This window comes from Bubalus kerabau, chromosome 12 (assembly GCF_029407905.1).
Source record: "Bubalus kerabau isolate K-KA32 ecotype Philippines breed swamp buffalo chromosome 12, PCC_UOA_SB_1v2, whole genome shotgun sequence".
In the NCBI taxonomy this organism is placed as follows: Eukaryota; Metazoa; Chordata; class Mammalia; order Artiodactyla; family Bovidae; genus Bubalus; species Bubalus kerabau.
In genome coordinates, this window is record NC_073635.1 from 69807002 (window position 1) to 69879090 (window position 72089).

The window sequence follows — 72089 nt, forward strand, 5'->3', positions numbered from 1 at the left end:
CAGGGATTGAACCTAGATCTCCCACATAGCGGGCGGATTCTTTACCAGCTGAGACACAAGGGAAGCCCAAGAATACTGGAGTGGGTAGCCTATTCCTTCTCCAGCGGATCTTCCCAACTCAGGAATTGAACCAGCGTCTCCTGCGTAGCAGGCGGATTCTTTACCAACTGAGCTATGAGGGAAGCCCAATCTTAGTCAAAGTGAAAAGCAAAATTCTTTCCATAGCTGACAAGGCTTTACTCTATCTGGTCCTCGTATCTCCCCATATTCCCACCATGCCAGTCATTATGGTCTCCCAGTTATTCCTCGAAGCTTCTGTGGTTTCCTCTGACTAGAATATTCTTCCCTCAAGATATTTACATACCCTGTTCCCTCCCTTCCTCCGTATCTTTCCTCAGCATTGAGATCATCTCTGATAATACTGTTTAAAATTGTAATTGCATACACACTTAAAACACTTTCCCTACTATTCTGTGCTTTCTCTTTGTCATTAGGACCTGTCAGTAACATATATGTACCTTACTTATTTATCTTACTGATTGTCCGATAGCCCCTTACAAGATAGCAAGCTCCCTGAAGGCAGGGATTTTTTTACTCTTTTTTCCCACTATTTTATTTCCATCACCCAGAGCAGTGCCTGACACACAGTAGACATTTAGTAAACATTTATTAGCTATTATATTTATTATAATTAATGAGTTCGATGAATAAATTTTTTTTTAATTTTCAGGATTTGTAGCTGGTTCTTTTTCACATTCACTTTTAAAAATTCATATTTGCTCATTTTGATTCATAATTTTATATTATTTTAAAGTTAGTATTCTTTTCTTCTGTTTCTTGAGGATAATAACCATTATTGTTATGATATCATTTTGAGATTATTCTACTACTTCCATTTCACTGGGGGTTAGTTTTTCTTCCAAATACTGAGTTTTGTTTATTTATGAGAATGTAACTGTGTGTGTACGTATTTGCTTTTGCATGTTTTGAAATTGTCGTTTCCAGTCTCGTTTTAAGTGGAGGTTTCTGTCTCTCTCTTCCCCTCCCACTTTCAAAGAGATAGACAATTATGAATGAAGATAAAGACGGTGCAAAAAAAGAGAAGCAAGTAGAAATCCTTAAAAAGAAGGGTAGCCATTGAAATAAAACAGATGAATAGGTTAAAAAAAAATTCTAAGTGATATGTTCCAAAGGCATGACTTGTAAAAATGGAAACTAGAACTGAAGAAATCACCAAAAATAAAATATTCAGGGACAAAGAAATAAAAATATGAAAGAGAAATGAAAGAATAAGGAGGGCAGATGTAAAAGCTCCAACACATGTCCAGCAAGAGGAAGGAACTTATAGCATTGAAGAAACATATGAGTCTTTTCAGTTAAAAAACATAAATAATTCTTTAAAGCTACAGAGAGACAAAAGCATAGAGAGATAATACAAGTCAGAGAAATGGGAAACATCAGTGGTGGGTGGAAAGGGTAAGAAGATAGCCGAGAAAAGGCAGAGTTAATGGTACCAAGAAATTGAGCATCATAGAAGTCGAATGCAGATAAAGTTTTAATATAAAGCCAACAAAGCATCAAGAGCTCCAGGGCATGAGAGGAACCTTTGCACTGAGAAAGAATCATGAAATTTACAGGAAGTAGGTCATGTGTAATTTTAGAAGCAATCATTTCCATAAGATGGTGATGCAGAGGACATAGTGTAGGATATGATGAAAATTAATACAAAGAAATCTGAGAATTCTAATCACATATTATTGATATTGTGGAAGCTGGTGGCTCAGACAGTAAAGAATTTGCCTGCAATGCAAGAGACCTGGGTTCAATCACTTGGTTGGGAAGATCCCCTGGAGGAGGGCATGGCAACCCACTCCAGCATTCTTGCATGGAAAATCCCTATGGACAGATGAGCCTGACAGGCTACATTCCATGGGGTTGCAAAGAGTCAGACACAACTGAACGACTTAGCACAGCACAGGGAGCATAAGTATAGCTCAACCTCTGCCCTGTTCTTGTGAAATAAAATTTAGATAAGTTCATAGATGGAAATTTATGTAAATTCACCCTTTTCTGTCAATCATTATTTAACTGGTCACGAGGAGATACACATTCTGGTTCTGGTTTATCTGAAAGTGAGACTACAGGCAAGGTCCTATCTAGAAAAAAGAAGATTTAGGCTGTATGGCTCTCAGTGACTGACAGAGGCAGCCTAGCATGCTGGCAAATTTCAACTAACATTAAAATTGAACTTTGGTGACAAATTTATCCACTGCAAGGCGGTCTTTCATAGCATGTTGTGCTGAAGAGGTCACATGATAAAATCAAGAGTGGTGTGCAATTTGCTGCAAGTAACTGGTAAACACACATTACATAGACTCATGTTACATAATATCACCTCCATCATAGAAAATACTATGTTTCTAGAATTTACAAAAACTCTGTCTCATGCATACTTAAGGTTATCTTGGTCAGGGCAGTAAACAACACTTTTCAATCAGTAACCCAGGAATGCAGGGTGACCGTGTGTGTAAATTTCTTTGCTCACTCTGTAAGACACTGATATTCTGCAGCTAGGATTATAGTTGCAATTATCACTGATTTGTTTAGTGTATGTAACTCACTTAATTCCCTTAAGATAATAACCACAAGTCTGTATTTGAAAATGTGCTATGAACACAGAAAGATTTATAACTCTTGAATTTAATTATCACTGAGATCCCTTCCAGCCATAATATTTTATCATTTTTAGACAATGTGCTCTAGTTTTGATGTCCATTAAAAGAAAATCAATCCCTCTGTTTCAAAAGATGGAGATTGATCTTTAAAAACAATCTTACCTTGATCAGTTTAGATCATCCAAAAAGTTAATCCCAAGAATAATTTTGGCTCAAGATCTAAAACATTTTCATTTGATTGAAAGCAGATTAATTTGTTTTTTCACTTTTTACTCTTGCCTTCTGTCTGTGCTCTTCAGAAACATGCTAACACATGTTAATAGCTATGTCAGACTATTAATATTACCACTCTTTTTTGAAACAAATGATCTGCTATTTGAAGAGACACTTCACCGAAGAAGATGTATGCAAATTAAAACCATAATGAGCTACTACCACACACCTATTAGAATGACTAAATTTTTTGTTGATCATTCCTAATATTAACAATAATGTGGAGGAACTGGAACTCTCATGCACTGCTGGTGAGAATGTAAAATTGTGCAACCACTTTGGAAAAATATTTAGGAAATTTCTTCAGAAGCTAAACACACACCTATCACATGACCCAGCCATGTACACTTAAGCATTTATCTAAGAGAAATATAAGTGTATGGCCTTAAAGAAGAACTTTTACACAAATGTTCAGCAGCTTTATTTGTAATAATCAGAAACTGAAAATAATCTATGTGTCCATCAACAGGTGAATGAATGAACTAATTGTGGAGTATCTATACAGTGGATGAAGTTTTCCCAGATAAAGAATCTGCCTGCCAATGCAGAAGATATTGGTTCAATCCCTGGGTTGGGAATAGCCCCAGGAGAAGGGAATGGCAACCTACTCCAGTATTCTAGACTGAGAATTCCATGGACAGAGGAACCTGGTGGGTAGCAAAGAGTCAGACACAACTGAGCAACTAACAGCACAACACATATAATGGATAATCCTCAGCAGTGGATGGGAATGAACTCTTGATACACACTACACCATGGATGCATCTCAAAATAATTATGAGATAAAAAGAGTGTATATGAATAGGGTTCAATGTATATAAAATTCTAGAAAATGCCAAATAATCTATAGCAACAGAAAGCAGATTATTGGTGAGGGGATGGTTGAATAAGATGGAAAGGGGAATTTGTTTCTTTATATGTTTTTTGTGAGGGCATAGAGTTGTTCATGATATTCCTTTATTATTTTTGATGGGGGAGCAAAAATTTTTAAAAAGCATAAGAAAACATTTTGGAGGGGGATGAATATGGTCACTATCTTGATGGTGATGGTGGTTTCACACCTATACACACACGTCTTTTAAAGTTATGCATTTTGTTTTGTGCAGTTTATTATCTGCCAGTTACACCCCAACAGAGCTGTGGAAAAAGAATCACCACCTCAAAGGGCTACTGTTAAGATGAAATGTCATTCACAGTGAATAAGTCAGGAAGAAGAAAACAAATATCATATATTAACGCTTATATGTGGAAGCCAGAAAAATGGTATAGATGATCTTATTTGCAAAGCAGAAATAGAGACGCAAACGTAGAGAACAACCATATAGATACCAAGATGGGGGGAGAAGGGGTGAGATGAATTGGGAGATTGGGATTGACATATATATACACACACACATACATACATACATACTATTGATACTATGTATAAATAGATAACTAATGAAAACCTACTGTATAGCACAGGGAACTCTACTCAATTGTTCTGTAATGACCTGAGTGGGAAGAGAGTCCAAAAGAGAGGGGATGATGGCTGATTCATTTTGCTGTACAGTAGAAACTAACACAGTGCTGTAAAGTAATTATACTCCCATAAAAATTAAGTTTTAAAAATGTTAGAAATCTTTTTAAAAAATGGTTAAAGGAGTTAATAGTGATATATAGCAAAGAGCCCAGTAAATGTTAGCTATTGTTACTGTTAATTATAAGTCAAATGGGGACCACGATCCTTCCCAGCTCCCTGAATGAGGCTCTGTGTAAAATGCCCACCCTCCACACCCCCGCCAGGGGATGGAGGTGGTGGGAAGAGCAGATTTGTCATTGTTGTTTGTTTACAATATTTAAATAAGTCCCTGTACTTTCCAAGTGTTTTCATGGCTATTTGTTCCTTTTAAGTTCCCACCAGCCCAGTGAACTGTGGTGTTGGAGAACATTCTTGGGAGTCCCTTGGACAGCAATATCAAACCAGTCAATCTTAAAGGAAATCAACCTGGAATATTCATTGGAAGGACTGATGGTGAAGCTGAAGCTCCAATACTTTGGCCACCTAATGTGAAGAGCCAAGTCATTGGAAAAGACCCTGAGGCTGGGAAAGATTGAAGGCAAGAGGAGAAGGGGACGACAGAGGATAAGACAGTTAGTTGGCATCACCAACTCAATGGACATGAGTTTGAGCAAACTCCAGGAGATAGTGAAGGGCAAGGAAGCCTGGCATGCTGCAGTCCATGGGGTCACAAAGAATCGGACAAGACTGAGGGACTGAACAACAGTCCAGTGAAATAGATCCAGAGAGAGACAGATGTTATAGCCAGGTCACTGCACGTGTTCCATGGACAATTTTTGTTTCCAAACCCTGGCTTCTTCTTACAATGGACGAAGCAGTGTTTGCTCCTGTTGAAAGTACTTATTGAAGCTCTGCTGCTTCTGGGCCCTGCAGGGCACAGAGGTATGACTCCTGTTGATCTTGAGAAAATTCACCCTCATTCTCTGAGGGTGGCATGTAACCTCAATACCAGTACTTATGAGGGCTTATCCGGAGCCAAGCATGGTGATGAATCCTTCACAACTATTTCCCACTGAGTTCTCAAAACAAAGCTACAAGAAGGGATTATGATTATTTTCATTTCATAAATAAAGGAGCTGTTGATCTCCAAACGATAATCCTGAAGCCCTTCCACCTCGAGACTGCTGCCTTGGCTGTTGCCAGGTTCTTCCCCATAGGAAATGTATCAGTTTGGGTTCCCCAACAAGCAGAACTTTGAAAGAGGTAGTTGGAGCTGCACTTCTCTATGGAAGGCCTTGGCGGCAGAACATTACCTTGTGGAAGCAGAGACTCGGGAAGGAGATGGAACATCCTTGGGCAGGGGGTTCAGAGCAGCCGGAGGAAGACAGGCAGGACTCGTGTGGGGAGAGTTCTGCTGCCGCCAGAGGAGTGTGGTCCCTGCATCCATACAGTTCTGTGAAGACCTGACATCCAAAGGCGCAAAGGGACCTCACAGGCCTTTCCATGAATCTGGGGACTGATTAGGTGATAAGTCTCCTGAGGACAAAGGGAAGAGATTCTTTTGCAAATTCATTCCAATTATTTTTGTCTCTGCAAGCGGGACTCTTACTGGTGTCTGACTTTGCCTCTTGGCCCCACTGAGATTTAATTTCCAAATCCTCAGTGTCCTTTGTCACATCTTAGATGGTCCTGATTACTATTAAATGTTCATTTTAGTTTATAATTTTATATTTATAATAAAATGCTAAATGTTTAGCATCTACTATAACATAAAGGAAAATTCATGTGGTTAACAACTCAGAAAGGTTTATGACAAACCCACACTACCCTTGACTAAGAGGTTCAATGAAAAAGTCTGTGTGACACAGTGGAATGGAAAGTTTGGTTTTGAAACCTGTAACTTGGCAGGTTAAAAGTTGTTTAAAACAAAAGAATTCTATGCTGCCTCAGGCCTCTCTTATCAAGCCAGAAAATTTCTTGACCTTGAAAGCCGCAAAGCTGTTTTTTCACCACATATGTGAAGGCATCCTTTGCTCTACCACTTGGCTCTCCTCTGGAGAAGGGGATGAATTCTATCTACCACAGGAATATCATAAGGATCCGATGAGACCATATTCACAGGAGTGCTCTGAAAAAGAGAAAAACTAGATAGAGAAATAAGATGGGTTATTATTATTACTATAAAGAACAGTGGTAAAGACATCACTTTGCTGACAAAGGTCTGTATAGTCAAAGCTATGGCCTTTCCAGTAGTCATGTATGGATGTGAGAGTTGGACTATAAAGAAGGCTTTGCATTGAAGATTTGATGCTTTTGAACTGTGGTGTTGGGGAAGACTCTTGAGAGTCCCTTGGACAGCAAGGAGATCAAACCAGTCAATCCTAAAGGAGTCAACCCTAAATATTCATTGAAAGTATTGATGCTGAAGCTGAAGCTCCAATTATTCAGCCACCTGATGCAAAGAGCCGACTCGCTGGAAAAGACAGAGATGCTGGGAAAGATTGAGGACAAAAGGAGAAGGGGGTGACAGAGGATGAGATGGTTGGATGGCATCACTGACTCAATGGACATGAGTTTGAACAAACTCCAGGAGATGGTATAGTATAGGGAAGCCTGGTGTGCTGCAGTTCATAGGGTCACAAAGAGTCAGACACAACTTAGCAACTGAACAACAACAAAGATTTTGCTTTCTTTTTTTTCCAGGTTGAACAATCTGCCTTACCTTCTACCTGTGGGCCGATAGTTGATTACTGAAGTGTGATTCTTTTCTTTAATGCTTTTAACTTTAGTTTAGACATTGTCTTGAATGTAACCCATTCTTAGTCATTTCATTTCAGTTCAGTTCAGTCGCTTAGTCGTGTCCAACTCTTTGCAACCCCATGAATTGCAGCATGCCAGGCCTCCCTGTCCATCACCAACTCCCAGAGTTCACTCAGACTCACATCCATCAAGTCAGTGATGCCAACCAGCCATTTCATCCTCTGTCGTCCCCTTCTCCTCCTGCCCCCAATCCTTCCCAGCATCAGAGTCTTTTCCAATGAGTCAACTCTTCGCATGAGGTGGCCAAAGTACTGGAGTTTCAGATATGCAGATGACACCACCCTTATGGCAGAAAGTGAAGAGGAACTAAAAAGCCTCTTGATGAAAGTCAAAGAGGACAGTAAAAAGTTGGCTTAAAGCTCAACATTCAGAAAATGAAGATCATAGAATCTGGTCCCATCACTTCATGGCAAATGGGGAAACAGTGGAAACAGTGTCAAACTTTATTTTTGGGGACTCCAAAAGCACTGGAGATGGTGATTGCAGCCATGAAATTAAAAGACACTTACTCCTTGGAAAGAAAGTTATGACCAACCTAGATGGCATATTCAAAAGCAGAGACATTACTTTGCCAAGAAAGGTCCGTGTAGTCAAGGCTATGGTTTTTCCAGTGGTCATGTATGGATGTGAGAGTTGGACTGTGAAGAAAGCTGAGCACCGAAGAATTGATGCTTTTGAACTGTGGTGTTGGAGAAGACTCTTGAGAGTCCCTTGGACTGCAAGGAGATCCAACCAGTCCATTTTCTAAAGGAGATCAGTCCTGGGTGTTCTTTGGAAGGACTGATGCTGAAGCTGAAACTTTAGTACTTTGGCCACCTCATGAGAAGAGTTGACTCATTGGAAAAGACCCTGATGCTGGGAGGAATTGGGGGCAGGAGGAGAAGGGGACGACAGAGGATGAGATGGCTGGATGGCATCACTGACTTGATGGACATGAGTTTGGGTGAACTCTCGGAGTTGGTGATGGACAGGGAGGCCTGGAGTGCTGTGATTCATGGGGTCGCAAAGAGTCAGACACAACTGAGCGACTGAACTGAACTGAAAGATGAAATAGGCAGGGACTTACCTGTTCCCCCTTCTTTCCCTCTGTGGAGTTGTGGATAAGAAGAGAGGGCAGCATGAACAGAAGTGTCATCATATCCTAAATTTCAATTTAAGAGCTGACTCAAGTAAAACCTTCAGTGTTGGTGTTAGGGCTCAGTTTCCGCATCTCTCAGTTTCAGAAAGACAAGGCATGACTTTCTGATTCCTGAAAACTCCAACCTCCCCTGACAATTATATGCCAGGTAAAAACTACAGCAAAGTTCATGTAGAACTGACTTCCCTGGTGGCTCAGATGGTAAAGCGTCTGCCTACAATGCAGGAGACCCGGGTTTGATCCCTGGGTGGGGAAGATCCTCTGGAGAAGGAAATGGCAACCCGCTCCAATACTCTTGCCTGGAAAATCCCATGGGAGGAGCCTGGTAGGCTACAGTCCATGGGGTCGAAAAGAGTCAGACACAACTGAGCGACTTGACTTGTCTTCACTTCATCTGGTGCCAAAGCCAAGTATCCTTCCTTTGGTTTCTCTGGAGGATGGATTTTGTCTACCAGGTCAGCCCAGATGTCCTTACCTACCGTGTCCATAGCTTCCCTCGAGCCATGACTCTCATTCATTTGCATGTTAGCATCACCTGCAGGGCTTTTGAAAGATACTGATGCCTCACCCCCATGTTCATTGCACCACTGTTTACAACAGCCAAGACATGGAAGCAACCTAAATGTCCATTGACAGAGGACTAGATAAAGAAGATGTGGGACATGTATACAATGGAATATTACTCAGCCATTAAAAAGAATGAAGCTCCAATACTTTGGCCACCTGGTGGAAAGAGCTGACTCAGTGGAAAAGACCCTGATGCTAGGAAAGATTGAGGGCAGGAGGAGAAGGGGATGACAGAGGATGAGATGGTTGGATGGCATTGACACAATGGACATAAGTTTGAGCAAACTCTGGGAAATAGTGAAGGACGGAGAGCCCTGGCATGCTGCAGCCCACGGGGTCACAAAGAGTCAAACAATTTAGCGACTGAAGAACAACAGAAAAGAATGAAATAAAGCCATTTGCAGCAACATGGATAGACTTAGTGTCACACTAAGTGAAGTAAGACAGAGAAGGAGAAATATCATATGACATCCTTTATATGTGGAATCTAAAAAGAAATTACACAAATGAACTTACAAAACAGAAAGAGACTCACAGACTTATACAATAGACTTATGGTTGCTGAGGGGAAGGGGTAGTTAGGGAGTTTGGGATGGCCACGTACACACTGCTATACATAACCCACAAAGGATCTATTGGACAGCACATGGAACTCAACTCAATGTTATGTGGCAGCCTGGATACACGTATATGTATGGTTGAGTCCCTTCACTGTTCACCTGAAACTGTCACAACGTTGTTAATTTGCTATGAAGTGAAGTGAAGTCTCTCAGTTGTGTCCAACTCTTTGTGACCCCGTGGACTGTAACCCACCAGGCTCCTCCATCCATGGGATTCCCCAGACAAGAATACTGGAGTGGGTTGCCATTTCCTTCTCCAGGAGATCTTCCCGACCCAAGGATCGAACCTGGGTGTCTCACATTGGAGGCAGATGCTTTAACCTCTGAGCCACTATACCCCAGTACAAAATAAAAAGTTCAAAAGAAACAAAGAGATACTTCTGCCTCAAAACCACAATGAGATACCACCTCATACCAGAATAACAAGTGTTGGAGTGGATATGGAGAAATTGTAAACCTTGCACACACTTGGAGAGAATGTCAAATGGTGCAGCTACTGTGGAAAACATTACAATGCTTCCTCCAAAAATGAAACATAGAAAAAAAAGCAACATGGAATTTCCATGCTGCTGCTGCTGCTGCCAAGTCGCCTCAGTCGTGTCCGACTCTGTGCGACCCCATAGACGGCAGCCCACCAGGCTCCCCCGTCCCTGGGATTCTCCAGGCAAGAACACTGGAGTGGGTTGCCATTTCCTTCTCCAATGCATCAAAGTGAAAAGTGAAAGTGAAGTCGCTCAGTCGTGTCCGACTCTTCGCGACCCCAGAACTGCAGCCTACCAGGCTCCTCTGTCCATGGATTTTCCAGGCAAGAGTACTGGAGTGGGGTGCTTCAGTAATTCCCTTTGGAGGCACAGACTGAAAAGAATTAAAAGCAAGGACTCAGATCCTTGCACACCCATGTCCCTAGCAGTATTATTCACAGTAGTCAAAAGCGGGAAGGTGAACCAAGTGTCCATCAACAGGTGGATGGATAAACAAAATATGTCAGACACATACAATGGAATAGTATTCAACCTTAAAAGGAAGGAAATTCTGACACATGCTGCAGCATGGATGAACCTTGATGACAATACGCTAAAGTAAGTAAGCCAGTCACGAAAGGGTAAATACTGTATGATGCCACTTACACGAGGTTCCTAGAGAATAGTCAGATGCCCGGAGACAGCCCCTGGTGGGGAGGAGCGATGAGAGGGGAGCTGTTGTTTAACGGGTATTGCAAGTTTTGCAAGATGAGTTCTGGAGGGTGCAGGGTGGTGATGGTTTTGCAACATTGTGAATGTATTAAATGTGACTTGCACATGTAAAAATGTCTAGTGAGGGAAATTTTATTTTATGTGTATTTTCCCACAGTTTGAAATCGTTTTCAACGATGCTGATGCAGGGCCAGACTAACTGAATCAGACCCTCTGAGAGTGGGGCTTGGGCTCAGCCATTCTATAAAAGCTCCCTGGGGTTTTCTGCTGCACAGTGGGTGTTATGGAGTTCGGCTCTAGAACCACAGGCCTCCATCCTGGCCCTCCTCTGGAAACGCTCATCTTCAGGACCAAATGTCATTTGCTAGTTTGAGCCAAAATAAAAAGGAAAGTCACTGGCATTACCTCCTGCGCATATTCTCTTGAGCATATTCTTCTTGGAGGAAAGAAAAGATGCTTCTGTCTTGGGTTTGCTGGCAAGAAAGAGTCTTCTGTGCGCTTTATTCTAATCTGAAACAAACCTCACTCTGAATTCTCTGACCCAGGGGAAAAAAAAAAAAAAGCTCTGGTATCTGGAGAAAGCAAATGGATCCCAGGCTCCAATCAAGAGAAGAATGCCTGGGGAATCAGAAGAACATTATGGTGTCGTATAAATTTCTGGTGAGGTTTCAGCCTGCAGCATTGTCCTGAATTCTATGCAAAACACCAGGGAACACTGGTGAATTGAAAGGTGACTTGGGTAATCGTTGGCCTCAGGCCTTACTCTAATGATGAAGTTAGGGGAAAAAAACACACAGGTTTGCTGTCAGAGGAAGAGAGGAAGTGAAGGAAGAAGAGGTTTGTGGAGTGGGCCAGAGGATGGAGGAAAGAGTTTGTCTCTGGGAGAATGATGATACATTCTGAAAAAATTAAGCATCCATTCCCTCTGCAAAGAAGGGGTCAGAATTTGGTTTAGATCTAAGGAAGGGAAGGACTGATGGAGAGATTGTGTTCCATAAAGTCTTTTATCCTTGATACCAGTGTTGGGGTTGGGGGTGTGTCTTATTCTTATTCCTGAGTATTTCTATCACCACATCAGTAAATTGGTGTGGTATTTGGGGCATCATAGTCCAATAGAACTTTCCGTGATGATAGAAATGTTCCAGTGGACTGCAGGAGCTGGCTTTTACTGGCTTGTGGCATTCACTATTTCATTTTCAGGAATTTTGCGAGCTGGCTGTTAAAATTTGTCACTGTTTAACAGTTAAACTGTATACATCTATCATTAAATATTCGGAAAAGGCAATGGCACCCCACTCCAGTGTTCTTGGCTGGAAAATCGCATGGATGGAGGAGCCAGGTAGGCTGCACCCATGGGGTCACGAAGAGTCGGACACGACTGACTTCCTTTTCACTTTTCACTTTGATGCATTGGAGAAGGAAATGGCAACCCACTCCAGTGTTCTTGCCTGGAGAATCCCAGGGACAGGGAAGCCTGGTGGGCTGCCGTCTATGGGGTCGCACAGAGTCGGACACGACTGAAGCGACTTAGCAGCAGCAGCATCATTAAATATTATACCAAAAATAATGATAATAAATACTCAAAATTCACAACCTCTTATTTTACTACTGAAGTTTGCACTGTCCAATATGGTAGCCACTAGCCACACGTGACCATTGGGTACTGGATATTGGCTAGTGTGAGTGAAGAAAGGACTTCTAAATTAATTTAAATTCAAATTAATTTACATTAAATAGCCACAGATGGCTAGTGGCTACTGTAATGGGGAGGGTGTGTTTGGGTGTTTGCAAAATACTGTATCTCTCATTGATGACTGTTGTCTGAAAACCATTTATTTCAGATGCTGAATGAGTATCTTTCATTCCAATGATTTTTATTTTTATTATGAGATCATTTGAATCTGGGGCTTCCTTGGTGGCTCAGCGGTAAAGAATCCACCTGCCAGGCAGGAGATGTGGGAGACTCCGGTTTGATCCCTGGGTGGGGAAGATCCCCTGGAGGAGGGCATGGCAACCCACTACAGTATTCTTGCCTGGAGAATCCCATGGACAGAGGAGGCTGGTGGGCTACAGTCCATGGGGTTGCAAAGAGGCGGACACGACTGAGCTACTGAGCAGGCACAATGGATCTGAACTTAAGCTACTTGGGAGGGCAGTGATGGAGGGAGGAGCAGAGAGTAAAGGGGCGAGAGAGAGGGAGAGGGAGAGAAAATTTGTTCTAAACTGAATTCTTGGTGCTTTGCAAGGTTGCATGCTAATGATGGCAAAAAATGCTGAAGGCCAAACATGCTTTCCTTTGCTGTTACATGACTTGCCATGAGCAGGAGCGGACAGACCACACACTTGTCTGGCCCAGAGCCGAGTTTGGATGCTGGATGACATGGACAGGCATTTCTAGGGCTCCCTTAGATTTCAGGAACAACCCTGGACTCCTCAGTTTGAGCGGGGACTCCAGCCCAGATCCCCAGGCTCCCCTACCACCATAATTGGGCTCCATTTGCAAGGAAGTGACCCTGGCTTTCCCAAGCTACCTAAGGTCAGCTCTGGTCAGCCAGCCGGGAAGTGCTGGACAATTAGCACTGAAAGCTATTGCCTCAGATGTGGCCAACCCATTTCCCTGTCCCATCCCCCTTTCCCCCAGGTAGCTCCCCGCTTTAATTTCCCTGCAGGTTTCAGAAAGGATGCATTAAATTATAATCACTAGCTGTTTTGTGAGCAGCCTTTTGTGACCAGTAATGACTGTAATGAGAGAAAAGAAAAAGGGAAAATGGGATGATTGAAGCTCACTGGGAGGCTTTTGCTGAGCTGTTTGTCAAGCAACACAAACAGATAAATGGGGCTCTTCTTTGCCCAGTAATTTGTATCTGTGTTTTCATTAGTCACTGAAAGGCAGGCCTGTTTATTAGGCATCTGCCAGCCAACAGGGGCCACTTTACTAACCTAAGGTGGGATTGTCGAGACAGCAGGAGTCACGTGACTGCCTGCTGCAGCACCGCCTTGGCAATCCTGTTCACAAATGAGTCCGTTTGGTGCGTTCTGTAGGGTGATTAAACTATTAATACAACTACAGACGGGACTCTTCCCATGAATCCTTTGACATCCTAGGTAAGCTTCCTCCTCCTTTTTAACTCTGGAGCTTCGGGCTCTTTGTGCTCACCTGGACCACTGAAACAGTTTCTAGTATCTTCCTTAAAAGGTAGCGATCTAATCATAATACTCCCATGGTCTAAAATCGTCATCAATTCCCCACTATCTCTGAACTTTGAGGACCTCTGGGGCGCTCATCTCATGCAACTGTGTAGTTAGAAGGTAAGTTCTCTGAAAGCATGTTATTGTATCAGCTCAGCACGCAGCAAAGAGCCTTGTGCTTAGGTACGTAGGAGTCTGTTGGGCTGGACTGAGTCTAAAGCAAAAATGAAAAGAAATTCTAATTTTTTCCTTAGGTGCTATTACTTGGATATGTAGACTTTTGAAAATATTTTTATTTATTTATTATTTACTTAGCTGCGCTGAGTCTTAGTTATGACACTTGGGATCTTCCATTTTTTTGTTGTGGCATGTGTAATTTTTAGTTGCAGCATGTGGGATCCAGTTCCTTGACCAGGAATCAAACCCAGGCCTCCTGAATTGGGAGTGGAGAGTCTTACCCACTGGGCCACCAGGGAAGTCCCCTGGATATGTAGACTTTTTAAAACTAAGAAACACTTACAAGTCTGTACTCTTTCCAAGAGAATTAATCCCAAATTTTTAAGAATAGCAGTAACTTTATAAATTTTGATGCCTGCAATCCATGTCAGAAATTCTGTATCTTGGACTAGCCCTGCAGGTCCCTGGGGTACCTCGGAGACCACACCAGTGCCAATGAGGAATTCCTGAAGGATTGTCTGAGACCTCATTTACAACCACTAGTGAGTCAGCTTCTCTGCCTAATCCTGCCTTCCTCACTTCTTTATGATGTATCTCCCCAAGTGTATCTCCCCAGAAGAACCTGGACCACACAGAGTCTCTTCCCAGGGGACCTGATCCAAGATATTGCCATATTTGGCTTCCTTCAAGTGAAAGTTCTTGGTTCCTTTTCCTCTTTCTCTTCTCCCTTTGGGGCTGAGTTGTGTTGGTTGAATACAAACTCAGCACAATTCTAACTGCTATAATACCTTGTGTCTTTGGGATACTATCTGGTGGTCAATTAATATTTGCTGAATGACTTTTTTGAATAGGAAAATTGGGGGAGTTTATAAAAGTAGTAAAATACTTTTGCAAGGTGGAAAGGGAATTCTACTGGGGCTGAGGGAATTCTAAGTCCCCATGATTCAAGCCATGTCCATGAATTTTTTGTCTATGCAGTAACTTCAAAAGTTAGTTGGGAGTGGCAGGAATCAGTGTCCCATTGATTGGAATAAATGCAGAAAGAAATGTCTGGTTTTCAGTGTGGCGAGTTCCAATTAGGGTGACCAGATTTTCCACCCACGTAGAATGAAATCATTGGTTTAGCAGAATAATTAGTAAATTTGCAGACAAGCAGTTGGGTAGGGCTCACTTGTTCCTCTCTGTGCATTGACCTGAAGTACAGAATACAAGGAGATACCAAATTCGAATATGAAATGTGATCTTTATTTTCCAATGCTTTCTTCTAAATATACAAAGCAAGAAGAGAATAGTTATAAAGCAGCACCTTATAACTGGAAAAAATGTAAACACTTGATAGAAACTTGAAAACAAGCCTTCTGTGTGGGTTTCTCACCGAATTTGAATGGATAAACTCTTGTGGTTGTGCTCAGTCACTCAGTTGTGTTTGACTCTTTGTGACCCTATGGACTGTAGCAGGCTACTCTGTCCATGGGGTTCTCCAGGAAAAAATACTGGAGTGGGGTGCCATTTCCTTCTCCAGGGGATCTTCCCGACCCAGGGATTGAACCCAGGTCTACCTGCATTGCAGGTGGATTCTTTACTCTCTGAGCCACCAGGGAAGCCCAGATAAAGTCTACCTAGTGATTTATTTATATAGTAACAGCCTCCACACACTAATATGATTTCCTGAACCTTCTTCTGAACTCTTTTCTTTAGCCTCCTGTTCACCATTGTTTAGAAAACACCTAGGTTGTGATGGGGGCTACCCAGGTGGTGCTAGTGGTAAAGACCTTGCCTGCCCATACAGGAGACACAGGAGACGGGGGCTGGATCCCTGGGTGGGGAAGATCCCCTGCAGTAGGAAGTGGCAACCCACTCTAGTATTCTTGCCTGGAAAATCCCATGGACAGAGGAGCCTGGAGAGCTTTAATCCATGGGGTCGCAAAAGAGTCAGATATGACTGAGCAACTGAACACACAGGATATGATGGGTGCCATATAAATTCTTAGCAAGATGCCAGACAGTGAATTGCCCCAAATCAGCTCTGCTGCCTTAAGGCAACAGATTTCTCTCTCTCTCTTTTCTTTTCCCCCCTTCAATTTTCCATGTTCCCATTAGGTCAACTGATTAAGATTAGAAAATTTCCTAGAAACCAAATATTAAAAAATGTTTTTAAGTTGGTGTTGTCTGTCTACTTGGATATTTTCCACAGAGATTTTAGGATGCATACTTGGTCCTTGCACAAAGAAAAATATACATATAGTATAAACTTTTCATCTGGAATTGAGAGAGATGCTAAGGAAATAAGTCACTGATAGCCTCCTGGTGCCCCCCAGGTGCTGGGGTCACATGGAATTGCCTGACTAGGAACGCTCGGGGCAACTGGGAAAGCGTCTGTCCACTGAGCTAAGTCCTGGGGAGATGACTTCCATTGCATTCTTAGGATGCTGGCTGTCCTGTGCTGGCTGTGGCCATACTTCCTTTCACCTCTTAGGAAAGTTTATTTAGTTTGAATCCTGAGTTGAGGTTTCTTTGCTTCCTTGGTTTCGGGCTAGCTCTTTGTTCAGAGATCTCTGGAACTAATTTCAGCCATACTTACAGTTTTCTAGGTGATGGAAGAACATCTAGAACTGGGCTTGAGGCCTGCATCCATGAGACCTCTGGTCCCTTCTCTCCAGCACCCTGCTCTCCAGAGGTGTTTTGATTCAGATCCACAGCAAGCATCGCCAGTTGTGACTCTCCCGAGGCACCCTAAGAAACCCAAGCTGTGTCTCCCACAAATCGTTGAGAGCCACCACTCTCCCTCAAACATAAGCTCACTGCAGCTCAAAGCTGGAGTTTCCCAGCTCTCCTTTTGTGACCCCTCTGGGTATACCTTAATTTGCCTTAAAAAGAGGAACGTATGTTTCAAAGCTAAAGTAATTTTTGTTTTCTTGGATTTTTCATGCATGTCCATAATACAGCAATTTGGGTAAAGTATGACCTTATGGGCTTCCCAGGTGGTGTTAATGGTAAAGAACCTGCCAGCCTAAGGTGAAGACACAAGAGACATGGGTTCAATCCCTGGGTCAGGAAGATCCCCTGAAGGAGGGCATGGCAACCCACTCCAGTATTCTTGCCTGGAAAATCCCATGGATGGAAGAGCCTGGCAGGCTACAGTCCATGGGTTCACAAAGAGCCAGACATGACTGAAGTGACTTAGCACTCATGCACACAGGCTACGTTCAATCCATAATGGCCTTGCTCCTTGGAGAGGAGTCCAGGACCTGAACCGCAGGCATCACCTGGAAGCTTTAAAAATGCACACTTTCAATGGCTGCTCCCCACCTCTTGAAGCAGAACTACATTTTCACAAGTGCCCTGGGTGAGTCTTTTGCACACTGAAATTTGAAAAGCACAGGCACATCCGATCCCTCCTTACCAGTCACTCTTACCGTACTTACCTGCCCTCAGTACCTCCCAGAATTGCTCAGATGGTGATCTCCCTGCCCTCTTGCTTTTTCTACATGGCATCCTGATCGTACCGTTCATCTTCTTCATTGTGGTCACATGTTAAACTTTCATTCTGTCTCCTGAGCCTGGCAGGCAGGGTCCTCTGAGATCTGGCTGGGCCCACAACTCTGGCCTTGGCTGTCATCACTCCTGGTGTGACCACAGCTTCATGGCCCTGCATGTCCCATGCTGATTCTGGCCTTTGTGCCTTGCTCTTGTAAGCTCAGCGAAAATGCTCTTCCTGTCCATCCTGCCCATCCTCTAAGATGCAGCTGAGGTCTCAGTTATCCTAGGAAGCCTTCCATGGCCAGTCCCCAGCTAATCACCTGGACACGCAAAACTCACATACCTTCTAAGCTGGGTTAGGAGCCCCTTCTCGGGGTTCCACACTAATGTGTGGGGCACTGCACTCTTACTGCATCTTGGACTGCTTTTACAAAGTTTTAGCTTCCCTGAAGGCTCAATCAGTACAGAATCCACCTGCGATGCAGGAGACACAGGTTCAATCCCTGGTCAGGGACAATACCCCTGGAGAGGGAAATGGCAGACCACTCCAGTATTCTTGCCTGGGAAGAATCCCATGGATGGAGGAGCCTGTTGGGCTACAGTCCATGGGATCACAAAGAGTTGGACACAACTGAGAGTCAAAGAGAGAGAGTTCTTCCAGGAGACTCTGAGGGCCTGGAAAAATGAGACAGTCTAAGAGTCTGTGTAGAGTCATGTTGAGTATAGACTCTGGAGCTGGCTCTCCGGGCTCATGTCCCAGTTCTGCCACTAACTAGGCATGTGACCTTGGGCGAGTCACTCCTCTGTGCTTCAGCTTCATCATGTGTAAAAAGGACTAAGTTGATGTACCTGTTGATACTTAGTGAGCTGGTTGTGAGGATGAAAGGCAGTATGTGTATAACGTACACGTGTTTGCTATCATGTTTTCATTATTCAGCTTTGGATCCCCAGTGCCTGGCATAAAATAGATGCTCTGCAAATATAATACTGAAGGGTTGAATAGATTTCAGTGCTTGTTCGGGTTTTATCATATTTGACAAACCAAATCCGGTAAAGTGTATAGGGTTTGCATTATTAGCCCTATCCCATAAGGAAATCAACCCTGAATATTCACTGGAAGGACTGATGCTGAAGCTCCGATATGTTGGCCACGTGGTGTGAAAAGCCGACTCATTAGAAAAGACCCTGATGCTGGGAAAGATTGAGGGCAGGACTAGAAGGGGGCGACAGATGATGAGATGATCAGATGGCATGACCAACTCAATGGACATGAACTTGAGCAAACTCTGGGAGGTAGAGAAGGACAGGGAAGCCTGGCTTGCTGCAGTCCGTGTAGTTGCAAACAGTTGGACTCACCTTGAACAATAAGTAAATGAAAGAGGTCTATGAGGTTTCCTTGCCTAAGACCTCACAAGCAATCCCAGTAAGGCAGGGCCTGTGCTAGAGCTCTTTTTGGCTTGTTGCTTGTGCAGGATCAATCCCCCTGATGTTAGATCTGCCAAATGGAAACACAATGGATTTTAAGGGTGGGCATCTAGTCATGAAAACGTTTCTCCTAAATTTCATATTGCCAAAAGGCCATTAACCATGCCCTCTCACCCAAAGAACTGCATTCATGCTTTCCTTCCATCCAGAAGAGTCTTCTGCCAATTTCCATTCCAACTTTATAGCATCTGGCAGACAAAGTCCTTAAGATGTATATGCCAACTTGACAATTATTTATTAAAATGCCAGGATTAAGGGGGACAAATTGTGGACTGATAAAAACTGCTTTTTCTAAATATTCTTGGTATGCATTTTCAACACTGCAAAGAAAATTCTTCTCACAAGCACAAGGACCAAAATAACCCAAACCTTCTTATTCGTTTCTTCTCCCTAAATCTGTTTTTACTCTGAGTATGAAAATGAACACTCACACAATATGACAAGGGCAGGAAATACTTTGTTTTGTTTTTACTGAAAGGGAAAAAAAAATTTACTTTAATTTGAATATTAAACCATCCAGAATATCTAGCCGAAGACATGTTTTTATTATTTGCATTCTTAGGTTTGGCTTGTTATGCTTTTGGCATATCTACTGATATCACTCACAATATTTTTTCATTTCATATATTAATATTTAATATTCTTTAAACATTGTTCAACCTTAATGGTTGTCTAATTTCTGTTTTTCATCCACAGAGAAGCTATTAATTTATGAGCATATAGGGCAGTAAGTAATAATTTGCATGAATGACTTGAGCAGATATGCTTCCAAAGGCCGCCCATAGCATAGACTCTGGAAGGGGTGATACCATCTATTGGCTAAGCTCCAATGAGCATTGCTTTACAAGAAGCAGAAAGAAAAAAAAGTTTTTTAATCCATAAAGAAGTCTACTAAGTGAAAAATCAACAGCGATGACAGCAGCGGGTTTGTTTCTATCCCATTTTTCCCTTTGTGAACTCTCTGCAGTTCCCTGTTGGGAGAGATTTGTGAAATGGCAAAGCAAGAAGCAGAAGTGCTTAGAAGGGCTGAAGATCAGCTCATCCTTTTCTGGGTCCAGAACCCAACTCTTCTCCCAAAAACTCTGCTCACACACCTCTGTGTCTACATGTCGCCACTGAGCTAACCACAAATAAGGTCAGTTGGGTGAAAACAATTTATCAATGAGCCAGTCAAACCCGTGATTTAGCAATACCTAGACACTGAAATCTGCTCAATGCCCCATTCCATTGGTAATGATATTTCCCATAGCATAGATTTGATAAATGGCTTGGGCAGCACAACAGTGCCTGTGTTAAATGTTACTTTTGGAGTTGAAGATACAATTGCACACCCAGAGGTGGGAGCCTACCTCTATTTGAAAAGACAGGTTAATTGCTCTAAAGCAATCTCACTGCTTCCCTTCTCCAGAAGGATGTGGGTGAGTTCCCCTTGGGCCAGGAAGTCAATGATGAAGTCAATCACCATTCCCATAAATTCTGGCTCCAGAATTTACCTCCCTGATACTAATGATTGTCTCCTACTGGAGTTATCTTTCCTAAAGTTTGGAATTTATGGTCACCTCAGGACAGATGCCTCGCTGGCACCCTGAGGCAGGTAATTAAAGAATTCCTTTGAAAGTGAAAGAGGTGAGTGAAAAAGTTGGCTTAAAGCTCAACATTCAGAAAATGAAGATCATGGCATCTGGCCCCATCACTTCATGGGAAATAGATGGGAAACAGTGGAAACAGTGTCAGACTTTATTTTGGGGGGGGCTCCAAAATCATGGCAGATGGTGATTGCAGCCATGAAATTAAAAGACGCTTACTCCTTGGAAGGAGGGTTATGACCAACCTAGATAGCACATTCAAAAGCAGAGACATTACTTTGCCAACAAAGTTCGTCTAGTCAAGGCTATGGTTTTTCCCGTAGCCATGTATGGATGTGAGAGTTGGACTGTGAGGAAAGCTGAGTGCCACAGAATTGATGCTTTTGAACTGTGGTGTTGGAAAAGACTCTTGAGAGTCCCTTGGACTGCAAGGAGATCCAACCAGTCCATTCTAAAGGAGATCAGTCCTGGGTGTTCTTTGGAAGGAATGATGCTAAAGCTGAAACTCCAGTACTTTGGCCACCTGATGTGAAGAGTTGACTCATTGGAAAAGACTCTGATGCTGGGAGGGATTGGGGGCAGGAGGAGAAGGGGATGACAGAGGATGAGATGGCTGGATGGCATCACCGACTCGATGGACATGAGTTTGAGTGAACTCCGGGAGTCGGTGATGGACAGGGAGGCCTGGAGTGATGCAATTCATGGGGTTGCAAAGAGTTGGACATGACTGAGCGACTGAACTGAACTAGATAATCTGAAACAGACAAAATAATTTTTCCTCCAATATCTGCACATTACAGTTAGTTTTTTCAAGTATCTATGTAATTGTTATTATTCTCTTTTTAGCTTTTTCCCACATTTTGAACAAGCACTACAGGAAAGAGAAGACATTTAATAAGATTTAGAATTAGAACCTATGCTAATGGGGCTTTCCAAGTGGTGCTAGTGTTAAAGAACCCACCTGACAATACAAGAGGCATAAGAGACTTGAGTTTGATCCCTGGGTCAGGAAAATCCCCTGGAGATGGGAATGGCAACACACTCCAGCATTCTTGCCTGGGAAATCCAATGAACAGAAGAGCCTGGCAGGCTGCAATCCATAGGGTCGCAGAGAGTCAGACACAACTGAAGCCATTTGGCACAGCACAACACAGCCCATGCTATTAACATCCCACCTCATAATCTATTATCTTGACATTCAGAAAACGGATTTAACAGAAGCAATGATTTTCCTGTTTTTTCAGGAAGTCAAACTGCCTAGTCTGAGTCAGGAAACCCCAAGCCCTTCAGTTTTAAACCAGGCTCTAAAACATCATTCTTGCTCTCTCTCTTTTTTTTTTTTTTTCCCCTTGTGCTGAATTCTCATATTGGCTACAGACTTTCCAGATGTGTTTTTCCTTATTAAAATACTAAAACAAAAGTAGATGTGCTTAAGTCATAGGCATATATTTTTAAAGCCTCATTATTTTGGATTGGGGGTGATTTTTGTTGGTTTGTTGTTTTGGGCTAACATTTTTATGAAACAAGAAAGCATATTTGGATATAAATTTATCCATGATGAATTGTATGTTGCTGAATATACAGTTAACAGTGATACTACTTCCTCAACTCATTGCCAATTTATTAATAAGAGTTTTGCCAATTGGCATTAGATAACATAAATAAACTGCATGTAAAAATTATTAAGGATTTAGGGTACTATTACGGAAAACATAATTATTAGCATGTGATACTAATTTAGCATAATTCACTTAAACTGAGTCTATTTCCCTTCCTATAAATAGTAATAATTTAAAGCAGCTTCTCTTATATCATGGGCTATGAACACAACATGATCTGCATTTATGATGCTCAGCCAGTCACAGAGAGAGAAGCACAGCACTAAAGAGCTGTCTCTGAAATAAGCTCATTTGTCACTGTTTCAACTCAGGACAGTAGCATCTTAGCCTTCACTTATTCCGTGTAGGGGTTGTCACACACAGTCATGAAACACCAGGGTGTCAGAGACAGTGTTGATGCTAAATAATAACAAGCAGTTGTGAATTATTTTTCTTGGGAGGGAGACAAAGCAGAGTCCAGACTGTCCCATAATAGCTCTGCTGTCTCTCTCACCAACATTCTAAAAGGTCACCTTGAGTAGTCTCCCAGCTAAGTGCCCAGGAACTTGCAAAGAGGGCAAGAAATGACATGTAGCCTGCAACCCTGGTCACCTGTGTCTCAGGCCAGTGAGCCGGGTCTGGGAAATGCTGTCAGTGGTGGGGCGTGTGCACTGCTGTGTTGGCTCCGTGGTCTGATTTCCAAGTTACTTCCATGTCTTTTTCATTTTACTGATGGATAAAATTTTAATAAAGAAGAAGCCCAAGACAGATGAAAAGACATAAATTGTCTATCTTGTTGTTGTTCAGTCACTCAGTCCTGTCTGACTCTTTGTAACAACATGGACTTCACCATCTCCCAGAGTTTGCTCAAACTCGTGCCCATTGAGTTCATGATGCCATCCAACTATCTCATCCTCTGTCATCCTCTTCTCATTCTGTCTTCAGTCTTTCCAGCATCAGGGTCTTTTCTAATGAGTCAGTTCTTCACATCAAGTGGCCAAAGTATTGGAACTTCAGCTTCATCATCAGTCCTTCCAGTGAATATTCAGGATTGATTTCCTTTACAATTGACTGGTTTGATTTCCTTGCAGTCCAAGGGACTCTCAAGCATCTTTTCCAACACCACAGTTCAAAGGCATCAATTCTTAGGCACTCAGCCTTCTTTATGGTCCAACTCACATCCATACATGACTACTTGGAAAAATCATAGCTTTGACTAGATGGACCTTTGTTGGCAAAGTAATATCTCTGCTTTTTAATATCTATCTAGGTTTGTTATAGCTTTTCTTACAAGAAGAAAATGTCTTTTAATTTCATGGCTGCAGTCACCATCTGCAGTGATTTTGGAGCCCCCCCCCAAAAATAAAATATAAAGTCTCAAATTGTTTCCATTGTTTCCCCATCTATTTGCCATGAAGTGATGGGATCGGATGGCATGGTCTTTGTTTTTTGAATGTTGAGTTTTAAGCCAGCTGTTTCACTATCCTCTTTCACCTTCATCAAGAGGCTCTTTAGTTCCTCTTTGCTTTCTTCCAAAAGAGTGGTGTCATCTGCATGTCTGAGGTTATTGATTTTTCTCCTGGCAATCTTGATTCCAGCTTGTGTTTCATCCAGCCCAGCATTTTACATAATGTACTCTGCATATAAGCAGGGTGACGGTATACAGCCTTGACGTACTCCTTTCCCAGTTTTGAACCAGTCTATTGTTCCATGTCCAGTTCTAACTGTTGCTTCTTGACCTGCATACAGGTTTCACAGAAGGCAGATAAGGTGTTCTGTTATTCCCATCTCTTGAAGAATGTTCTACAGTTTATTGTGATCCATACAGTCAAAGGCTTTCACATAGTCAATGAAGCAGAAATAGATGTTTTTCTGAAATTCTCTTTCTTTTCTATAATCTAACAGATGTTGGCAATTGTCTATCTACATTAATCAAGAAAGATCCCATGAATGTTTCTCTTGGTACGGGATTAAAAAAAACAACAACAGGATAATACAACTTTGGTTTATAACCACCCTCTAAATATTAATAGAAGCACATGAGAACAATAAACTCTATGTATTATTTTAGCAATTAGACATAAATTATTTGCATTTATTTTCCAGTAGTATATATATGTATCACGTACCTTTTAATATTACCAGCAGAGGAAAAGTCAGGAGAGGGGGAAAAAAATCAAGATTCTTTTTATAAAATAATGATCAACATTTAAAAATTTTGTTTGGGGTATTTATTTTTTCCTCATAAAGGACTTTTGGGGAGACATTACAACTGATTAACTTTATTGCCAATGATTTTATAAATATCATGTTGGTTGAAATGTTGTGGCTTTGTTTGGGAAACTCTGAATATACCCAGAGAAGCATAGTGTGAACTGTCATGCCAATGAGAGTGAAAACATTAAAGAATCCCTGACATAAAGCAAGTAGGTCAGATTTGAACCAATAGATCTGATTCCACAGGGTCAGCCTAGTTCTTCTGTATATTTTGTAATAAATTAAGATTCCTAGCTGTAACACCAGACAGAGCTAGCAGGTTTTTTAAAAGTAGTTTTCTTTGTTTATTTATTTTTGGCTGTGCTAGGTCTTCCCTGCGGCTCAGATGACCCTCTAGTTGTGGCGTGTGGGCTTCTCATTGCGTGGTTTCTCTTGTTGTGGAGCGCGGGCTCTAGGGTGCAGAGACTTCAGTGGTTGCGGCAGGTGGTCTCAGTGGTTTTGGCTCCTGGGCTCTAGAGCACAGGTTCAACAGCTGTGGCACAAGGGCTTAGTTGCTCCGAAGCATGTGGGATCTTCCCGGAGCAGGAACTGAACGGGAGTCACCAGCATTGACAGGCAGACTCTTTCCCACTGAGCCATCAGGGAAGCCCTAGCGTGTTTACAGTATTTTCTAGGTGTCACGCATGGCAGCTCCACTCTTATATTGAACCCTCAGAGCAGCACTGAAGTGGATTATTAGTGTTCACATTTTTTAAATAAAGAAACTTAAGATCACGCTGATAGCAAAAGGCAGAGCTGAGGTTCAAACTTTGTCTAGCTTCAGCATCTATGCTCTTAATCGAGGCATCCCATTCAATTTGACCCTCAGCATAGTTAACCTAAGGTCAGGGGTTGACAGATTATGGCCATGGGCCAAATCCAGCTCACCATCTCATTTTGTATGTCTTGTGAGCTAAGAACCATTTTTGTTTTTAATGTTCTTTTTGAAAAAAGAAGTATAGCATAGCATTCTGTGCTTTGTAAAAAAGACAATTACATAACAATTTCAGTGTCTATAAAGTTTTATTGACACACAAGCCTTGTTCATTCTTTTACGTATTATCCAAGGCTGCTAAAATCACAGAGTTGAGTAGTTGTGAGAGAGACTAAATGGCCTGCAAATCTAAAAATATCAAACATTTGACTTTTCACAGACAGAGTTTGCCTAGGGTTATCACTGAGCCACTGGGCTTCTCAGGGGTCTTCAGGGTAGATCTCCTGGAGGAGGAAATGGCAACTTGCTCCAGTATTCTTGCCTGAGATATCCCATGGACAGAGGAGCCTGGCAGGCTATAGAGTTTATGGGGTTGCAAAAGTGTTGGACACGACTTAAGAACTAAACAACAGCAACAACTAATAGTACTTGCTGAAAATAAAACCAGACCCAGACCTTGTAATTTTCTTTAACATTAAACAGTTTTTTGAGTGAAGTTAACTATTTTCAGGTAAACTGTATTTTGAACTGTGATGTTGGGGAAGACTTTTGAGAGTCCCTTGGACTGCAAGGAGATCAAACCAGTCAATCCTCAAGGAAATCAGTCCTAAATATTCATTGGAAAGACTGATGCTGAAGCTCCAATATTTTGGCCACCTGATTCAAAGAACTGACTTATTGGAAAAGACCCTGATGCTGGGAAAGATTGAAGGCATAAGGAGAAGAGGACAACAGCGGATGAGTTGGTTGGATGGCATCACCGACTGGATGGCCATGAGTTTGAGCAGGCTCTGGGGTGATGAACAGGGAACCTTGACGTGCTGCAGTTCATGGGGATGCAAAGAGTCAGACATGACTGAATGACTGAACTGAACTGAAACTATATTTTATGGCAGCCATTCCTCAGTATCTGAGGATGACTGGTTCCAGGACTCATGGGTGCTCAAGTCCCCTCTAGAAAATGTTTATGTTTGCATATAACCTACACACATCCTCCTGTATACTTTAAATCATCTCTAGATTACTCAGGGCACCTACTGAAAATTCTATATAAATAGTTGTTGTGTGTGTGTTCAATCACTCAGATGTGTCCGGCTCTTTGCAACCCCATTGACTGTGGCCCACCAGGCTCCTCTGTCCACGGGATTCTCCAGGCAAGAATACTGGAGTGGGTTGCCATTTCCTCCTCCAGAGGATCTTCCTGACCCAGGGATCGAACTCAGCTCTTCTTGTCTTCTGCATTGCGGGCAGATTCTTGACCACCGAGTCACTGGTGAAACCCATAATTACCTGTTATTGTTGTTCAGTCGCTCAGTTGTGTCTGACTCTTTGCAACCCCATGGACTGCAGCATGCCAAGCTTCCTGTCTTTCACCATCTCCCTGAGCTTGCTCAAACTCAGGTCCATTGAGTTGGTGATGCCATCCAACGATCTTGTCCTCTGTTGTCCCCTTCTCCACCTGCCTTCAATCCTTCTCAGAATCAGGATCTTTTCTAATGAGTCACCTTTAGAGTTTTTTGAGTTTTGCTTTTTGGAACTTTCAAGAAAAAAATTTTTTTCAAATATTTTTGATCCACAGTTGGTTGAATCCATAAATGTGGAGCCCACAGATACAGAAGGCAAACTATTTAGAATTAACTTAATATCACCTCAAAGGCACCAAATATGAGACATAGATATTTGTGCCTGTTTTGGAAGCAAAGATGAATAAAATCATTTGTTCTTTAAGATATTTAAAACACTTGCTCTGGAATAACGGAGGCATCATTATTTTGCATAATGTCTATGAAATGGATTTGTTCAGCAGAGAGAAGTTTAAAGCTAAGTTATACCAAATCCTAATTAATGATGTTTTAAATAAGTTTCAGCGACCAATTGTTCCCCCATCACCCAAAAGGAAATGAGACGCTTCAGGAGATGCTTCAGGCAGCTCTGGATTTAATAGACCAGAGTTGAGTTGCAAATGCACCACCAACATCCAACCATTCCTTCCCTTTAGGGCCATGTTCTCTGTTAGATCCTGGAGCCACAAAGATGACAGGACACAGTTACTCCCTTTACTTGGATTCTCAACTAAAATTCTCACACTTTTTCTGTTTTTCCACTTGGAGGGGAGTGGTTCTCCTTCTCTGATTATTCCGTCCTACCTGATTATGTCAGTCACTCCCGCTGACAATCTTACATTCACAGAAGAATCTTTAGGGCATCATTCCACGCATCCTTCCTGGCCTCCTGAATAGAAACATGCATCCTACTGACATAATAATGTCTGGATCAGTTATCTATTGCCACAGTAATCCTACACAATGAACAATCATAACATTTCCATAAATTATCACAATACACATTGATTTAGCTCCTGAGTCTGTGAAGTTAAGCTGATCTGCCTGCACCCAGCTGAGGCCTGCCTGCACGTGGGTACCTAGACTTGCTTTTTGAGGCTGGGCTTGCTTACATCTCTGGGATTGGCTGCCTGTTGGCTGATCCAGGTTGGCCCAGCTCTGCAACCTTCAGGCTCACCCAGGCACGCCCACCTCATGGAGATGACAGAGGGCAAGAGTGAGCAAGCCCAATAATGCTAGGTGCTCTTCAAGTTTCTACCTGCATCACATCAGCTCATGTCCCATTGGCCAAAGTAAGTCTCATGGCCAAGCCCTGTGTCAGAAGAGAAGGGTCACACAAAGTGACATGGCAAGTGGCATCAATGTGGTTGTTAGTGAAACACTGGGACCATGCAATCCACCATGCATGTGAGCAAAACTAACACCCCAGAAGTAAATTATTTTCATTATAAAATATGTAGAAATATGGAAATACACACACATAAATCAATGAGTAAGAATTATATTGTGCAACAATTTCTAAACATCACACTATATTTTAGAGGATCTTAACAAAGGGACAAACTCCATCTGCTGAGGTTAGGCCTGCTTACCTCTTTCATGGGACGGCTCACCATTCAGGAGACGCTTGGAGACTCAAAGACAAGGCAATTTGAGAGCCAGTGTGGGTACCAGGAGGATGGTTATCATAGGACTTGACATAGAGAATGGCAGGAAATCTGTCACTTCTCGCTTGCTTGTTGGAAGTAGGTCAAAGGTTAAATACAAACACCTCCAATCACCAATTAAGTGAAAACAAAGCTCACATTATATCCACCTGCAGAAAAATATTGTATTTCCCCTCCCAATAACTGGAGCATGGCCAGTAATGGGAACCAGTGTACCCCAGTCCCACCTGTTTTGGGACATGGCGGCATATAATTCTATCCTCTGGATAAAGGAAACAAGACCAACTAAAACAAGACTAAAGGGATTGTGTGAATGTTGATGGTGATGAGGAAACAGAAGCATCAGGATATACCACAAAAAACCAGTGAACAGGCAAATGGGCACAATTTATGTGGTCCTTGATGACAATAATTGACTATGCTTTCTTTTTTTTGCTTTTTAAAGTTTTACTTTTTATTTTTTGGACTGTACCACATGGCATAAAGGATCTTAGTTCCTCAACCAGGGATCGAACCTATACCCCTTGCATTGGAAGCATGGTTCTTAAACCACTGGACGGCCAAGGAAGTCCTCATTTTTTCACTTTTTAAATTGTGGTTAAAGACACATAACATGGGATCCACCTTCTTAAAATTTTAAGTGCACAGAATAGTATTGTTAGCTATAAGCTCAAGGCAGAGTAAATCTCTGGAAGTTTTCCATCTTTTGTGACTGAAACTTTATACCCATTAAACAGCAACTCCTCATTTCCCCCTCCCCCAGCAGCCACCATTCTACTTTCTGGTTTTGTAGATTTGTTTCAGACACATCACATAAGTAGAATCATGTAAAATTTGTCCTTCCGTGACTGACTTTCTTCACTTATCGTGACGTCCTCAAGGTTTATCCATGTTGTAGCATATGTCAGAATCTCCTTCCTTTTTATGGCTGTATAATGTTCCATTGTGCGTATATTCCACATTTTTTTTTATCCATTCATCCATTGCTGGATATCTGGGCAGTTTCTGCCTGTGGGCTGTTGTGAATAATGCTGCCATGAACATGGATATGTAAATCATTCTTTGAGCTCCGGATTTCAGTTTTTCTAGGTATATACTCAGAAGTGAGATTACTGGGTTATATGGCGGTCTATTTTTAATTTCTTGCTATTTTCCATAGTGGTTGTACCATTTTACATTCCCACCAACAATGTACTAGAGTTCTACTTTCTCCACATCCTTGCAACACTTGTTGCTTTCTTTTTTTGTTTTTGTTTTTATAATGGTGATCCTAAAGGCATGAGGTCATATCTCATTGTGGGTTTGATTTGGGTTTCCCCAAATCAATGATTTGGTTTGATGATGCATCAAATGCATCAAATCATCAATGATGATTGCTGACTTTGAGCATTGTTTTCATAGACTATGCTTTCTTGCTATACTAGACATACTCATAGACTATGCTTTCTTATCCATATAATGGCTATAAATAAATTTCTATTGTTTTAATGGTTATTTTACATGACTTAAAAAATAGTAGGTTCTTTTGGTATATTTTCATAGAAGTCCCAAATACAAAAAACCATTTCACTTTTTAATACTTGTTTCACATTTTAGTAATGATAAAATACTTAGCACAACAAAACTGCATAGATTGCTTAACAGAAAATTTCAAAACTTCCTATTCATTCTCCTAGAATAGAGACTTTGCCTTTACTTCATGAATTCTGTATCCACTCTCAGCGAAATTAATCTTCAGTATTTAACATCTCATCACTCCTCAAAGACATGAATAGTGCTACCCCAAGCATTTTTCCATCATTGCTAAAAAAGGAAAGGAATGGAAATGAAAGAAATTCACACGATGAGGGAAGTGGCCATTCCACACTCAGACTTTGATTAGTGCCAAATGGGTTAAGTTTATTGAATCAACAGGATTGTTTTGACATGTAAACTATGCTACGCACCAGCCCTCCACTCTGGACAGGCTACATAACTCTGGGGCCCAGTGCAAAATGAAAATGCATAGCCCTTGTTCAAAATGTATTAAAATTTCAAGACAGCAGGTACAGAGCATTAGACCAAGTTCTAGGATCTTCTAAGTAGAGAGTAGTCACATGCCCATCAAGCCAGCCCTGACTTCATGGTAAAAAGGAAAAAGGATCTTCTGGGAGTTTGTCATCTATCAGAAAATTATGCACAACCAGCTCAGTGCTCTCAAAGTAGCAGTAGGGCTGGTAGAGAAAGTCCTTAAAAATCTAATGGGGGAAAAGGGTTCACAAACTGCACCTATATCAAGTTTATCAAGTATATAAACTTATCAAGTATATGAACTTGATATCAAGCTTTTTTCTATAAAATTCCAAAGGCCCACTTAATTTCAACACCAACCCGGACATTCATTTTGAAGCTAGAGTTTTTCAGTCAGCCAGAACCAAGCTACAGAGCAGAGTTACCTCCTTCCTTGTCATAATTAATTTCCTGGCAATCATTGCCAGGGGAGAGAAAAGTTTCTCAGAATTAGACAAGCTCACAATATCCCCAGTCAATATGAACGCATAGTTCAAGGGAGACTTCAGGGAGACCCAGATCAAGCCCGGCTTTATCACGCTCTATATAACCTGTTAACCTTAAGCAATGTGGTTATGAGGATGAGAGGGAGATTTAAATGAACAATGGGAAGTTATCTTTCCCAAGTATCTGCAATTAGCAATGATCCTAAGAATTTCATAATATGAAATTGAGAAACCCAGCTTTCCTGCTCTCACCACTTAAGTAATCGGGGGAAGTTTCCTTTAGTATGTGATGATTTACAAAGTGAGCCGGTGGCCTTTTCATCAATTATTATTGTCACAAGATTCATTTCCTCTACAAATGCTTTCATTTATTTAAAGAAAAAAACAAAACCAGCAATATAGTCAGACCCTGAATGATTTCTTCAATTCTGTAAATTACACTATTGACATAATTAATAACTTTAATACAAAAACTATGGCTGTCAGATGGGCACAGCATCCAATCAATGGAAACAAATCATTTTCCCTTCTGTTAAATGATTCTCTCAAGAAGTGAATCTCAGAAAACAGAATAGTCAATCAATGAGGGAGTTGCCTGTATTGTCTCTTTTATTGGTAGAATTGAAAACAAAGGTTTCCTTTATTGTGTAAATTTCAACCATTGGAAATCAATTGTTGTACACACAGAGAGGGGGCTATATGCGGTAGACACCAATGTCTGACTATTATATTGTAAAATCGCAGCAAAATGGATAATTATTGCCTCACGTGATTATCCAAATACTCTGCAAATCAAGATGAACTTCTTTGGGAAAAATTCAGATGTTTTAAAACAAGTCGTTTACAATAGGGAATTCAGAGAATTTGAGGCCTCACTACAGCCCCACCCTTAACTTTATGGTATGTCAGTTGGGTTCTTGGAAAGATTGAAGACACCCTGCCAGAGGCGGATGGGCAGTGCGGTGAAGCTGTGATGTTAATTTGCAGGCGTGAAGCATTGTCTCTGATTTGAATCGATCTGCAGTGCTATGGAGGGTTTCTTTGAACCTGAAGCACCCATGAAGAACATGAAACACAACCACAAGTTCTCTTGGCTTGCTCCTTTTAGATTCAGCCTAGGCATAAATGTTGCAACACCATTGGCTTAGAGGAGGGGAAAGAGGCGTGAAGGAAAAAGGCGGAAGCAGCAGCATCTGGAATACCAGGCTAACAACCCACATCAACCCATTAAAGACATGGTCTTCCTTCTTACGGCTTCCCTGATGGCTCAGCAGTAAAGAATCCACCTGCCAATGCAGGAGAGGCGTATTCAGTCCCTGGGTCGGGAAGATCCCCTGGAGCAGGAAATGGCAACCTATTTCAGTATTCTTGCCTGGGAAATCCCATGGACAGAGGAACCAGGTGGGGCTACAGTCCTTGGGGGTTGCAGAAGAGTTGGACATGACTGAGAGACTAAAGAACAACATAGCACCTGAAGGATGACCTGTGAGGATGGAGGCAGAGATTGCAGTGATGTGGTTGCAAGTCAAGCGATGCCAAGGATGGACCACCCCCTAGAATCTGATTTGGGCACTTTGATTTAGGACTTGTGACTTTCAGAACTTTGACAGAATAAATTTCTATTGTTTTAAGCCACCCAGCTTGTGGTACTTTGTTCCATCACGCCTAGGAAACTCACATCCTATGTTAGAGGGTGGTCTGTGCTGGGGGGAAAGGGCAGGGAATGACAGAGATTGTGGTGTCATTCTGCAGGGAGGAGAGTGGGTGGCGGTGGTAGGAAGAGTGATCCACATAAGCTTCATGGAGGTGAGATTTGAACAAAGACTTGATGGAGGTGAGGGAATTGGCACCATACAGGTATTTGGGCAAGAGTGTTCTGGCTGAAGACCAGCAAGTGTATAAGCCCCAGGAAGGAGCCAGCCAGATGAGCTGGAGACCAAGCAATGAGTTCCCTGTGGCTGGAGCAGAAAGAGGGGGAGATTGTTAGGGGCTGAGATTGGATGGATAGTGATGGAGCAGGGTCCTTCCAGGCTATAATGAAGACTGGAGTTTTGCTCTGAGTGAAATGTAAAGATTGGAAATTTCTGAAAGAGAAACGATGTGATCTTACATCTGAAGGGTTCCTCTGGCTGCCCAGTTGAGTATAGACTTTGGGAGGAGGGGTAGAGAGAAGCTCTTACAGTCGTTAGCCCAGTAATCCCAGCAGGCAATGACATGCTAATTTCACGGTGCTGGCAGTGGGTGTGGAGAAGTGGTTGGACTCTGAGTACAGTTTGAAAGGAGAGCCAAGAACACTCACAGATGGAGTGGACCTGTGGTGCTCCATACCTCCCAAGGATCAGAAGACCCCACTACCTCTTGAAGAGTGTTGGAGACACTCAGAAAAATCCTTCCTCATTGGTTTTCCCTTTTTTGCATGTTATATTTCAATGCTTGGCCCTCTGCCATGAAAAAATTATCTTGGTTTGATTGTAAGAATTAGACTGCAGCATGCAATTTTTTTAGTATGAAAGTACTATATGTACAAGATTTTTTAAATAACGTAGAAAAGGATAGAAAATGAAAATTAAAGGCCTATTTTTCCCTCCCCTGTGTCATAGTTCAGCTTTAATCACTGTTGATGTCTATTCTTAACAAGTAAATGTAATGCATATACATCATATATATGCTATATCCTATTTTTTTATACATATGTGACTGTATTATACATCCTGTTCTGCCTTCCTTTTTCTCTTACTTCAATGTTTTTATAATAATATGAACAATGTTTCAAATCTTTGAAACTCTATGATTTCTTTGTAAGGGTACATCTTATGCATATGTAATACTTTAATCAATCCCGTATTAACAGATATTTTAAGGTTGAAGAGACAGATTTCTAAATATGTGTATGTGTGACTCAGTTGTATCTGACTCTTTGCCACCCCCTGGGCTATAGCATGCCAGGCTCCTCTGTCCATGGAATTTTCTAGGCAAGAATACTGGATCAGGTCACCATTTCTGCTCCAGGGGATCTTCTCCACCCAGGAATCCAATCCACATCTCTTTCATCTCCTGCACTGGCAGGTGGATTCTTTACCACTGCGCCACCTGGGAAGCTGAAATAGACAAGTTTATAAATAACAGTAGTTAAAAATAGCAAATACTGTATGCTCAGCACTGTTTAAAAGAACTCATTTATATCTCACACGATTCCAATAAGCAGATACTATTATTATCCCAAGTTTTTGGATAAAGGTAGGAAGGGACAGAGGAGCCAAGCAACTTGCCAAAGATCACACAGCTGACAAGTGATGGATCACATATCGCAAGTGATGGATCCAGTCAATCCTCTACACCTTCTCTTTTTCTCTTTACTTTGTGGACCTATGTAAAATAAAATCCTAGAAGTAAAATTGTTGAATCAAAGAGTATATGTATTTTAAATCTTAATTGATAATTTCAAGTTGGCTTCCACAGAGGCGGTGCTAACTGACAATTTATAATAATTATAATCTTTACCAAGTCTGATGGATATGAAATGACATTTCATCTGTGCTTTTTAATCTATGTTTTAATTTCCATCTCTTTAATTGTGAGTGAGGTTGAAATTTCTTCCTGTGTTAATTGGACATTTGTGTGTTTGTGTGTGTGTGTGTGCACATGTGCGTTGTCTATTCATATCCCTTGTCCACTTTCCTTGGATTTTTCATTTTTTATTAACTCATATGAGTTCTTTATATATTAATAAAATTAGTCATCTGTCATATGTTCCCGTTTCCTTGATCTTACTTGTCTTTTAGCGCTTAAAGTTTTTTTCCCATGTGACTGACCATTTACCAAATAATTCATTTTTCTTTCATAGTTCCTGATCTTACTGATTCTCTTAATGAGATCTTCAAAGACTTTCTTTTCTCTGGCTAAGGGTGAGTTGAACTAAAATAGCAATCTTAATTTGCATTTCCAAACCAGTTCTGTTCCAAATAGAGTTGCATATTCTGACCTCCAAAACATTATTTCAAAAACTGATATTTCAAAAAATGATATTTCATTCATGATATATCGATGGCCAAGTGGAATGTATGAATTCCATTTTCCTGGAGTCACAGTAAGTTAAAATGTTTTATGCTGTCAATAATAATTAAGAAGAATACAACCTATAAGGAGAAGGTGGTCTCTAGTGGCATACCACTAGTCTGTATATTTAATTCCATTCTATTTGATATTTTATTAAATATTTGAATTTGAATAAAATAAGCATATTTATTAGATATAGTAGTGGTACAAGTTTGGAGGGGTGGTTAACATACTCTTTAATAGTTGTCAGATACACTCAAATTGATTTTGACAGCTTGGCACAATCAGTAAAACTAATAAGATGAAATTTAATAGTAGTAAATGAAAAGTTCTGCAATGAGGTTAAAAAAAAAGCCTGGCCAATTAGAAGATGAGAGACACCTGAGCCATTGGCAATTCAAATAAAATTGTTTAGGGGATTTTATTTAATGAAAATTGCAATACTGGTCCATAGACAGAATTGCCAGAAGAGCTAATGAGATCTTAAATTACATTAATAGAAATATTTCATCCAGAATAAAAACAGTAATAGTCCCAGGTGTATGCTACACCGGTATGCTTACATGGAAAGAACAGTCTTAGTTTTGAGTATCATATTTTAAGAGATACATTGACAAAACTGAGTTCCCCCAAGAATGAAAACCGTGCCACTGGAATATTTAAACTAGTAAAAGAAAACTGTCACTAGGGCTAGAATAATCATCTTTAGATATTTAAAGGACTGTTATGTGGAGACATGATTATATTTATCCTATGAACTGGGATAAATGAAGTCATAGAAAGGGAGACTTCTGTTTAAGAAGAAATTGTCTAATACTTGGATCTGTCCACTAATTGAATGATTGCCTTATGAGAGAGGAGATTTCCATCATCAGGAGTATTTAAGCTGAGATGCAGGGGTGTTGTAAGAGGAGTCAAGCTTTGGTTGAGATCAGATATACAAGATCAGCCACAGGGATTTATCACATGTGGTTGATATTTGGCAAAACTAATACAATTATGTAAAGTTTAAAAATAAAATAAAATTTAAAAAAATTAAAAATAAATAAATAAATAAAAACACTAAACAGGGCCAGTGTTTACAGCTTCAATGTTAGTCCTATAACAGTGTCACTTGCAATTATCAATACAAACATTCCATCAAGCTGAATTGGAAAGAGGAACAGAGTTTCAGGCTCTCTAATTTGTGATCCAGCCAACGATAAGAGTGGACCCTTGGAAGTCTGTTTTGAAGGAGAAAATCATCAATCATATCTGTTAATACAGAAAAAGAGATAAAAAAAAAAAGCTGGTCTGATCTTAAAATTTCTCCAATTCCTGAGAATCTAAGATTCTGCATCTAGGGATTTCATTAATATGATTATCCATAAGATGGTGACTCTCCCACTAGACCATGAGCCCCTCCCTTAAAGCTAGGAACCATGTTCTATTGACTTTTCTGTCACCAGAGTCTGATTGTGCCTGGTGTATATTTGTTCCTCAATAGACATTTGCCAAATGAATCAATGAATGAGTGAATGAAGAGCAGCACAGCTTAGCCTAGGCTAAGAATGCAGATGTTCTGTTCCTTTAAGTCACCAACAAGAGGAATGAACTTTCATATAACAGCTAAGTAGCCCCAACTATGGGGATGGAAAGATTTCTGGAGTAGGGAGCCAGGCATGCCATTAGAAATGCTCTCATATTTTCCTGAAATCCTCTGGAGTCCCGGGCCCAGTATTTTGTCTTTTAAATATGAAGATTTATACTCTATGTTGATGTATTTGTTCAAATGAATGAACAAGTGTCTGAATAAGTGAATGAAAGCCCATCTCCTTGAGGGCAGGCTGTCTTTCTTGAGTTGAGATGCCTACAATTACCTGGTCCCCTTTCTGCTGCCAAGCCTTACTTCTGAGACTTCCTCTCTCCCCTGGTCAGTGTGATCAGACAGGGAGTGATTCCAATGGAATGACTGTCTCCCCATCCCACCCTCATCACCAGTTCTGACTTCACCCTTCCATGCTGGTGGTGACCCTTCTCGCTCACTGACCCACTAGCCACTCCACTGTCGACTTTCCAACCACAGAACTGCCACTTAGGGCAAGGTCCAGCCTTGAGGAGTCCCCTGCTCAAGTCTTAGGTCCCATCCCCAGAAGTTCATTCCTGCCCCAGGCATTGCTTTTGCTTTTTCCTTATTTGTAACAACCCTTCTTTCCCTTCCTTATTTAATTTTTTCTTTAAGTCTCTCCATCCAGAGATCTATCTGCATGCAGCCAACAAGTACCTAGCACTGTCCTATGCCACCCACTGTGTTCAGTACTAAAGACACCAGGACAAATGAGATAAACTCTGGCTCCTGTTACTCCAGTGCATACTGGAACATGGGCTTATCATCCCCCTGACTCACTAAAATTTAATTATCCTTGATTTCTTTACAGTGTTACTTTCCCCTCAAGAGACTGCAAATTCACTTTCTTAGAAACCTACCACAGCAACCAGCTCCATGTGTGACCCATACCAGGCCCAATAAATATTTGTCACCGAAGTTGGAAGGGGCGGCTTTTCATGGCTTGACATGACTCAACTCAGACAAAAAGACCTTCAAATCTCATGCTTTTCTTGGATTGGAGATGGGATGGGATTCTTTCTACTTTGACTTTCTCACTAGAGGAAAAAAAAAGTACTATATTTTCAGAATTTTGAACAGGAATTCAAACCATCTCATTTTACCAATCGGAATGGCCATCATCAAAAAAAAAAACCCACAAACAATGAATGCTAGAGAGGATGTGGATAAAACGGAACCCTCTTGCACTGTAGGTGGGAATGTAAATTGGTACAGTCCCTGTGAAGAACAGGATAGAAGTTCCCTGAGAAACTAAAAATAGAGCTATAATATAATCCTGCAATCCCACTCCTGGGCATACTTCCAGAGAAAAACATAGTTCCAAAGGATACAGGCACCCCAGTGTTCATTGCAATATTTACAGTAGCCAACATATGAAAACAATCTACATGTCCATTGACAGAGAAATAGATAAAGAAGATGTGGTACATATACACAATGGAATATTACCCAACCATTAAAAAGAATGAAATAATGCCATTTACAGCAACACGGATAACCTGGAGATTATCATATTAAGTGAAGTAAGTCAGAAAAAGACAAATAGCATATGCTATTGCTTTTATGTGGAATAAAAAAATGATACAAATGAACTTATTTACAAAACAGACTCACAAACTTATGGTTACCAAGGGGGCCTGGTGGGAGGAAGCCAGATTGGGAGTTTGGGATTAACATTAACTGTATAGCAGTACACACTTTGGAGGAGGAAATGGCAACCCACTCCAGCGTTCTTGCCTGGAGAATCCCAGGGACGGGGGAGCCTGGTGGGCTGCCGTCAATGGGGTGGCACAGAGTCGGACAGGACTGAAGTGACTTAGAAGCAGCAGCAGCAGTACACACTGCTATATTTAAAAATAGATAGCCAACAAGGACCTCCTGTATAGCACAGGGAACTCTGCTTACCATACCGTAATAACCTAAATGGGAAAAAAAATAGAAAAAGAATAGATACATGTATATGTATAACTGGATCACTTTGCTATACACCTGGAAACAATAAAATATCATTAATCAACTGTATTCCAATATAAAATAAAAATTTCTAAAAATCATCTTACTTTGTCAATATTTTTCAATGTAGTAATATTGTCTGTACTCCTTTCCTTCCAGAAAACATGGACTGTGTGACACTTTTAAACTACGATGTGAGAGCAACTTTAAGACATTTGTGAATTAAAAAAAAGTAAATTTACTCAAATGCAAATAAACTTAGCCTCACAAAATAAATAAATAAATAAATAAACTATGGTTCGTGGGTTTTTTTTTTTTCCTTCTTTGTGCCTTGGTCCCATTTTACGTTTGGGTTGGTTTTTATGTCAGCAAGTAGAAAGACATGAGGAAAGCAAGCTGGATCCAGATGTCAGAAACACGTCTTCTAAGGCAAAAGACACGTGCCATCAGCTAACAGGCAAGAATACTGCAGTGGGTAGCCATTCACTCCTCCAGGGGATCTTCCAAACCCAGGGATCAAACATGGGTCTCCTGCATTGCAAGCAAATTCTTTACTGTCAGAGCCACCAGAGAAGCCCCTAGATAATAGGAAACTCTTTCCCTTTCTGTGCACCTGACTCTTCTTGTCTGGGAAGCACTCCTCAAAGGGAAAAAATAAACTAAAATATAAGCCACCATTCGGGGTATAAAAAAGATTGTAGATAGCTGGAAAACGGATTATGCAGAGCAACAGGATAAAATAACCCTCAGCACCAAAAGCCAGGGCTGCCCGGGATCAGTTACCACTGAGCCTGTAATGATCTTCTTACATCAAAAGCCCTTTCAAGACATAGCAACAGACCTGCCCTGCAAAGACTCTTGAACCAGAGGAGAGTGTAATCATCAATACTCTAGCCTTTCTCTTTTGTGAGCACTTTAAAAAAAGCCCGGTGGAGTAGTGACTCTGGTATTAAGTATCATTTGAAACAATGCCTTGAAACCATAATGCAATCTTACTCCTGAAATGTGCAGTATTTGCTGCCACGGTGCGTACACCTGGCACGTCTGGTTGCTAATAGAATAAATCTGTGATTTTTCTTTTCGCATGCCTTCTCCCTTCTTGCTTGGCTGAATAAGCTGCAGATCAGTTGAACTTACCCCGCTTTTCTGTTTTGTTTCAGGATCTGGTATTTGTTTGTGCTTTATTTTCCCCTACCTCTTCATAAAAAAAAGAAGAGTAAACCAGTCTGCCTGTGAGAGTATTGACTGGGCTAAGAATGTGGGATTGTGTTGCAAAGGAGCTCGGGCCTGCAATGTTATCACTCAGCGGGACTGGGCCCATCAGAAAGCACATGGTGTGCCATGACGTAGCTGGTCTCCAACCACAAAAGCAGACTTTTCTCTGTGAATTAGACAAACCACACAAAAGGCAACAATAGCTAGCATAAACACCATTTAATACTATTCACAGGCTATTGAAGAGATGGGCGTTGACAAAGAATTGCAGCAAAGCCAGGACATTGTGGTCCCATGAAAGGAGGCCTAGTGAACAGGAAGCATCACTGCAGCGGGCTGACAGTAACCATATAACGGCGGGATTGTGGGGCTGGCATTTACCCCAAGGGTCTTTACAGTCAGAAAAATAAAGAGAAATTAAAGCATAAGGAATCCTCTTTGTGGGCACTTAAGCCCACGAAGCAACACAAGAAACTATACAATTGTCTTTTCAACACTCGGCTGTGCTTTAGATAATGATGAAAAGGAAACATTTGGGGTGTGCTTACTCGTAGGATTCTGTATCACCCATTGGGAAAACGCATCTATAAAAACAGATGAAATTTTCGCAGCAAAATGAATAGTCGCATAAGCTTTTGCCTCATTTTAAAACAGGAAGAGCTCACTACGGCTGGATTAGTCAGGCTGCTCTCCGTTTGTGACAGCCTCTTTCGGGGACACAGGGTGTCCAGGGCAGGACAACTGTCATTTTTCACCAGGTGCATAAAGAAAAGGAAAAATTCAATAAGCCCACGGAAATATAATACCTATCTTTAAAATGGTTAAACCTGTGTCTAACAGAAACTAATTTACGTATACTTAAAAAAAAGTTTACTTATTTGGCCGCGCTGAGTCTTAGTTCCCCACTAGGGATGGAACCCCAGTACCCTGCACTGGGAGCCAGGAGTCTTAGCCACTGCACCATCAGGCAAGTGCCTCTAGACATTTAAAGTAGGAATTTAACAAATGCACTTTAATTCTGAAACAAATCTATAATGGGAATCATTTTTTAATGCATCCTGAGTTCTAAAAAAATAAAGCATAATAGATGTACCAAATACATTGAGGAAGGTTAGTGATGGAGGCACAAGACGATTTTAGAATAGACCCTAAAATATTCTAGAATGTCCTTTTTCTAAGGAACCTCGAGAGCCAGGGAGCTGAGTGACCAGCCATAGTTGCATAACCAGTAATAGCAGCTCAAGTTTGATCCCAGGTTTCCTGACTCCCTGTCCTACTATTCTGAATATGGAAATATTTTTTGAATATAGAAATGCTTTTTAGTGTCAAGTGAACTTTTTGGTTGCTATTTAGCTATTTATCCTTTTAAGCAATTGATTAACTCCTCTGTGTCTGTTTTACTATTCATACAATGGGGTCAGCCTACCTCATAGAATTGTTGAGAGGGATTGAATGAATTAATCTATGTATTTAGAATAGTGCCTTGTATCATATACATGCTTGCTGTTATTACTGCTTACTTATAGAACAGCAGAGAGGGTTTTGAAGATCTGAAAGGACCAGTTCTCAGGTCTTTTAACTGCAAAGCAAAGCTGTTTTTCCAACACTACTATGATGTCTCTTAAGACCTTAAAAAGTACTCTGTAAGCTCTGTGAAACCACCCAGTGTCATAGACCGTGTAAAATAAGGCTCTTGGTAGAATATGGCCATATACATCAAACTCTCTTTCTTTTAGAGAAATGGTTATCAAATTTTAGTGTGAACTTAAAAAAAATTTTAAATTTAAAAATAGTTAGAAAGGGATTTTCCTGGCAGTCCAGTGGTTAAGACTCCAGCTGCCAAAATAGAGGGTGCAGGTTCAAACCCTGGTCGGGGAACTAAGATCCCACATGCCGCTTGGCACAGCCAAAAGATAAAAAAATAACAGCGACAACAACAAAATATATTTATAGGAAACAAATTGGGAAGAAATAATTGTAACATATGTAATTTTTTGAAAATATATGAAATAAAAATTTTTAAAAAAGAAGAAGAGTGGGTCGGTCTTTTACCACCGCTTTGCAATTCCATAGGTCTCCTGTGGGACCCAGGAAACTAAAAAACAAAACAAAACAAAACAAAAAACCACTTTTTCCCTCACAGGTGATTTCTCAGAAATAAGCAATCCAAAGATAACCCTTTGAGAAAATTTGCTTGAGAGCATAAATTCCTTCCTTCTTCCCCACCTCCACCTTCTAGTGTCACCATTTAATTTTCATTCGTATTCTGGGTCATCTGCTGCCAGTTAACTTGGTTTGCTCGCAGGAAGGCTAATGAAGAGAAAGATTCTTCTGTACCAGCTAAGGTTAACCAGCAAAGCTAGTTCTGCTTGAGCTGAACCTCTTGAGCCCTCTCAAAGGCCCCACATCTAACTCTAGCCAAGCACCTTCCAACGCAAGCCGAGTGGACTTGGACTTATGATAAAGGAGTGTAAAGATGGTGGACAACACCTCTGCAATAGGAAGAGCTCCATGAAACACACGCTCCACTGAATGGAAGGTTAATCAGCATCAGACATTCACTGATTCACCTATTGATCATCCTTGTCAAGAACTGTGATTCTGGAAAAGGGAGATTTAAACTAAACAAGCCACCGTACTTCAACCCTCAGCCAGACTGTGATCTAGTAAGCAAAGTAAAACAAATACACACTTATCTTGGAGTAAAAGGCCCTTTATCTCGTTTAGGTTGCTCTGCATCTAGTTTTGCTGTTGGTTTCTACTCTCTTTCTCCTGAAGTTGCTTCGAGTAACACAGGGATCAGATAGTGGGAGAAAAGCCAGAGCAGAAAAGATAACAGCAGGAAGAGGCCATCTGCTGGTAGTTTTCTCCCTGTCAACTTCTCCTTCCCTGCTCGGGTCTGCTTGTCTCCTCTGTCCCTCCTGACAACTGAGTACAGACGCCCTTGCTCTGCCATTTTCGCCCCATCCCGAAAGGCATGCTGAGCCAGCGTTCTGTGCTGGGCCCTGTGTACAGCCCTGATAATGAAAGGTAATGAAACGGGGCCTCTGCAACCAGGCAGGCAGAGAATTCTCTTAATAGCATGATTTGTTAATATTTTCTTTCTTCCTTTTTTTTTTTTTTTTTTGGTTAATATTTTCTCCCCAAGGGCTTCCCCGATGGCTCAGTGGTGAAGAATCTGCCTGCAATGCAGGAGACACAAGAGACATGGGTTCAATCCCTTGGTCAGGAAGATCCCTTGGAGGGGGAAATGGAAACCTGATCCAGTTCTCGTGCCTCAGAAATCCCACGGGCAGAGGGAACTGGCAGGCTACAGTCCAAAGGGTCACAAAGAGTTGGACACGACTGAGCAGCTGAACACACACATATTTTCTCTCCATCCCAAACTGTGCATGAGACCTTTAGAAAAATGGCATCATTTAATCTGTAGCATAAGCTTCGTGCCATTATTATCCATTTATAATGAAGGCGCTGAGACTGGGGGAGGTCAAAAAATTTTCCAGAATCACTCTAACCCTGGTAAGTGTTAGAGACAAGAATGGAGCCCAGTCTGGTTTTTAAGTTCTCATTCTTCACTTCTCTGCATATTTGAATTCATATTTTCTGTTCATCTGCTGCATGCCAGGTACAGTGCTAGTCAGAGATAAAGTGAAATTGCTGTACTGAGTTCTATAATGGCGGTGCATTGTCATCAATAATGATCACAAAACAGTGGTTCTCAACCTGAAGGGACTCTGTGATCCTTACCCACTGGGGACATTTGTTAATGTTTAAAGACGTTTTGTTAGGAGCAGAGAATGTGTGGGTGAGGGTGGGGACCAGGAGCCAAGAAAGGTAGCGGGAGAGGGGCCAGCAGGGAGAATGAACCTGCGTGCCCTCCTGAGGGCAGGATCTGTCTATGCAAGTGGAGAGAAGATGCATAAGACGTTACAAACATGAAATCAACTCGCTTTGATCAACCACTTCCTGGCACGAAGAAGAGGGAGGCCCAGGTTACAATGAGGGGGGGCGGGAGGTGTGAAAACAAGAGAGAAGAAGCTGTGGGAGCTACCAGCAGGTAGGCTGGTAAATCAGGCTGATGTCCCGTCGGCCTCTGCATCGCTTCTTTCACCAACAATAGGCTATGACCAATATGATACCGCAGGCCCTATTTTCCTAGATCCGGAAATTAAACCCATAAATTCACCCGCAAATAAAGTCAACTCTCCCTCTTTCTTTAGGCTACAGAAGCGCTTGGGAAAGGGGAGCTAGCCTTTCCTAGAGGTTGCTAACTCCTCTACCATTCTTTCATTTCCCCTTCTTTACAGGTTTCTTCAAAGAGTAGTTTGTAACCCTTGTTTCCAATGCCAATTTGTTGATGTTCCACTGGCAATTTGTTTTCTCCATGACACTTTAGTGAGACTGAACTTTGTAAGATCCTTGCTGGTCCTAGCACTGAAATCCAACGTCCTTCTTTAAGCTTCTTCTCCTGTGACTAGTTGGCAGCGTTTGACCCCATCAACCTTGTCCTCTTCCTAGGAAACCATGGTTTCCATGGCACCAGCTCTCATGCTTCTCTCACCACCATTTTTTTGTTTGTGATGGATTTTCACTGTGGAGCACAGGTTCTACCTGGCATGGGGTGCATGGGCTTAGTTGGCCCCCATCACATGGGACCTTGCTTCCCCAACCAGGAATGAACCTGTGTCCCCTGCATTGGCAGGCAGGTTCTTAGCCACTGGATCACCAAGGAATTTCCTCACCACCAGTTCTTGAACTCCGCTAGGGCTCCCAGAGTGGAATTCTCCAAGAGCACCCTCTTCTCATCTTTTCCCTCACTCTTTCCCTTTGGAAACCTCTTGACTCCATTATCTCTCTTAAACACACCATATAAGGCACAGTTCTAGGCCTGACTTTTCCATCCAATGTCTAGTTCCCTGTCTCCTCTGGGAGAGATGCCAGTTCCTCCAGCTGAGAAAAGCAGTGGAGCACAGGGCAGGGACATTTGCCATCTGTGGGACCCTGGGCATGAAGCTCATTGCCCCTGAGCCTCAATTATCCCACATGTTAAATGAGACCATGGGCATTAAATGATTATTAAAGATAGAATAGCTGTAACCAAAAAGGCAGTCAATAACAAATTTTGGTGAGGATGAGGAGAAATGCAAGTGTTACTGCATTGCTCATGGAAGTGTAAGATAGAACAACTACTTTGGAAAGCAGAAAATTTCATAAAAAGTTAAAATTTTATCATCTGACCCAGCAATTTCACTCTTAAGTATCTTCCCAAGAGAAGTGAAAACATACATCCCTACAAAGACTTGTATGCCTTTAGCAGCATTATCCATAGTAATCCAAAAGTGGGAACAATATAAATGTTCACAAAGTAGTGAATGGATATAAAATTTGTGGTATATCCATGCAGTGAAATATCATTCAGGAATAAAAACTGAGCAAAGAACATGCTACAATATTGATAAGGCTCAGAAACATTATACTAAGTGACAGGAACTAAATTCAAAAGATTACATACAGGATGGGGAACACACATACACCCATGGTGGATTCATGTCAATGTACGGCAAAACCAATACAATATTGTAAAGTATAATAAATAAATAAAACTGAAAAAAAAAGATTACATACATTTTGTACTGTTCTATTTGTTAAGAAATGTCCCAAAGAGAAAAATCCATCAGACAAAATACAGATTAGTGGTTGCCTGAGGTTTGATGATGGGAGCAGGGATGGGCTACAAACACCCAACAGATCTTTTAAGAGTGATAGAAATATCCTGGGGAGGGAGATGGGAGGAGGGTTCAGGATGGGGAACATGGGTACACCCTTGGAGGATGCATGTTGATGTATGGCAAAACCAATACAATATTGTAAAGTAAAAAAAATAATAATAATAAAAAAGTTTAAAAAAAATAAAGATAATGGATAAAAGATTGAAAAAAAATTAAAAAAAAGAAATATCCTATAACTGGATGGTAGTGATGTTGTATAATTCTGATTTATCAAAAAATCATTGTTTATATTCCTGGGTCAGGAAGATCCCCTGGAGGAGAAAATGAAAACTGCTCACAAAGAGTCAGACATGACTGAGCAACTAAACACACAGCATTGTTTATATGTGGGTGAATTTTACATTATTTAAAATAATATTTATTGATATTTTTATCTTCTTAATAATGCTAATACTTGATGCTTCACTGTTCCTTAGTGATTATTATCTAAAATAAGATAAGATAGCCCCAGAAATAAGACACAGGCTGTTCTTTGAGAATGAGCATGTAAGAATCAAGAGACAATGGGTCTGTCCAAAAAGATTGAGAGACAAGAAAGTCTGACTCAGAGGCATGCCTGAACCCCTACATCTGAAGCTGTAATCAAATCAATTGTGTTTTATACATCAGTCTTTCATGAGTTTGGTTTTCATGATTAAACCCCACGAGTTGGACTGTGAAGAAGGCTGAGCGCCAAAGAATTGATGCTTTTGAACTGTGGTGTTGGAGAAGACTCTTGAGAGTCCCTTGGACTGCAAGGAGATCCAATCAGTCCATTCTGAAGGAGATCAGCCCTGGGATTTCTTTGGAAGGAATGATGCTAAAGATGAAACTCCAGTACTTTGGCCATCTCATGCGAGGAGTTGACTCATTGGAAAAGACTCTGATGCTGGGAGGGATTGGGGGCAGGATGAGAAGGGGACGACGGAGGATGAGATGGCTGGATGGCATCACTGACTCGATGGACGTGAGTCTCAGTGAACTCCGGGAGTTGGTGATGGACAGGGAGGCCTGGCGTGCTGCGATTCATGGGGTCGCAAAGAGTCAGACACAACTGAGCGACTGATCTGATCTGATCTGATCTGATAACTGTCCAACTCTGAGCCCCCCGGGTTAGTTGCTCAGTTGTGTCCGACTCTTTGCAACTACATGGACAGTAGCCCACAAGGCTCTCTGCCCACAGAATTCTCTAGGCAAGAATACTGAAGTGGGTAGCCATTCCCTTCTCCAGGGGGTTTTCCCGATCCAGGGATGGAATCCGGGTCTCCTGCATTGCAGGCTAATTTTTTACCATCCGAGCCACCAGGCCACCTAGCAAGATTCATTTGGTTTGTCAAAAATATTTTTTAATAAGCTTTGTTGAGGTACTCTTTAGCTCAGTTCTTGCTTAAGTCATTACAATATCTCAATTATTGGCATAAAACTCAGACTTTAAAAACATAATTATGCTCAGAATTTTAATGATTGCTAAAGTGAAAGTGAAGTTGCTCAGTTGTGTCCAACTCTTAGCGACCCCATGGACTGTAGCCTACCAGGCTCCTCCGTCCATGGAATTCTCCAGGCAAGAGTACTGGAGTGGGGTGCCGTTGCCTTCTCCGATTTGCTAAAATCACACATAATAATAGACAATAGAATTGACTATTCTTCTCTATATCTTTGTTCTGTGAGAGGCCACTAAAACACCAGATCGAAAGCAACTCTGGTCTCTTAAATTTTGAAATCAATTCAATAAACTTAGAATAATCATATTCACATAACATAAAGAATTTATTTTTAAATGCAGCCGGAAATCAAATATATGCACAAATTCAGACAATATTCATGGTTGATAGCAAATTAAACATTAACAAGATATTACAGGCAGGGTTTTACAGAAACGAAGATTTAAATTATTACTTGGCTTGTTCTTGGTATTTAAATAATTATTGAGTGCAGAGTCTTGGATGAGTTTACCCTCCTGAGTGGCATACATGAGACATACAGGTTTTCATTTTGTTGATCAAATTATCATAGCATCATATAATTAACATCAATTGCCCAGTCAGTAAAACTGGCACTTACACCCCTTTATCTGAGCCTTATAATAGCCAGTGACCCTGAAAAAGAGGATATTTGCTTTCTCCCTGCCCACCGTGAGTGAAAGAGGCAGAAGAACTGGGCACTCGCTCCTTTAGGGAGTTTATCATGACAGCAGCCTCCAGATGGGCAGAGCTGGCAACTTCCTTGCGGCTGGTGTGAACTGCATGATCTCATGCCTTCCTGAGACGGGACAGCACTGAGGGGCTTTATTTGCCCTGCACCTGCCGTGTGGGCAGCAGCGTTGATTTCTGCTCCCAGAGACCCTCAATAAGTGGACCCATTCACTGGGAATGTGGCCCTGCACATCATGCAGGAAGAAGGTACAGGTCCTCTACCTCTCATACCTATCAATGTTGGAACTTTGATCCTTATTTTCCAAGATATTTTTTTTTTTCAGATATGGCAGAGACCAGAAACCCACCCACAGCCCTTAATTCTGGATCTATGAGAAATGATGCAACCTAATATTTCACTTTTTTTTTAAAGATGCATTATCAGTCTGCTCCTGCCTCCTGACTCATAGCAAATTTCTCACAACCAAAAGAAGCAAGTTGAAGGAAAGCATTTAAATGACACTTTCTCTTCTATTCTTTACTGAAATTTTTCGTTTTCTTTTTTTGGGGGAAAGGAGGTAGTTCTAGTAGACTGACCATAGCAGATGGTCATAAAACCTGAGTAATGGAAGAGATCTTATAACATCAGCTTACACTTGACTTAGTTAAATTCAGACCTTTCCAGAGGAATAATTTTTATTTCTTTTGCAAAGATCTCTTAGGGAAAAAACCTCCCAAACTCATTTCATACAGTGGTTTATAACCGATACTTCCAATTCTTTCTGATCCCAGTTGAAGTTGGATTTTTTCATGCAGTTCTGGATGATTTTTTCATGTAGTTCTGACTTCTCTTCAACCTCTGGCTCTTATATAACCTTTGCACTTTGGAGGCCAGTCAATATATCTTTTTGTGGCAAAGAGATTCTGGATACCTATTCTTTGATTATTATAAAATCACAGAACATAAGAAATGAAGGGCATGTTAGAGATGTTCTGCTCTGACTTCCCTGCTATGTAGAAACCCTCCAATAGCTCCAACTCCTACTTAAACAGTCCCAGTGATGGGGGATTCCTTACACCACAGGACAATGGTCTCCTGTAGCACAACCTATATTGTCAATAAATCTCTAAATCAAAATGTTCTTATTCGAATTTGAGTCAGTTCTAGTGAAGAGGATGAACCTAGAGGCTGTTATACAGAATGAAGAAAGTCAGAGAAAAACAAATATCATATATTAACACATATGTATGGAATCTAGAAATATGGTACTGATGAACGTATTTGCAGCACAGGAACAGAGACACAGATATTAAGAAGAGACTTGTCAACACAACGAGGGAAGGAGAGGGTGGGACGAATTGAGAGAGTAGCATTGAAATATATATTACCATATATAAAATAGACAGCTAATGGGAAGTTCGGAGAAGGCAATGGCACCCCACTCCAGTACTCTTGCCTGGAAAATCCCATGGACGGAGGAGCCTGGTAGGCTGCAGTCCATGGGGTCGCTAAGAGTCAGACATGACTGAGTGACTTCACTTTCTCTTATCACTTTCATGCATTGGAGAAGGAAATGGCAACCCACTCCAGTGTTCTTACCTGGAGAATCCTAGGGACGGGGAAGCCTGGTGGGCTGCCATCTATGGGGTTATATGGATTCGGACATGACTGAAGTGACTTAGTATAGCATAGCAATGGGAAGTTGCTGTATAACACAGGGAGCTCAATCTTGTGCTCTGTGACAACCTAGAGGAGTGGGATGGGGTGTTACGTGGGAGGGAGGTCCAAGAGGGAGAGAGGGAGGGGATAGATGTACCCTTATGGCTGATTCACACTGTTGTATGGCAGAAACCAACACAACATTGTAAAGCAATTATCCTCCAATTAAAAAAAATTGTTCTTAATGAGAACAGTTTCCCTCCCAGGAACTTCCACTGGGCTCCAAATGGCCTTTCTAGAAAGATACAAAGCCTTTTTCTCATAAGAGCCCTTCAGATAGTTGACAGTATGTGTCCTCTTCCCCCACTGCCCTAACACTTCCCTCATATAGACATTCCAATAACACACACAGCCTCACCTTCCCTTACAGATCAGGGGACTGGATTATACCCTAGTCTTTCAGGCTATGGTCCTCATTTGCATTTATGTTGCAATAAAGCTATAGAAATACCATAAATCACAGTTTAAAAGCTATATCTGTAATTTAAGGACATGAACAGCTAAGTATAAATATGCTAGTAAAGAAAAGCAATCTTCACTTGAAAAGTGGAAGTTCTACAACTGTTTACATCAGTCATCTCCAAAATGAGGTATACCCAAAATAATCTTTGGGATGCATGAAGAAAAATATAACCTCTACTGATATGTCTTAGTCTAAAGTGAAAGACAGGAACTAAGCCTTACTAATATTTATTATATAAAGCAATACTTGTCTTCTCTTTAAGAAGTTTCCACATCACAACAAACTGTGAAAACTTCTTAAAGAGATGGGAATACCAGACCACCTCACCTGCCTTCTGAGATGTCTGTATGCAGGTCAAGAAGCAACAGTTAGAACTGGACATGGAACAACAGACTGGTTCCAAATCAGGAAAGAAGTATGTCAAGGCTGTATATTGTCACCCTGCTTATTTAACTTATATGCAGAGTACATCACGTGAAATGCCGGGCTGGATGAAGCATGAGCTGGAATCAAGATTGCTGGGAGAAATATCAATAATCTAAGATTTGCAGATGACACCACCCTTATGGCAGAAAGCAAAGAAGAACTAAAGAGCCTCTTGATGAAAGTGAAAGAAGAGAGTGAAAAAGTTGGCTTAAAACTCAACATTCAGAAATCTAAGATCATGGCATCTGGTCCCACCAGTTCATGGCAAATAGATGGGGAAACAATGGAAATAGTGACAGACTTTATTTTGGGGGGGCTCCAAAATTACTGCAGATGGTGACTGCAGCCATGAAATTAAAAGACGCTTACCCCTTGGATGAAAGTTATGGCCAACCTAGACAGCATATTAAAAGGCAGAGACATTACTTAGTCAACAAAGATCCATCTAGTCAAAGCTATATTTTTACCAGTAGTCATATATGGATGTGAGAATTGGACTATAAAGAAAGCTGAGTGCCGAAGAATTGATGCTTTTGAACTGTGGTGTTGGAGAAGACTCTTGAGAGTCCCTTGGACTGCAAGGAGATCCAACCAGTCCATCCTAATGGAAATCAGTCCTGAATATTCATTGGAAGGGCTGATGCTAAAGCTGAAGCTCCAATTCTTTGGCCACCTGATGAGAAGAATTGACTCACTGGGAAAGACCCTGATGCTGGGGAAGATTGAAGGCAGGAGGAGAAGGGGATGACAAAGGATGAGTTGGTTGGTAAACTCCGGGAGTTGGTGATGGATAGGGAGGCCTGGCTTGCTGCAGTCCATGGGGTCACAAAGAGTTGGACACAGCTGAGTGACTGAACTGAATATTTGAATATACTTTATAAAAAAGCATGCATAGGTGAGGGGTTGGAGAAGGCAATGGCAACCCACTCCAGTATTCTTGCCTGGAAAATCCCATGGATGGAGGAGCCTGGTAGGCTGCAGTCCATGGGGTCGCTAAGAGTCAGATACGACTGAGCATCTTCACTTTCACTTTTTACTTTCATGCCTTGGAGAAGGAAATGGCAACCCACTCCAGTGTTCTTGCCTGGAGAATCCCAGGGACGGGGGAGCCTGGTGGGTTGCAGTCTATGGGGTCGCACAGAGTCGGACATGACTGAAGCGACTTAGCAGCAGCAGTAGCAGCAGGTGAGGGGTACATGCTCAGATTCCCTTAATTATGGAGACACACTATCAAGTATGTCTTGAGGCCTTGGTTTAAAACCCTGCTCATCACCTATTAATTCACTAATCTAAATTGAAAACTTCTGTAAGGAAAGCAGAACATTAGTGTCCTACTGCATAGCAGAGACATTTCACAAGGTATCTAGGATCATGTCAACAAAAAACACATCAAGAATACATTTTAATGTGTTTTCGATAGCTGTTTCAATAGCTAGGTCAAATAGACATAGTTTGTCTAAACCTCTCCAAAATAGCACGGATGGAAACAATAGTTAGCTAATAGCCTTACAAAAATGCGTGTGGGTGCTAAGTCGCTTCAGTTATGTCCAACTCTTTGTAACCCTATAGACTGGCTGCAGCCTGGCAGGCTCCTCTGTCCATGGGATTCTCTGGCAAGAATACTGGAGTGGGTTGCCATTGCTTCCTTCAGATCTTCCCAACCCAGGGATCGAATCTGTGTCTAGATCCCAGGATTGAGATGGGCAGGTGAAGTCCTTACCACTAGTGCCGCCTGGGAAGCCTTAATCAAAGAGCTATATTCTAATACCAACTTAATCAAACTACAAATCATCGATTTACCTTTTTTATTTTAACAAGATAACAGTAAAAGTTACCTGAGTTGAGAGAATATTTTTTCTTAGAGAATGTTGATAATGACTGTTCTTATCTTTTCTAATGCCGGTGCACAAAGCAGGCAGAGACTGTGTTTAATCCAGGGACATAGCTCATAAGTCAGGATATTGTATGACAAAGACAAGCTATGTGATTTTGCTTTACCTTCATCAATAAAGTGCTAATGTTTTATATTTTTCTCCATCTTTAAAATGAGGTCAGTGGCATTAAGATACAAGGAAACATCTCATTTAAAAGAAGAAAGCAACCATAGTTAGGAATTAAGGGAAATAAGAAGTGAGACAGTGAGAACTGAGGAGTAAGGCCTTATGGAGAGGTGAACCAAGCACAATTGTTTGAAAAGTGTTTATACTCTTAATTCACAAGCGATATTTACATATGGCAGTGTCAGTAATAACAGCAAGTCACCCTCAGAGTGAAGCAGTTCACTGTAATACGAAGGCAAAAGAAATACTTCAGAGTCATGTTAACTATTCAGTGAATCTGCAGCACTTCTTTCTTAATGACTAACACAAACACACACCAAAAGCACTGAACAATTACATGTTAGTTTTCCTCTGATTTTTTTTCAAGGATAGTTGATTTATAATGTTGTGTTAGTTTCGTGTGTACAGCAAAGTGACTCAGTTATATCTGTATGTATTCTTTTTCAAATTCTTTTCCACTATAGTTCCCTGTGCTAAACAGTAGGTCCTTGCTATTTATCTATTTTATATATAGTAGTATCTATTAATCCCAAACTCCTAATTTATTCCTCCTCCCTTTTCCCCCTTTGGGAAAACATAAGTTTGTTTTCTGCGTCTGTGAGTCTAATTCTGTTTTCCTCTGATTTTTAAAAGACAGCTATTGTTATCAGAACTAAGGAGTCAGAGGTGATAACTGCTCATATTTAGCATGTATTTTAATAAATGTTGGCACCTTCCTTTTTGTGTGTGATGATACTAGCTGAATTGCTTCTCTCTTCGTTCTCCTATGATACCTTCTGCAGTGGTGATGGAAACCGAGTGGCAGGGCCCGCAGACAAAGCAGAGCCCTGAAGATGCTAACATGCTCCAGAGGACTAGCGAGCCTTGCCACCCTCCTTCTTGCCACCCTCCTTCTTACCCATTCCCCTCAAAGTCCGACCAACAAATAGAGCCCAGCGCCAATATGCCTTCCACCCGGAAATTCTCTGATGAAGCTGCCTGATTTGAATCCTAACTAGAAAAACCAAAGGATTCGAGCTCAGACTCCAGGGGAAGATGAATAACATAAATGGCCTTCTCCCCTGGAAAAAAAATCTAATTATATGTGTATAGATTTTTTTAAAGGTTGGCACTGAATACTCAGAAATATATTAAAATCATATTTACCCTCAATAGGAAAACTGAAAGGGGAAATGATATTCTGAGACAAAAGGCCAACTTTAAAATTCGAGAGACGATGACAGTCACAAAATGCAGGCATGGGATGAAAGGGTACCCATAAAATGCTGACAACATCCTTCTCATCAGACATGTAGGGAGAGTTCAGAAGCTGAAAACCATCATCCTTTCACTGTCCCCTTCGGAGCACCTTCTCAGTAAGTGGAAGCTCCTTTTCTCACCTTGAACTTAATAAAAAATCTTTTTGAACATGAGGGGTTTTTTTTGTTGTTGTTAGTGATGGTTATGGATTTGCTATAAATCCTAAAGAATTCAACAGTTGTTAATATACTGTCATTACTAAAATTAATATAAATAATAACATAGGAAGGCAAGACAGCATAGTACTCAGAACATGAGCCTTGGACTCAGAAAGGCCTGACTTTGAGTTCTAATTTTTTTAATTGACCAGAGAAATGCTTACTGATCTGGGTCAAATCTCTATGACATTTTATAAATATAGGTCCCAGCAAAGCAGTCCTTAAACTTAAATACTAGAGGCATGATATTTGAGAAGACATTTTGGGGCTTGCCTGGTGGCTCAGCGGTTAAGAATCCATCTGCCAGTGCCAGAGACACAGGATCAATCCCTGGTTTGGGAGGAAACTGCATACTGCAGAGCAACTAAGCCCCTGCGTTACAATTATTGAGCCTGTGTTCTACAGCTCAGGAACCACAACCACTGGGCCTGCACTGCAACTACTGAAGCCTGCGTGCTCTTGAGCCTGTGCTCTGCAACAGGAGAGGCCACTGCAAGGAGGAGCCCTTGAGCCATAACTGGAAAGTGGCCCCCACTTGAAGCAACTAGAGAAAAGCCTACACAGTGGGGAAGACCCAGCACAGCTAAAAAAAATAAATAAAATTATTTTTTACAAAAGATATTTTGCCACCAACTTTAAACACAGATGTTTTGATCGTTCAGCCTCTACATCCTAGGACACTATTCATCTAGATTCCACAGCTTAGAATACTTAAATTCATTATCTACTAAGTCAGGCAGAAAATGTTCATTAAATATAAAAACGATTCCTGAAGACATGCAAGTGATATCACATGATGCTGAAGTGAAACTCCTGTTACCTGTATTTTGATGTCTGGTCTTGTGTATCAAATTGCACCAAAACTTAGCAGCTTAAAACAACAAAAATTTGATCTCACAGTTTCTGTGAGTATAAATCTGGGAGCAGCTTAACTGGGAGATTCCAGCTTAAGAATCACCTCTCTTGGTGATAGTACCTCCCTCATGACTCATCTGGTAAAGAATTTGCCTGCAATGCAGGATATGCAGAGGATGTGGCTTCTATCCCTGGATTGGGAAGGTCCTCTGGAGGAGGGCATGGCAACCCATTCCAGTATTCTTGCAGGGAAAATCCCAGGGACAGAGGACCCTGGCAGTCCATGGGGTCACAAAGAGTTGGACAAGACTGAAGCTACTGAGAAGCTACAGTCTTCTCTATATAAGCCATCAAACAGGGAAGGCTTGACTGGGAGATGATCGGCTTCCCGGCTCCCTCATGGAACTGGTTGTTAGCAGGGATTTTAGCTTTCCACTTCATGGGCCACTCCATTGGTTGCCTGAGTGTTTTCATGACAGGGCACCTGGCCTCTCCAGTTCCTTGTCAGCTATCAGACTGATGGCTGCTATTTCTTGCCTTGTGAGCCTCTCCAACCAGTAGTGTACAATACAGCAACTGGTTTCCCCTAGAGTTAAGTGAAAAGAGAGAAAGATTGAGAAGGAACCCAGTTCTGAAAAAGTGAAAGTGTTAGCCGCTCAGTCGTGTCCAACTCTTTGCGACCCCATGGACTGTAGTCTGCCAGGCTCCTCTGTCCATAGAATCCAGGCAAGAATACTGGAGTGGGTTGCCATTTCCTTCCCCAGGGGATCTTCCCAACCCAGGGATCAAACTTGCATCTCTTATGTCTCCTGCATTGGCAGGCAGATTCTTTACTGTCTGAGCCACTAGGGAAGCCCTGAAACCATTATCTTTTATAACCTAATCCAGGGAGTGCTGCGTCGCCACTTCTGTGTATCGTGTTGATCACACAGACAATTCTGGTACAGTGTGGGGAGGGATGACACTGAGATGCAAAGACCAGGAGGTGGGGATTATTGCATGCCATCCCGGCGGCTGGCTACCACAGTCCTATCAGGTAACAGCAGAATGGGCTTTTCTCTGCTTTAAGGCTGTGGACTTTCTCAAAGAAAACAGACAGCCTCATGGTTGTGGGAAAGCTCTTCATTAGAGTAAATCAGAGGAAAAGATTTATTCATAGGCTTTTGAATGTGAAGTCATTCAAGAAGATACATATTGTAGTTATTACATTTCTATAGTGAAAACATTTTTTTTTTCTACAGCTTTTCTACATGGAATGAAAGAAAAGATGATTCAGAAAACTCACCTATAGATACCACAGTCTCCAAAGCATGTTTAGTTTGTGAACAAATCTAGTCAGGAGCTAAATTTTCAAGAAAAATATCTTTGATTCATAGAATTTTGAAGCTGGAGGCTACCTGGAGTCATGTCTTCATTTTATGGGTGATGAAAGGGGCATCCTGATTAGTAACTGCCTTCCCAAGGGGACACTGAGACAGAGGAAGAAGTTGGAAAGGAATTCTCATACAAATGACATTTCCAGTTATTTTTTAACGAGGAACAGCTCAGACTAAGACTTTGTCAGTACATTGCACAGGCTTATTTTAATTCATTCAACAGATACTTAGGGAGGCCTCTCTGTGCCAAGGAAAAGAGAAATAAAGATAGAACTTGGTTCCTGTCTTCAAGGAGCCCATCTTCTCGAAGGGGAGAGGAAGGAACAAGCATGAAGTGTAATGTCGAGACAGTCTGGGGAGTGATCGCACGTGGCAGGTAGCAGTTGAAACTAACAATGACTGGAAGGTGATAGGTCATGCTTTATTGACCATCTGAGTAAGTATGGGCCACTTAAGCTGAGTGTCTGCAAGGCTATTTCATTTATTTGGCTAATGCTTCTGTCTTCCAAGTTACTTGCTAGAGTAATGAATTTTTAGATAGAGTATAGTTAGGGATTGCTTTGAGCCCTGAGAATATTAGCCTTTCACTGTAACTTAAACACTTGAGACCTGGATTATAAATGATACCATGGACAGAGGAGCCTGGTAGGCTACAGTACGTGGGGTTGCAAAAAGTTGGAAATGATTGAGCAACTAATCCTTTCACTTTCAAATGATACTTAAATCAAAGTTAACCATTCTCAACTTTTGTTGGATCTGTATATTCCTGCATTAAGCAACTGATTAATATCTACCATGTGCCAGGCACTGAGCTTCTTGCTGCCAAGATTAAACCTAAACACCACAAGGAAGTATAGACTTGAAAAGTTAAACTAAAACCCCTCAGTCTTCTGGAGGTGAAAGAAAATATATGAAAGTATTTGGTGCTGCCATGCTGGATCTGCTGGAGTCACCCTTCTTTGAAGAAATGCTTTAGGGTGTGTTTCCTAAACACATAACGTACAGGAGACATTAGTCAACCTGGTGATGTCCCAGAATGGACTTTCATTTCCAGAGTGTGTGATAAGTATGTTTTCCCTCCTCAATGATCACGAGAAACTGGAACTGGAAGGAAAGCCTGAGTCACTGATGGGAAGTCATAGCTTTTCGCTTGTGTGTGTGGTTCATCAGAACATTTATTTTCCCAGGACTGGCTTGTTAATGGCTGAACGAACTGAAAGCCAATCAGGAGCAAACCACTTTGTTTCCCATGAATACGTCCACTTCTGTGACCTAGAGCCTTCGCTCAAATCCCATCTATTTAGGGGGGAATTCAGGGACAATAGATTAATGGCATTAATATTTCTCTCTTCACCTCCTGGAGGGCTGGTATTTTTCAGGAGAAGGTGACATCAGTGTGAAACTCACCCCTCTTAAGCTTTCAGAAACCTGTCTTCTTATTTAAAGATTAGATTATCCTTCTCCCATTGTTTTCCATTAGATTTTGTTTCCTTTCTCTTTTTGGGGGAAGGCCAGTTCACTATTTTTAAAAGGTGATGGACCATGTCAGGATTTAGAACGTGAAAGGAAAGAGATTGGTTTGGATTTTCTCACTCTCTTTGTGTGCTCTAAAGCTCAATAAACTTCGAATGGTGACTGCAGGTATAGGGGTAGAGGAGAGCTTTTGTATCCTTAGAAAACGTAGGTTTCAGTTGGATTATAGAGGTAGTCAAGAGATAGGGAAAAAAAGTTCAAATAGCACTTTGACTACTTTCCATGTCAATGGATCTGTATCAGCCATATTCCACTGCCATAAGAATCAGCATGTTCAAGTATTGATAAAAAATTTTTAAAGGAGCACAATACCAGTTATCAAAAAACTGGATGAGTTTGTTGTAATGAAGACAGGACTGTATGTAGTTTATATTCAAGTTTATGAATTTTTCTGAATACTGAATAAATTGTCAAAACTGTACTGAAGCTCTATGTGAAAGGATCAGTCCAAACTGTTAATCTGCCTGATATATCTTTTTGTGGTTTGTTTTTTTTTAAGACTCTAAGCAAAAAATTTAAGCTCTTTCCAGCACAGCTGTATAGATTCATTGGGACTTGGCAATATTCACGTATGGTGTAGATCTACTGTTTCTTTTCTTTAGAGCAATTTGCAAAATAACAGTGTATAGCATATCTAAGACAAGGGGTAAAACCAAGATGTGCAATTCTCCTCACAGGTTTATAAGAGGGAATTTCTTTAGTCTACACTTAAAATATGAAACTAAGCAATGGCCATTGGTCAATATTTATCAGCATATATGCTTCCCCAGTTTCTTTACCACTTAATATTTGTTACAAGAGCAGAGTTGCCTGTGGCTACTCAAGGGTTAAAATATTAATTTATTAAAATTTTCCAATTTCAACCACTTGACTTTGGGAGAAGTGGGGGATTTTTGTGAGAGACCAGAATCAGGGAGTTAGCAGCCTTGAGTTCACAGCCAGTGAATCTACTTTTTTCACACTTAGCACTATTCACTTCTAAGCACTTAGGGCTTCCCTGGTGGCTCAGAGGTTAAAGTGTCTGCCCGCAATGTGGGACACCCGGGTTCGATCCCTGGGTCGGGAAGATCCCCTGGAGAAGGAAATGGTAACCCACTCCAGTATTCTTGCCTGGAGAATCCCATGGACAGAGGAGCCTGGCAGGCTACAGTCCACAGGGTCACAGTCGGACACGACTGAGCGACGCCACTTCACTTCACTTCTTCCCTTTCCCAGACAGTTGTGCATATCAGAAATGACTGGGAAGAGACTTCCCTGGCTTCTGGTCCAGTGGTTGAGATTTCATACTCCAATGCAAGGGGCACAGGTTCGATCCCTGGCCGGGGAACTAGTCTTTCACATGCCACACACCACAGCCAAGAAAAATTTTTCAAGAAATGACTGAGAAAAATATAACATTATCCTGTGCATTAGGAACTGAAGACAACACTTCTAGCCAAGACTAAGGGATGACCTAATGAGCCGTGGCACCATCATTTTTCCGTTGTGACGACTCTCCGATTTGGAGATATAAATGTGTGTAATAATCTGTTATCACATAGCCAACGCTGCCCATCACTCTTTCTCTTCATGTCTTTCTCTTTGGGTCCACATATGGATTACAGGGAGGATAAATTAATTAACTATGCATAATTACCGAATTTTCCAAACACTCGCAGACTTTACCCATTGGAAGCAAAAGCAGGCTGTACATCGTTAGTTGTCAGTGTAGATGGTAGATAGGCATCATCTATTGTAAATCTATTCCCACAGAGGGATTAAGTTAATTCAAATTCAAATTATGTAGCCACAATATGCTGTCCAATGTGAAGCTTTGTAAAAATTCCTCATTGGGAAAATGGAATAATGCTTTAAATACAGGATATTTGCCAAAATTATACTAACCACCAGGTGCATTTAGGTATCGAAAGATAATGAATTTAGAGAATATGGGACTTATACAACTTTTAAAGTTTTGTGATTGGGTAATTCTGTTATTTGGCTAGAGGTATTAATTTAATTAAATGTACAAGAGGACTTTCTCCCAATACCCAGAGAAGAAGATTTGCATTTCAGAAAATTATCACAGCTTGTTATATAATTGCAGCTGCTGGGGCTGGATGCCTTCAACAATGCCCCAAATTTTCTTCTGTCTCCTGCTTCTTCAATGGTAATACACCTCCCCTTCAAAGTCTCCCAGACTATAAACTGCGACTCACATCTTCCTGTAAGAAGCAAGTTTGTGGGTTCATTAATAGAAAACTTAGAGGGTTCACTCCATATTAATCTAATTGGACATTTTTGAGCAGGACAAGAATAATAACGGGATTAATTATTGTAATTTGTGCAGCTGAAATATACACATAAATAGGCAACCTGTATTTTTCTATATTGCCGGTGGAAGATGAATTTCAGACATTAGGACCTGGGAGAGTCGGGAGCTGCAGCTGCGGAGTGAGTGCCCCTCCCATGGTTCTGGCCAGCAGCCCCGACATCTTTGCACAAAGTAATCACAGATCACAGCATTTAATCACTGAAAACAAGCACTCCAGAGGACAGCAGTGTCAATATCCCACTCTCTCATTATCTGTTTGGATTGCACATCCACACTGTCAGATAAACAGAGTGGAAAATTAAGATTAAAAATATGGTAATTTCATTTCAGGCAGCAGGCACCACTCACTGCCCCTATTATGCTATTGATTACCTCTGAATTCAATTTTTCTTTCAATGCAAACTTTAATCTGTTTGCTACCCAGCAATTCAACTCCCCAAGGGCTATTTGAGAGTAAGTAACCATTTAATCTGATGCTAACTGAAAAATCACCGTCCTTAATGAATTGTGTAAATCATTCAGCTCTAAAGCACCTTTGACTTCTATTTCATTTTTTATTTTCTACTCAATATAGGAAAGGATCGGCGTGTGAATAATTACAAAGTAGCAAGTATTTTTACATAGAGCAAATATGATAAAAACCCTATTATAGTGGGGCATGTGTAATGAACAGTACTTTTTAATTTCAAAATAGCTATTCATTAAAAAAGAATGGAAGATTAAAAAGAGAGGCTCAAAGCTCAAGGTAAAAGTTGATAGACATCGTAATTACATGGTTAATTTCAAAGATTTATATGCTGTTATGATTTAAAAGGAATTTTTATGACCTGACATTTTCATTGGAGAAGTTTTTTATTTAAAATTAATCTTCGAGCTCCTATTCTTAATTATTTCTTGGCAAGCGATAAATGGGAATACAAAAAAAAAATGTCCTATATCAAATTTTAAGCAGAATAAATGCAGGCGAATTCTCGAACAGGACTAAAGTGGTTTTTACTTATTTGAATGGCTTTACATTGAAATCCCAGGTTGAAGGAATTTGTGGGAAAGAGCTGGAAATCATTGGCCCATTTAAGGGCGCAGCTATCTGACTGCAATGCAGCATTTATGACATTTCAAAATATCAACTTGGAGAGAGGGTTTTGCTCCAGCGATTTGATTGTCTTTCGAGCGGACGTTAAGAGTTTGCAACAGGTCTTTTTCTCGGCTGTCCCAGACCCCGAGGACTCCCTCGGAGCGAGGGTTGGGGGCTGAGCCAGCCCGGCCTGCCTCTTCCATCCGCGCGGGAGGAGCCGGAGCCGGAGCCAGGTGCTCGCCTGCGCCTGGTGACGCCTCTGCAGAGACCGGGGGGATGCCGGAGGCCGGCCGCTCCCCGCTGACCAGTGACACTGCGCTTCCCTATGGCGATCCCCACCAAGTTCAGGGCCGCGGGGGACGACGTGGAGGGGGTCCTGATTACCCGGCTTAAGGGGCACCGCGCGGCCGCGGAGGGTGGCGCGCGGGGGCCGATGGCGGACTGGGGGTCTCTGTAGCCCAGTGCCCCCATCCCCCTGCCTCCGCGAGGTCGCAACCTGGGCGCCCCTCACTCCCTCGCCTCCTTGCGGGGGACCGCGGCTGCCAGCGAGGCCGCTGCTGAAGTTCGGACGAAGACTGCATGTCATCTCGCTTCTCCTTCTGGCGCGTCCATGCTCCACCGGGGCGGGGGAGCTTGAGGCCCTGCTTCCCCATCTTCTCCTCCGCTTGCTGCTCCTCCGCAGGTGTTGGGCACGGTCCCTGGCTTCCCCTTCCTGCCTTCGTCCCAGCACCTCCCTCCGTGGGTGGGGGGTCCTGGGAGCTTGGGGAGCGGGTACCTAGGAGACGAGGGGAGGGGTGCCTAGAGGGGGGACCGCTGTCGGAGAGCAGAGGGAAGCAAAGAGCAGGCAGCGATTACATCCTCCAGGCCCTGGAGGAGCGAAGTTGTGCCCTCCCCGAGCGAAAGGGGGACCCCGAGGGAACTGCTGGGCGCGCCGGCAGGGGCCATGGTTACTCGCCGCGCCTCCGCCTTCCGTGGCCACTGGGCCTCAGCCTCGAGCTCGGGCTGCGGCGGCCGTGCGCCCCAGGGCGGCCAGTTGTCGGTCTCCAGGCGCTTCCGAGGTTTCCTCGGAGGTTCCCATGCCTGCGCTCCGCAGCCCGCGGGCAGGCGTGGTCCAGCCCAGGCTCTGCGGGTCTGCGCTCTGGAGCCCACATCTTCACCAGAGCTCTGCTCTCGCAGCAAGCACATCACCTCCCAGGGGTGGGGAGGACTATAGAGAGGGAGCAAAGACCAGCGCGAGCGCCTCAGCCAGGAGGTCATCTCAGCTCCATCTGAGCTTGCCCTTTGGCTGGGTAATTTAAGAAGAGCCTGCACAAAGTTCGGGGCCGGGGAGGAGTCCTGGGGTGGAATATAAAAAAAAGTCAGCTGTGCCGGCCAAAAACGGAGAAAGGAATTCTATCCTGCACCCAGCCCTGGCTCTGAAATTCTGAACTTGAGCTGGTGGGTGTTATTTCAGGTCAACCACGGTTCTGAGAAGGCAGGAGGGCCAATTTCTCCCTCTTCTACTTTAAAGTACAAACCATCTGAGCTTCCAGGGCAGTCATTGCTCCAGATCAACCCTAACATGTGCTCTAGGGATTTCCACTTGCTCAGGGTAGGAAGGAGGGTGGGGAATAACAACTCTGTAGGTTTGGTTTTCTTTTATTTTTTCTGAATCAACATTAGCAAAGACTTATTTCATTTATTAGATATTTATTGACCCTCAGACACTGTGCCAGGCAGAACCCTGTCACGGTTCAGGTAGTTTTTAAAAGCGTTTTATTTTGTAAAAAGCAGTGAGTGGCTGCATAACAATACATAATGTATTTTAAATACGTGCACTCCAACTGGCTGTAATAGTTTCCTTAGAAATCATCTGAACTAGACTGTCACTGATGGTTTAAAGATTCTGGATCCTAGAAATTATCAACTACTAGGTTCTGCCCTAAAAAACGATCTCAACTCCCTGCTCGGAGCTATAACTTTTTAAATGTATTTAAAACTGTAACCCTTAATAGATCAGAACCCTGGGAATTCTAATGAGTTTTGATATAGAACATATTTTGACTATACAGGCATCCCTATGTTTGAAACGGTACGTTTTAAGAAAAGAGTTTTATTTGCTTTTTCCAAAAATTGCCAAAGGCCAGCATGTCCATGAGGCAGCAATTTTTCAATTTTGAAATATTGAGTTAAATGTAAACCTCAAAAGGAACAGGAAAGCAACATTTGTTCTGATCTTTGCTCTAAAAATGCCTGAGCCAATTTATTTTTTAGTTGTTGATTTTTAAAGGAACACTTTCACCAAGAGATGGCATGTCTAGGAGCTGGGCCCATTAGGTGTGCATTTTCTCAATCTGAAAGCACATGTAAAGCAGCAGTATTTGTAAATTCGGCATTATGGTGTATGTAAATTGAATACTTAACTTCAAGACCTCGTTAAATATTAATAGTCTGATGTGTAACGTAATATGACAAAAATGCAGATTTATGTTCTTCAGTCTGTTTTCTCTGATGTCAAGTGAATTGTATTGAAGTCTTGTAATACTGAAGATACACTATTGGTACTGAAAAACTGAAGATTTTCTATCATCAGCCTATATTTTCTTGATCTTTTTTTGAAAGTTATGTTCTGTTGTGTAAATGGCCATTTCTTCTGGTCTGCATATTGGGTGACAGGATTCGGAGAACAGTTGGTAGGAATACAGGCATGTCTCATTTTACTGTACTTCACTTTATTGCATTTCATGGATATTGTGTTTTTTACAAATTGAAGGTTTGAAGCAACCCTGTGTCAATCATCCTTCCGTGCCATTTTTTTCTAACGGCATTTGTTCGCTTCATGTCCCTGTATCCCATTTTGCTAATTCTCACAGTATTTCAAACTTTTGCATTATCTTTACATTTGTTACAGGTTATCTGTGATCAGTGATTTTTTTTATGTTACTACTACACTCATTGAAGGCTTAGAAGATGGTTAGTACTTTTAGCAATAAAGTATTTTTAATTAAGATACATAATTTTTTTTGACTTAGTGGTAAATAATCTGCCTGTAATGCAGGAGATGCAGGTTCAATCCATGGGTCGAGAAGATCCCCTGGAGAAGGAAATGGCAACCCACTCCAGTATTCTTGCCTGGGCAAACCTTTGGATAGGGAAGCCTGGCGGGCTACAGTTCACAAGGTCACAAAAGAGTCAGACATGACTTGGAGACTAAACAGCAAAAGCAATTTTTTTTTAGACATAATGCTATTGCACACTCAACAGACTACAGTATAAACATAACTTTTATAAGCTCTGAGAAGCCAAAACATGTATCCCCTGCTTTATTGCTGCATTTGCTTCATTTTGGGCTTCCCTTGTGGCTCAGCTGGTAAAGAATCCGCCTGCAGTGCAGGACACCTGGGTTCGATCCCTGGATTGGGAAGATCCACTGGAGAAGGGAAAGGCTACCCACTCCAGTATTCTGGCCTGCAGAACTCTATGGACTATATAGTTCATGGGGTCGCAAAGAGTCGGACATGACTGAACAACTTTCACTTTTGCTTCATTTCAGTGGTCTGGAACTAAATCCCCAATATCTTCAAGGTATGCCATAACTAAAACGATCAAAAAACAGGTTGCTACTCTCAGTATAAGGCTTACTTCTTTTTCTAGTGCAGTTTTTCTTCCTCCTCTGTCCTTCACATGTGTTTTAAAAACAGTCATGTGCATGAATACATTTAACACACAAATATCACACTCCTTTGCTTTTAAAAATCGAACACTGGGAAATAAGAAGCAGCATTAATGGAGCTGTCACTTGCCAGGTAACTGTGAGAGTTACTTTGGAAATCAGGCCCTGATGGTTCTCTAGGTGAAACATTTCTAAATCAAAAGCTGGCCTGGAAAAAAAAAAAAAAAAAGCTAGTCTGACCATCAGCACCAGGACCAGGAAGCACTTAGGGTCTCCATGAAGGCAGGGCTGTGTCAGTGACACTGACCAGAGAGGAAGCAGGTGTCCATCTGGGGAAGATGGGAATCAGCCAGAGATTCTGCAGAGCGGATCCCACACATCTGAGTTCCCAAGGATGGGGGACCAGCTGCCTGGCAAATAATCATCCATAGAGAGTAGTAGTTCTGCCCTGGGAACATGTACAGAAAATAAATGACACATGTGTTCATGATTAGCCTAGATGAGGGAGTTCTGGCAATCTTTTGCAAGGAGGTAGGAAAATGCATGAAAAAAAAAGTATTTTGAAGGTGTGGGTGTAAATTATAGGAATGCTCAAAATTGGATGAAAAGGTAGAGAAGAGAAAAGATATCAGGACTTGGGTGCCTGTTTGTTAATTCATTTGTTCAATAAACGTTTACTGAGCACCTACTAGCTCCAGGCACTGGTCAAGCTTTGGGGATATGGCCCCTTCCTGAATGGAGCTAACATTGCATTCATTAAAATCAATGCCTCCCATTGGTTGTGTTGCTCAAAGAAAAAAGCAATTCATCATTTATTACTAGGTGCTGACTCTGTGCTTTGCTTTAGGACTGGAGTGTCCCTCTGGTCAAGAAAACCAAAGAAATTCCAAATGGAGTTTTGCCCACTGATTCATTCAAATTCAGTCCCCAAAGGCTGTCCAGATTCATCAATTTTCACATAGAGGAAAATTTACATTTCAAGCCCCTACATCTGCAGTGAGGGTATTAGAAATATTAGCTTATTTAATCTACAAATGACACTTCAAAACTGTTTTTATCACTTTCTCACAGGTGAGGAAAATGATGCTCAGAGATGCTACATTTCTTACTCAAGCTGTACAGCTGTTTAGTGAGAGAAGTATGTTTTGAATCTAAATTGATACTCCCAAAGCTTAACTCTCCTCCAGCATTAGAACCCATGGAACTATGTGGAATCACCTTATAAACTGCAAGGTATTATGTAAATATAAGTGAGGAATCTTTATTGGCCATTAGCTCTGAGTTTATTTTAAATACCAGTTCTTCTAGTGATGAAATAAAAGGTGTGACTATCATTTCATTATCGTTAGTGAAATGATTCCTAGGCATCTTTCTCTCATGTGATTTTTTTCACTTGAATTTTTGATATAGAGATGGATCAAAAATAACTTATCTTTCTATCTATAGATATCTATCATTCCTACCCCAAGATGGCTTGTTCTGAAAAATCTGTGTTCTCAAGCTAATACCTCTGATGTATGCTCTCTCTGTGTTATTCTACTATGTTAAAGACTGGGTTCCTTCTAATTAAGGCACTCCTCCAAAAAGAATTCAAATAGAATGAAAACTTCAGAATCATTTCCAATTGCTTACCAATTGCAACCCCACTAAGTAAATTTTCTTTATCATCACCATCTATAATTCTCAGAATAATTAAGCGTCATCTGAATGCCAAATAGCATTCTTGGGGCAGAAGGGATCTTTGCAATTTACTTATTAACTGTAGAAAAGTACAAATGAATCTTTCAGTTTAGTTCAGTTCAGTCACTCAGTCATGTCCGACTCTTTGCGACCCCATGAATCGCAGCACGCCAGGCCTCCCTGTCCATCACCAACTCCCAGAGTTCACTCAGACTCACGTCCATCAAGTCAGTGATGCCATCCAGCCATCTCATCCTCTGTCGTCCCCTTCTCCTCCTGCCCCCAATCCCTCCCAGCATCAGAGTCTTTTCCAATGAGTCAACTCTTCGCATGAAATGGCCAAAGTATTGGAGTTTCAGCTTCAGCATCATTCCCTCCAAAGAAATCCCAGGGCTGATCTTCTTTAGAATGGACTGGTTGGATCTCCTTGCAGTCCAAGGGACTGTCAAGAGTCTTCTCCAACACCAGAATTCAAAAGCATCAATTCTTCTGCGCTCAGCTTTCTTCACAGTCCAACTCTCACATCCATACATGACCACTGGAAAATCCATAGCCTTGACTAGACGGACCTTTGTTGGCAAAATAATGTCTCTGTTTTTCAATATGCTATCTAGGTTGGTCATAACTTTCCTTCCAAGGAGTAAGCGTCTTTTAATTTCATGGTTGCAGTCACCATCTGCAGTGATTTTGGAGACCCAAAAAATAAAGTCTGACACTGTTTCCACTGTTTCCCCATCTATTTCCCATGAAGTGATAGGACCAGATGCCATGATCTTAGTTTTCTGAATGTTGAGCTTTAAGCCAACTTTTTCACTCTCCACTTTCACTTTCATCTGGAACCTGGGCAAATACTATGGATGCGGGAAGTTTCTCAGCACGTTGGTTGATGGAGCAGGCAGTGAAGACAGCGTCACTCAAATGAGGAGCTCTGTTAAGTCTTATTCCGTTATTTCCTTTTTCTGAGGAGGTTGGAATCAACCAAGCTGGTAGAATCAACTGTAGAGATTTTCATTTTATGGAATGAATGGTTTATTAAGGGGAATCCAAGCTTCCATAGCTCAGTTGGTAAAGAATCCGCCTGCAATGTGGGAGACCTGGGTTTGATTCCTGGATTGGGAAGATCCCCTGGAGAAGGGAAAGGGAAATTCCCACTCCAGTATTCTGGCCTGGAGAATTCCATGGACTAAGTCCATGAGGTCGCAAAGAGTCAGACACAACTGGGCGACTTTCACTTCACTTCACAAGATCTCATAGATAATCTGAAAAAGAAAGGCAGCTGCAATAGTGAATGATTCACCTAAGTTATAAGGCATTAAAGACGTAAAAATAAAGGTTAAAATGTTGGTTTCCTTCTCTAAAGTCTTCTTGCCAGCTCCCAGCCTCATGCAGTTGAGTCCGTGGTGAAAGGTACTTTGTAGGTTAGTTCTTAATCACTGTTGTTGAGCTGTTGAGCCTCTATGGAGGCTTCCAAAACCTCTGTATTCCTTTTGCAACATCCATCTGAAGCTGAGTTTTTTGTTAAGCTAATAGCATCTTTTCATGAAAGATGTTTTGCAGTTTACAAAGGGCTTCCACAAATGTCTTCTCCTCTCGGTCTTCATAACACCACTGCAGGGTTTTCTTCAGTTTTGCAAATAGAGACAGGAGGCAACTGAGATGCAGAGAGATGCCCTAACTCTTCCATTGCAAGACAGCCAGGAAGTGCCAGGGCCAATGCCCCTCCTTCCAAGGCCAGTAACCCTTCCATGCCTCTACATGGAAACCAATTTGGGTTCCCCATTGAGCTGTCAAATTTCCCGTTGAAAAGTTCGAAGATCTACAGGGACATATAAATGATAGCATGATCGAGCTTTATTAACAGAAAGAGAGAAAGTTCAACACTCCACTTCCCATGAGACCTTCAAAAACGACCTTTAATTCTTCAACTCATTTTTCACTTCTGACCAGATGGCATAATATACAATCTGGGCTTGATGGAAACATGCTTATTTGCAGTCAGCTTAAACTCCTGCTTCTACTCTGTAGGATATTTCAGGTTCATGTTCAAAAGCTGCTTATCTGCCTAGCTATTGGTCTCTTGGTCAGTGGGGGTGAGTGAATTATGCTAAAATAGTGCCTGCTTAGCTGAATTTTAAGGAGTTATTCACAGGAACAAAATGTTTGCAGCTTGCATTCTACTGGGGGTGTGTATCTGACGGCTAGGTTCTGGTTTGTTTTGGGTTTTTTGTGGGTTTTTTTTTTTTTTTAGTTACTTAAAGAGATTCTCTTTCTTTCCCCCTCCCCTTAAATATGCATCTTGAGTTGGTCTGTCTTCATCAATTTAACACTTTTGAAGGATATTCCACAGCCCTGCTCTAAGATGAGGGACACTGCTGATCCTGTATGCAGCCGCATCTGTAGCATCTCGGCCTCCACCCAGGGTGTTAACCAGATTATTTTTCTATCACTCTAGCCCACACTGAATATGCTGAATACTGTATCTCTAAACTGGCCAGCCCACTCTCACAGCCTGAGTCTCTATTATCGGCAGCCACAGCATGCATGTCTATTTAGTTTCTAGTCCTGAGGGAATCCTCTCCATGTACCCTTCCCCAAGTAACAAAATCTTTGGATTTTTCCCTTTTATGTTACATTTCCTGAAATGTTCATCGTCGTATGTGCATTCGGAATGGTTACAGAAAGCTGTCCCACAAGAGTTACGTGTCCCTGCCTGCTTTGAATTCTGGCACACGATGACAATGCGATTATTTAATGCATGCCTGACTTGTGTCTTCTGGGCTGGTTTTGGTCCCAGTGCATCCCCTGCCTCAGTCTCGGTAAGCACAGCAGCTCACAATCTGTTCGAAAATGTGTGTCCTTCTTTATTTCACATCCTTGCCTTGCTTGCTCTGGACGTGCATTTCCGTGCCAGGCTCCTGATCAGGGCACAAGCTGACGATTCCTTAAGTGCCGATATCAGGACAGTTCTGTAAACCAGCCCACGCAAGGCAGCAGATTTATATTTGCAAGCTGAGTGCCTTAGTAGAGACGGTAACAGAGGTGCTAAAATGCCACTGAGAATGATGGCTTGAGTGTAGTAGATGCACAGTAACTAGGTAGGTTTCCCTGTAAACAGCACACTTCATTGCTGAGGCAAAACTCGGGATTTGGAAAGAAGGGCTGGAGTGGGGAGTACCTACCCAAAATGCCCCTAGATGGCATATGATTTCTTTACAATTGAATCTGTAAGAGGATACATTTAATCCAGTGTTTTTCTGTTTTTTGTTGTTGTCATTGTTTTTAAAAAACAACTATTCTTGGGAATTCCCTGATAGTCTGGTGATTAAGACTATGCACTCTCCCTAACAAGGACCCAGGTTTGACCCCTGGTCAGGGATCCCATAAACTTCCCTAATAGTCCAGTGGTTAAGACTCTGTACCCTCACTGCAGGGGACAAAGATTTGATCCCTAGTTAGTGAACTAAGATCCCATATGCTTTATGGCCTGGTCAAAAAAATTTTTCTTTTTTTTTTAAATTCATGGGAGATCTCACAAACTGTGCAGCGAGTCCGTAAACAAAAACACACACACAACTATATTGAAAATATCATTTTGAAAGAACTATTCTTTATTCCTCCTTATGTTTTCCAAGCTGCTATAAAATTACTAAAGGCATTTATTTATACTGATGATTTTGATCTTTGAAAGAGAGCAGTTGATGAGGTAGGATTCTGAGATATGATTTTGTTTCCTCTCTAGAGCAAGATTTTAGAAACGAATGAGCCTTTTGCTTGCTCTGGTATACCCAGGAGAAAGTGTGACTAAAAACATCTGAAGTACAAGAAGCTTCTTCTGACTAAACAGAGGAAGCAGGCTTGCTTTTCCACGGGAGCAGACTCACTCAAATGGCCCTGCTTTATCCTCACTCTTCATTCGTGAGAATTTGCACTTAGACCTGGTGAAGAAGGATGACAGGCTTCCCAGGTGGCACTGGTAGTAAAGAACCTTCCTGCCGGTGCAGGAGACATGAGAGACGCGGGTTTGGTCCCAGGGTCAGGAAGATCCCCTGGAGGAGGGCACAGCAACCCACTCCAGTGTTCTTGCCTGGAAAATCCTATGGACAGAAGAGCCTGGTGGGCTGTGGTTCTTAGGGCCACAAAGAGTCGGACACAACTGAAGCGACTCAGCACACACACAAAGAAGGATGACAAATCCTTGCTAAATCATTATCAGGATTCCCACATTAGAGGCAGAGCACTGAATGCCCAAGAGGTCAAGGGATCCATTGAAGGTCCTGGAGGAAGCATATCTTTCTCTTGGTGTTTCCCTGGCACCCGACATTGCCTGGGGGACAAGGATGGATTCCCCCTGAGCAGGCAAGGCCAAAGGAAAAGGGGTGCCTTCTGATACTGAGAAACAGGGCAGCCTGGGACCAGAAGAAGCGGGGCTGGGGCAAGTCTGCCTCAGGGAGACTAGTGAATTGACTGGTAACCAACAACTCATGTTTACTTGCAGAAAGGGGATAACAAAAATACATCCTATTATTGAATATATTTCTACCAAGGGGCTGCTGTGTAAATAGCATTGTTCTGGGCATCTAATGACTAAATGCATGCAGAGCATGAAGGTCTAGTACCTAGTGTAATTGCTGAGCCATAGTAGGTGCTCAGTAAGTTTGTTGTAATAGTCAGTTCAGTTCAGTCGCTCAGTCATGTCCGACTCTTTGCAACTCCATGAATCGCAGCACGCCAGGCCTCCCTGTCCATCACCTACTCCCTGAGTTCACCCAAACTCATGTCCATCGAGTCAGTGATGCCATCTAGCCATCTCATCCTCTGTCATCCCCTTCTCCTCCTGCCCCCAATCCCTCCCAGCATCAGAGTCTTTTCCAATGAGTCAACTCTTCGCATGAGGTGGCCAAAGTCACTCACTACTAAGCCTGAACTCACACTCTGCCAAGGGGGTGGTATGTGTGATTTGAAAGGCTAAATTTTATATAGCAGATTTTAGGGAGGTAAGATTTAAGTTGGTTTTTGAAGTAAGCTTTAACAAAATTTTTAATTTTCAAATAATTTCTGGCTTAAAAAAATTGCAAATATAAGAAAATTCCTGTATACCCCTCACTCTTGTCTTCTTCAAATGTTAACATCTTACACAAACGCAGAATGATCATCAAATTAAAACCCGCTGTTCTATTAAAGGTCATTATCTGGTCTAGGATCCAGGATTTAATCAAGGATTAGGCCTTGTATTCATCTCTCATGTTTCCTTCTAATCTGAATCAGTTCCTTCCTCAGTCTTTCTTTGTCTTTCGTGATCTTGACACTTTGGAAGAGCACTGGCCAGTTATTTTGCAGAATGTCCCTCCATGTGAATTTGCCTGATGTATCATCTTGATTAAATTTAAATTGTGTCTTTTTGGCAAGAATTTCATGAATCACTGTTGTGCCCTTATTAGGCACACCGTCACACCATGTCTCATTATAAGTGGTGTTGAAAGTGAAGTGAAAGTTGCTCAGTCTTGTCCAACTCTTTTCAACTCTGTGGACTGTAGCCCACCAGGCTTCTTTGTCCATGGAATTCTCCAGGGAAGAACACTCAAGTGGGTAGCCATTCCCTTCTCGAAGGGATCTTCCCGATCCAGGAATTGAACCTGGGTTTCCTGCATTGCAGGCAGATTCTTTACCATCTAAGCCACCAGGGAAGCCCATAGGTGGTGTTGCTGCTGCTAAGTCGCTTCAGTCGTGTCCGACTCTGTGCGACCCCAGAGA

The 72089-nt window shown here is 41.7% G+C and overlaps 1 long non-coding RNA gene across 1 annotated transcript; it reads left to right on the plus strand.

Annotated features, from left to right (window-relative positions):
* The first annotated feature begins 13826 nt into the window (after positions 1-13826).
* On the plus strand, positions 13827-35109 carry LOC129624172 (uncharacterized). The gene is made up of 3 exons (XR_008700795.1): positions 13827-14096; positions 14606-14695; positions 34842-35109. It is a non-coding gene; the product is annotated as an uncharacterized LOC129624172 (long non-coding RNA).
* The last annotated feature ends 36980 nt before the right edge of the window (positions 35110-72089 follow it).